The sequence below is a fragment of the Nicotiana sylvestris genome, chromosome 8 (assembly GCF_000393655.2).
Source record: "Nicotiana sylvestris chromosome 8, ASM39365v2, whole genome shotgun sequence".
NCBI lineage: Eukaryota > Viridiplantae > Streptophyta > Magnoliopsida > Solanales > Solanaceae > Nicotiana > Nicotiana sylvestris.
Genome location: NC_091064.1, coordinates 47,997,851 through 48,069,939, shown reverse-complemented (window position 1 = coordinate 48,069,939; position 72,089 = coordinate 47,997,851). Strand labels below are relative to the sequence as shown.

The window sequence follows — 72,089 nt, the reverse complement described above, 5'->3', positions numbered from 1 at the left end:
ACTGGTCCATTTTGCGACCATTTTTGTGGTCACAGATCAATTATGCGGACCGCATAATGATTTTGCGATCGCAAAATCTGCCACGGGATCGCATTTTGTCAGCCTTTGGTAATTTGATCATAACTTTGTGTAGGAATGTCCAAATGAAGAACGGTTTGAAGCGTTAGAAACTAGACTCAAAGTCCTTTCATTTGATAGATTTTTCATCACATAAAACCTTGTATATATATGCTCTTCCAAAGTGTGGACTTGTGCGAACTCGTTTGGAATTTTTGCCTATTATGAAATTTTCCAATTTGACTTAGACTTAGGCCTTTCCTTAGCTCCAAAATTACTTATTATATGACTTATACACTTATTTACCAAATCCAATTGATGCCCATCATGTAAATAGCACATAAAATATTATAATTAGCCTACATGGCACCACGAAATCCTAAATTACTTAGCAAAATTTCTGGGGCCTTACATTCCCCCCCCCGCTTAGGATCATTCTTCCTCGAATGAGGAGTAGAGTCCTCCCTAAACGCTTAACATAATATATCTCTTTTTTTCACCTACCTCAAGTCCCTAAATTTAGACTAACTCCTAAATTTTTCAGAAATTTTGACAGAGTCTCCTTTGTAACTAGGTCTATCCACCTGCCAAAGAATCACCAAAATCTTCCTAACAACACATCCACAACTAGACAAAGCACCACAATGTATATATCAATAATACTAATCTCAACATTACAAGTACTACATTATCATAAAGATACCTGGATATGAACTGCACATTCTTAAGTCATAACACCTAGAAGGTACCTTTCAAGTCAAAACCAATTTCTATACAATCAAGAGAAAATACTTTATTTCCACAACACTCTCGGCCTTCAATGTGGCCTCTTATACTTACATACTTTGCCATAACACATTCGCGGAAACAACCTCCACCCCCAAACTTACCTAATAAGGATGACAAATAGATACCCTTCATAGGCCAACTATCCATTACCTCCACCTTCAGTAATTCCCACTGAAATTATGCACAAGGGATTTCCAACTACATTCTTAGACATAGACATATGAAAACACAGAATACATGGAGAACAACGGTGGGGAAACATCATACTCATAGTGCGGCCTAATATGGACTACACTTATTTCACCTTCATTATCAGTTCACATAACATCTTCAGGGGGAAATATTGAGAATAACCCATTCACCTTCCTAAACTCTAAATCTCTACACGAACACCCACGCTAAACATTTGATGACCTTTAACAATTACTCTAAGATGTGCTATCATAAACTGGATTACATATCGAATATATGTGATCACACGGGGATGCTTCCTCTTTGACATGTTTGAACCTTCAATACCTAATAGATTTAATACAATGAGGAGCAACAGAGTTCAAGATCGGGTTGGAATTATTCAAGAATCCATTAATGTGTTGAGCAGAGTATTTCATGAGGTTATATGCTAAGAGACATGAAGAGTACTACTAACAATACTAACATGGTTAATCATTGTGACGACATCAATTATTAGACAAATGAGGCATAGGGGTAACTAGTACATTGGCAATAGGAATCATTAAGGAGGAATATTCAAGTACGTGACCCAGTCGTCTCCTGGAGTGTAGACAAAATCTGTTTATCGAGAAGAAGAGTACTTTGGCACCTTGAATGCTATATGGGTTTCAAAGTACATGAAGTTGAATTACACTCCTATCATCAACTGACATAAGGAATCTATGCCACAAGCCTACAAGGATGAAAAGAAATTGAACACTTATGAGATTATCATATTTCAAACAGCTTACCCCCTTTCTGATAATTGATACTATATGAGAGAACTAAAGATACGACAACTTGTCTTCCAAATCAATATGCTCATGATATGTGCAAAAATTTGAAGGCATCTAATCTCAACCTTTCACGAGTGAAGCCACATAGCTAGGACATCTTAGCATTGGGACGAAATCATGTATTGGTTAGAGGGGTTCTAATGGTTAACATGATGCTCCGGGGAGAAAGACAAATAACACTCCTATCCACCCAAGAAGGTGGAATACCAAGGGTAGCAAAACTCCCCGCACATGACAATGACATAGTCAATGATTCTAGAAGTTGGGGGTGTAAAGACAACCAAACTCAATGAGATAGTACAAAATAATCATGGAAGGTCTGCAGATGCTCATGATGAATTCTCCATGGATTTTGACTTGAGAAATACCCAGATGCTAATGAAAGACAGAAAAACATGAGAAACAAGCGTTGTGCTATGATAACCCCCAAAGGTGCATTTAGAGTCTTGACGGAGAGCCTATTGAGGGTCCTTATGAGAAAGAAAGTGTCATAGTGACACATAGAAGGGCATGTTCTCTCATGGTTATTGAACAAGTGTTGGGAAACTAGCACAATGAATTCACTAAGGAACACAATTAACATGTTGTGGAGGTATAAAGAGAAAATAATCATTTGTTATGAGCTGGACATGCTTCTGCTATACTAACTTCCAAATTGCAATACAAGACCACATCATGGGTGACCACAATACTAGGAATAAAGTGAGTTACTTGCTACGGGATGTCCCAAGTGGACACAAAAGTTATACCACGATGGCGACACATGATTTTTCTATGACGGAGATATGAGGATCTCAATTTTCAGAGAGACTTTATGCACACGGTTACCATTTCGATTGACATGCACTCATATGATAGGTGTTGATGTATGCTCTCATGTTACTTGACAGTGAGAAGGTTTCGTAATGATACTCGAAAGAGAGTAGAGTGACTGTTCAGACCATAGAAGCCACATACACCAGTGAGTAAAAGAGTGACTCGAGAAGGGTCGGAACACTGGGATGCTTTACATGGAACTTGACACCACATAAGTAAACTTTACGACGGTGCATGCATAGGCACAAATGAGTAGATATTATCCATTTAAATAAAAAGATCATGTAAGAAATTCATCGGGTATAGTCCCTTGTTGAGAATTTAGGAAAGAAAGTGGGAAGTATTAATCCTAGAGTTATAACTCTATTCAAGGACATAATTATAGAATAATTTTCACAAGAAGATGTAAATAAGAGAATTTGTAATAAAATGGATTCACGAATAATGCATCTAGTTCAAAGAGTAGGTGCATGCAATGTTTTGTGATTCAACATCTTGTTAAGACCAGGTTCCGTGAGAACTCTTCAATATGGATGTACATATACAACAAGTAAAAATTTTGTGTTGTTCATAATGATGTACTAGGGAGTGACTTACTTGGTGACTTTAGGTTAATAGGGCAATAACTTAATCGATGCCCCTCGACTCCACATCCCTATCGTATGTTGGTAACATACTGATATACTAAATGATCTGGTGGCACAGTGACATTAATAGGAACAAGGGTATTCCCTTTAGCAACAAGTTCTACCAATCCCTCCATGGCTCGATACATTCTCCTAACAAACGTTTGGGCAATTTCCCTCAGATTCAATGGTGGGGTCATTCCCTCCTTATTGCTTCAAACTCGTGGATTATGGTATCAAGATGACTCATCTTGGGAATAAGACATAGCGAGGAAATTAACTCCCTATCTTGAGATCTACTGCACGATTTGGAGTATCAAAGAAGGGTAAAATTCCTAAATGTCCGAATATCCACCAACTTATAGATGTAGTCGACAACACACCGATAAGAAGGACTCTACTAGACATGGCACCGAGACATCCTAGGACACTTTAAAATATTAGGCTCTGATACCAAGTTTGTAGCGCCCCAAAAACCGAAGAGCGCGATTGGTGCTCAACCGAGTAAACCCGACGGAGCAAGCCTATTAGGTTTCATTCTACCCAAATTAATTCATGAATAAAGATGAGATGAACTCCATTAATCATACTTTGTAAATATTTCATTAACAACTTCCATTTTATTTCCATTAGAAGTTTCAACCATAATGTCCAAAACATTACAATTTTTATAGTTATGATGATGAAAAACATATTTGCCTAATACCAATACTTCTAATTTAATTTCCAATATCAAACACCACCCACAACCTGTCTACGGAGCCTCTAAATACAACTGAAGAGTAATATAAAAATACCGGCAACAAGGCTCTAGCTATACCTCAAAATACAAAGTACATGATAAACAACGATACATGACCTCGAAATGAAGTGGGGCTCACCAAGTCAGCTGAAAGGAAGATGCGTCACTAGTTGCGACCAACACTGCCTGCTATGGAACCACCTACATCCATTTAAAGATGTAGCGACCCCGACAAAAGGGACATTAGCGTCGTCGAATAGCATTAGTATGAATGGCTAAAAGTCCTCTTTCAAAACAGAATTCCAATATAAGGAAAGACAATCATGTAAACAACAAGTAACAATCAATGACATCCAAAAGCCAAGTTAACCATAACAATTTTTCAATATACGGAAGTTCATATGTAAAAAAAATGAAACTTGGGATATGAAGACAATACTATTATTGGATAGAAGATATTACCGATTCACCACAATTCACATTACCACTGTTCACAATACCATTGTTCACAATATGCACATCATAACCAACTGCCAATTTCAATCACAATTTCTGTGCAGTGTATACATATACATATTCCACCATGAATCTTAGCACAGAGTCCGATCACGACCTGATCGGCTAGGTCATCTCCTTGGAGACATTTTTCCACAATCTCAATTCTCGTTTCAATTCCAGTCCAATTTCCAACACAATACCACCATGTTTGCGGCATGGTGTCCGATCATGGCCCGATACGCTAGGCCGTCTCACTCAAGACATTTAAATTTTCCATCAATCATCTCGTTTCAAATTTATTTCACACATATCAGTTCATCAGCACTTGGGCCACAATTATCGTTGTCACACCTCCTTTTTCCGCCCCCGAGAGGGTGCAGGGAGTTTTTCCAATTAAAGGACAATCGAAACGGGATTTATTTATTCATTTCAGAGTCACCACTTGGGAGATTTAGGGTGTCCCAAGTCACCAATTTTAATCCCGAATCGAGGAAAAGAATGACTCTGTATTACAGTCTGCGAACCAGAAATCCGGATAAGGAATTCTGTTAACCCGGGAGAAGGTGTTAGGCATTCCCGAGTTCCGTGGTTCTAGCACGGTCGCTCAATTGTTATATTCGGCTTGATTATCTGATTTTATACAAATATGAACTTATGTGCAAATTTTATCTTTTTACCGCTTTTATCATTATATATATATATTTTTTTTTAAAAAAATGTGAACATCGTTTAAAAACATGTCTTTGGATTGCGTCACATAAAATGCACCCGCGATCCGGAACGTATTTTTATTCAATGTTTTGGGATTTGAATTTGGGTCGCATAAATGCGCACCCGTGTTTAAGAATGTAAGCTTATTAAAATGCGCGTCTAAAGCAATTAGCGTATTATTATTTCTGGGTAAGGCCGTGGAATTTTGCTAAACGGCTCATCCCAAAATCTAATTAATTTTAATTAAACATTTTATGAGGGCCCCGCAATCTATACATTTTATTAAGCGAGGCTCGTCTCATTTTTATTTTTAAAAGGACAATCCTAAAATGCCTACATTTTTCTATTGAAATTTGTCTCTACAAAATAAAAGAGAAAATATCTTAATTTATTTACATGCTTGAGTTATTATAGATGAATTTTGAATATGATTCATAAAATCTGAAAATAATGCAAACATGACAGTTTGTTGCCACTGCAGGCCCAGGCCCAATGTGTATGACATAAAATTAGACCTGGGCCGTCTTATTCACATGTTATTACCTAGTTACATTATACTAGGCATGCTCTCAGTTTGTCAAATTAAAAAAAACTTAGCAATCTAATTTTAATCCTAGCCCATTTACATGCTGAAATTAACCAATATTATTTAACTAAACAATATTTTTACCAAGTTCCTACTAAATGGCCTATTCGTTTTACTTGACGGAGTTACTACACCATTTATTTATTTTTAGGCAATATATAGATAATTCAATCGTTAAGCTATCGTCGGATGTTCCACTATATGTATTAAATAGCTACACGATTCTGATTTTTTGCAAACTAAATAAATTATACATACAAATAAAATTCAGAATATAATTAAAGTAAATTTAGAATTTCAACTCTTCATTTTTCGTATTCATGCTTCATATTCGGATTACAATAACCAGCGTGTTAGTTGTGTACCTGATATTGGAAGCAAAAGAAAATGAAGATAAGAATCAGCAGCAGTAATAACAGTACAGCCCAGCAACAGTAACAACCCAGGAAAAGAGTTTGCAAACCAGTAGAGCAGTAATCCCAAAAAACAAAAGCTTCCAGCTTTGATGACACAACAACAATTAATGCTAATTTCAAACAATGAAAGAAAGCAGAAGATTTTTTGAAAGTTTGAATATTTTTCGGAATTTTTCTCTCTCTTAAATATTCAGCTCTTTTTTTTCTGTTTGTGTTTTTAATTCTCTCTCTTATTATTCTCTGTTCTTCTCTATATTCAGATTAGTTCCTCTTTGTTATTCTCTCGTATCTGTGTGTGTTCTGTCTGTAATCTTGTTTCAAGACTTCCTATATATAACTCATCTCATAAATCTTTCAATCAATTAAAATCAATACTTTTTCTCTACCAAACCTATTATCTTCCCACTCATCCTCATTACATTAAATAAACATATCACACCACCCCATTATATTTTGTCCCTCATGCCTAACATAAACAAATACAAGATTCCCCCACACTAAAATTTGTCTTGTCCCCCCTTTATATTAAATAACTATATCACAACCCACCCCATTTCATTTTGTCCCTCATGCTTCACATAAAAAATTACAAAATATACAATTCCTAAACTACCCCTCTGACCTTATTGCAATTACCATTTTAACCCTGAACGTACTACAAATTACCAAACTACCCCATCAGCTATAACAATCAATTAATCAAACTTAACCAAAATATAGACAATATGATCAATTTCTAACAATGTTCGAACAACAATATGAACACGGATGAACATCATAACAACAATATCACATGAACACAAATTGAACAACAAAGAACAACTAAAATTTGATTGAACAATATTTTTAGCAACAACAAGCCTATTTTCGGATTCAACAACAACAACAATCAAACAAGTATATTTAGATTTCTAAATTCAATAATATTGAACTTAAAATTAACTCTAACAACATTACAACCAACAATTCCTATATTAAACTTTATGAGACAAATTCAAGAAATAATCATAAATGGTAAACAAAAAAATCAAGCTATATAAATTTCGGATTCAAGAACAATCAAACAAAGTATGAACATGAATGAATCTATTTTTTTTAAAACAACAAACATGACGGATTAAATGACTCAAACAACATTAATAATTTCTGAAAAATATATAACAACATGAAACAAATTGAAGAAATAATCAATTAAATTTCAATTTTAATCTAACAAACATCAAACTAACAAAATCTTACCTAAACAATAAAACAAACATGAAATAAACATGAAAACCCACTAATTAACTTTCCATTTGAAATCTGAAAATTAATTCAATCAAAACACATGAACAAACTAAAAATTAATTCAAACGATAGACATGAACAAAGCAAGGATCGAACATTTATCGACTTTTACTTCGAGAAATATAAAAATGAAATATGGACAAAATAAGACTCAAAAACAACTAACCGGAGATGAATCAACGAAGAACTTTGATTGTAAACAAATCTGTCCGAGCCTCGACCAAAGCTCGAACGAATGACGACGAAGACGAAGGCAAGATGAAGTAGCAGCCACAACGTTAGTGAGGCCGTAGCAACTTCGTCATTTGTTCGACGCAAAGGCAATATGAAGCAGCAAATCTGGATCGTGAGCATTAGCAACTGCTGCGACGAGCAGCAGCAGCAGTGCTGGTCATGGCGAAAAGGCAGCAGCGCACGTCGAGCAGCAGGTGAAGGAGCAGAAATGGCTGCGTCAATGGCGGACGCGGGCAGCAGCTGCGACGGAGAAGCAGCAGCGTGGTTTGCTTGGTTGACGACGAAGCAGTGGCGACGGAGTGGCTTCGAACCAACTGCTCGACGTGCAGCAGCAGTAGAAGAAGCAGACGATGCAGCTGAAGCGACAATGGAGGAATCGAACATGGATGGTCGTTCATGTTGGTGAAGCCGCATATTGTGTGTGTGCTACGTCGCCGTGGTTTTGTGTGTGTGTGTGTTGTCGACGTGGTTGTGTGTGTGTGGTGTTGGGATGAAGGGAATGAGAGAGGGGCAGCCATGGTTGGAAGGTTTGGAGCTTTGGGGAAGAAGAAGATGATAGGGAGGGGGGTGGCGGATGGTTTAAGTCTAGGGTTTTCTTCTTCTTTGTTTTTTGTTTTTGTTTTGTTTTTTGTTTTGTAAAAATGAAAAAATGAAAATGAAGAGGGGGAGTTGGGTTGTTGGTACTAGACTGGGTTGACCCAGTTCGAAATGGACTGGGTCATTTGGGAAGATTTGGTCATTTTTTGGGCCTGTGGCTTGAAATCGAAGAAGAGGCCCAATTCTGACTTTCTTTATTTTTTGCTCTCTTTTCTTCTTTTATTTTTCTAAAACTAAATTATAAAAATACTTAAACTATTATTTAAGAACTAAATTAAGTTATAAAAGCGCATATTAACTCCCAATAACAATTAACGCGCAATTAAGTAATAATTAAGCATAAAATTGTATATTTGGACCTTAAATGCTAAAAATGCAAACGATGCCTATTTTTGTAATTTTTTTTTTTTGTGAAACAAACTTAGTTACTAACAATTGTATAATTAAATCCTACATGCGAAATGCGACATATTTTTGTATTTTTAATAATTTTAACAAATAAACATGCATAGACAAACATACAAATAATTATTCAAAATATCACAAAATTGCACACCAAGAAAAATTATTTTATTTTTGAATTTTTTGGGAGTAATTCTCATATAGGGCGAAAATCACGTGCTTACAGCTGCCCCTCTTTTCCCGAAAACACGAAGGATTTTCGTGCAAAGATAAAGAGAGCAATTTTTGCCCATCCGAGTACTCCGTGTGAAGCATTTTTTTTTTTTGAAAAAGATTTGACCGAACCTTTGCTTCAAAGGTTTCCTACATATCCTGGGCTAAACAGGAATCAGGTCAATGTAGTTCGGGAAATTTTGGTAGCTGGGACTACCGTTGGACTGCAATGTTACTGTTGTTGCATGCTATTACTACTGCTTACCGATCTCCTTGTTACACCGTGCTTAAAAGAAAACAAGAAGCTAGGCTAGACTGCAATTTTTTCTTGTTGCCTTGGTTTCTTGTCTGCTTGCATTTTTTCCGGTGTTTTTCTTCTTTTTGACACATGCACTTGAGTTTGTGCTGGGACCTTTTGTTGCAACCTTCTGCTTCCCGGTGCCGGGGAATTTTATTGTTTCCTGCTGGGGATTCCTATTGTAACCCTCTGTTTTATTGTCCTCTGAACTCGATCTTGAAATGTATGCCTCTGTTCTATGGGCGGGCTCCCAACTTCAATATTTGAAAATTAAAGACTTGAAATGTATGCCTCTGTTATCTGGGCGGGCTCCCAACTTCAATGCTTGAAATGTAAAGACTGAAATGTATGCCTCTGTTATCTGGGCGGGCTCCCAACTTCGACGCTTGAAATATAAAGACTGAAATGTATGCCTCTGTTATCTGGGCGGGCTCCCAACTTCAATGCTTGAAATGTAAAGACTGAATGTATGCCTCTGTTCTATGGGCGGGCTCCCAACTTCAACAACTGAAATGTAAAGACTGAAATGTATGCCTCTGTTATCTGGGCGGGCTCCCAACATCAACAACAACTTTAAAAATAAGCGTCATTCCTCTCTTCAGGCGGGCTCCTGACTTTAAATACACAACTTTTAAAATAAACGCCTTTCCTCTCTTCAGGCGGGCTCCTGACTTCAACCAATAAATCGTCATTCTGTTCTTCAGGGGGGCTCCTGACTTCAACCGATACATCGCCATTCCTTTCTTTAGGTTGGCGAGATTTCAACAACAACTTTGAAAATAATTCGTCATTCCTATCTTCAGGCGGGCTCCTGACTTCAACAACAACTTTGAAAATAATCGTCATTCCTCTCTTCAGGCGGGCTCCTGACTTCAACCCCTAAATCGCCATTCTATTCTTCAGGGGGGCTCCTGACTTCAACCAATAAATCGCCATTCTGTTCTTCATGGGGGCTCCTGACTTCAACTGATAAATCGTCATTCTGTTCTTCAGGGGGGATCCTGACTTCAACAACTTTTCAAAAAATGCCATTCCTTTCTTTGGATGGCGAGATTTCAACAACCTTTTTTAAAACGCCTTTCCTTTCTTCAGGCGGGCTCCCGACTTTAACCAATAAATCGCCATTCTATTCTTCAGGGGGGCTCCTGACTTCAACAACAAATCGCCATTCTATTCTTCAGGGGGCTCCTGACTTCAACAACTTTTCAAAAAATGCCATTCCTTTCTTTGGATGGCGAGATTTCAACAACCCTTTTTAAAAAATGTCTTTCCTTTCTTCAGGCGGGCTCCTGACTTTAACCAATAAATCGCCATTCTATTCTTCAGGGGGGCTCCTGACTTCAACAACAACTTTTTTTTTTCAAATTCAAACTTCTTCTTCTTTTTTTCAAATTATCCTAGGAGAAAATTCATCAGACTAGATTTTGATCCTAGGAGAAGATTCATCCGACTAAGATTTTATTATACTATCTTGGGAGAAAAATTTCATCGGACCAAGATTTTGACTCTAGGAGATAAATCATCAAACTAGGCCCATTTTGTTGTGATCTTAGGAGAAAGATTCATCGGACTAAGATTTGATATCTTAGGAGAAAAATTCATCAGACTAAGATTTCTATCTTAGGAGAAAAATTCATCGTACTAAGATTTTATTATACTATCTTGGGAGAAAAATTTCATCGAACCAAGATTTTGACTCTAGGAGATAAATCATCAAACTAGGCCCATTTTGTTGTGATCTTAGGAGAAAGATTCATCGGACTAAGATTTCTATCTTAGGAGAAAAATTCATCGGACTAAGATTTAATTTCTTATCTTGGGAGGAAAAATTCCATCGGACCAAGATTGTGACTCTAGGAGATAAATCATCAAACTAGGCCCATTTTGTTGTGATATTAGGAGAAAGATTCATCGGACTAAGATTTGATATCTTAGGAGAAAAATTCATCGGACTAAGATTTCTTTCTTAGGAGAAAAATTCATCGGACTAAGATTTGGTATCTTAGGAGAAAATTTCATCGGACTAAGATTTGATATCTTATCTTGGGAGAAAAATTTCATCGGACCAAGATTGTATCGGGAGGGAAATTCATCAGATTAGGACTTTTTATCCTAAGAGGAAAATGTAAAGATCAATGATTTGAGAAACTTACCTTTGCAATTTCTTCTTTTCTTTTCTTTTTCCTTTACGCTGCTTTGTTCTTGCTTGCTGGGGATAATACCACTGGGGGAGTCTCCTTTCTTCCCCTCCTTCAAATTCAAATTTTTTTTTTTTTGTTTTTTTTTTCTCTCAACATTGTTGGGGATAAAAGTGTTATCTTCTTGGGATAACGTTGTTGAGGATAATGCTGCTGGGAAATTTTATCCCTTCAAATCGATGCTTCATTCTCCTGGAAGCTGTTGGGGATGATAATGGCTTTTGCTTTTTCTAAACACCAATTTCATCTCTTTGGTTCTGTCTGCTGGGGATCAACTTCCTCCATTGGAAACTTATTATGTTGGGGGCAACCCTGGTTCAAAGACCACTTCCTTGGTGCTATCTTTATTCTTCCCCAAATGGGTACCTGATTTCCAGAAAATTTTCTAACTGAAAAGAAAATTTTCTGCCCCAGTTTGACAATCTTTCTCATGCATTTCTGTTATAAATGCTATTTCTTTTACCTGTTTCAAATCAAACAAAATTTGTTAGTTTAAAACGCGGTGGTTGGTTGTGATACTCCTACTGGGATGGCTTTTCCCTTTCTCCTTCCTTGCTCTACGTCCCACAACTTGTTGGGGATGATATTATTTGCTGGGGATAATCCTTTTCTGCTGGGGATATCCCTCTTCTTTCGTGGCATGGCTCTGAAACTTGCATTTTCCCGACCTTTTAGTCTCATATAAATTTCCCAAATCATGCTCATTGCTCTCCTTGATTTGTCCACGGGCCTTGGCCTTGAGGTTTAATAACCTCTGATTTCGGCAAGGAAATCCCTCTTGACACTCGTCAATCCTTTTGTCAATTCCCTCTTGCTGGGGATATCTTTCTTGACACTGGCCTCATGCTTGTTCCTTCCTGACTATACCACTTGGATGTACTAATCAGATCTTATCTTGCATGATTGGAAAGCTGATGGCCTATTTTGAAGTCATTTCCCACTGGTTCTGACCAAACAGACTCTACTGGGGAATTTTCTATGAAAGGAGAAAGATAAAAAGGAATAGAATAAAAGACAAAGGAAAAAGATGACTCTTTAACAAAAGAAACTATAAATAAAAAACCTATCAAACGCAGACACCGACTCTAATGGTCATGACATGCATATGTGGCCTATCCTCCGTCGTCAATCATCTTTCAAGATCTTCCCTTGACTATCTCCCATCTGATTCCCAATCTTATTCGACTTGTAGTGCCCGAAGGGTTTTCACTATCAAGCCTCTCTCATTTTGGTTTTTCTCTCAGCTTTCATCGCCTTATGGTGTCCGTAAAGATTTTCACCGATAAGACTCTCTCATTTGTATCACTTTCCAGCTGGGGATTTGGAGTGTTGCCGGTATGACTCTCTCTGCTGGAGATTAGAGTCCTTTCTGCTGTGGAACAGAATGTTATGTTCGCCGGTAAGACTCTCATTTGTCTGACTTGGCATCTTTTGCAGACTGGTCAGAAGGTCTTTCTTTGGACCGTAATGTGGGTTTTTGGACAGGCTAGAAAGAAAGGGTATTAAAAGCTCAAAAACAAAATAAATTTGGGGTTTAAAATTACAACTTTCGGAACCAATTTTGCTTACCACAAGCGCAACCCTTGCCCCAGTTTCTTGCTTGGGGATTATTTATTTATTATTTTTAATTTCTTTTTACACCATGCACATTATGCACATTATGACCATTATGGCCATTATGACCGAGTCGTGAGGCGCCTACGTATCCTCTTTGAGGAATCAGGTCGAACGTAGTTCCCAATTCCTCTGTTTTCTTCTGACTTTCTTTTGTTTTTTTGTTATCATTTTTCTCTCATTTTTAGTTTTTTTATTTTTATTTTTTCCTTTACCTTCCAGGCTCGTATTTCCTAGTCGTTGCTATTGATTCCGAACGAGGGGTATGAAAGAAAATAAATAAGGCTCAAAAGGGATAACGAAGGATAAAGTGTTTAGGTAGCAGAACAAAATGCCTTCGTCATTCCAGTCTTCAAAACATGCCAAGTGCAAACAACACGATTGAACATAGATTTATAGTCTCTTCCGATGGTGCTGGACTTGACAATTATGTTAAACACTTGCTTTTTCATTTGTCATTTCTAAAGCACTGCTGGGCGACACTCTCACTCTCATTCTCATGAACGACCCTCATGCCAATTTGGCGAACCCTGCATTTAACGGTTTTCTTTATGTTTAACTTGCCCCAGTTCCACATGACTCGGGCTTCAAATAATCTCAAACTGTTCTTATTTCCCTTAAATGCTTTGATCACCTTCCCAGGGTTTTATGATTAACTTTTAAGATTAGGCCCAATATGTGAGCAAGTCATGTCACGAGAATCAGCGCTGAACAAAATGATAAAAGGACTAAACAAAAAGATGACTGGAAACAATAAAGGACCGGATTTGCTTTAGACTACCGGCGAGATGGTTTGAATAATAAAACAAACAAAACAACCAGAATAAAATCCTAACACAACCTTGACAAAACTTAAACAAACTGATATGACAAATCGAAAAGATAAGAAGGTTTGACATAAGACAATATTCGGATTACAACCCTAATAATAATCCGGACAATAGAAATGACAACAAAATAAACCACCAACAGCTTCTCTCTTGCTAACCAAGGAACGGAGCGTCCTCCCATTTTATCAAAATTGGCATCTTAGCCACTAAGCTTTGCATTAGTATTGCCAAGACCATTATCAGCTTCCATATCATCAACCTCCGTCAACAAGTTCTCGATAGGGTTCGAGTGCTCCATGTTACTGTTATCGATCACAATCCGCCCTTCTTGGATCATTTTCTCTACTTCCCTTTTCAAATTACGACAACTCTCAATGTTGTGCCCTATGACATTGGAGTGGTACGCGCATTGCGCTGCCGGATCAAAGTTTCTTGCATGTGGATCTGGAGTATATGCGGGGAGCGGCTCAATCAAGCCAGCATGCTTTAGCCTTTCAAACAGACTTGCATAAGATACTCCGATAGGGGTGAGAGCCTTTCCTCGTTTCAGCAACCTTTCGTTCCTAAATGCTTGATTGGGCCGGAAACCTGATCCAGGGGGCTTCCGGTAGGCTTGTGAGGGTGGATAGGCCTTCTGTGGAGCTGGGTATTTGGAAAGTGAAGCCCGTCTTTGGGAATCTCGTGGAGAGAAGTAGCATTGGGGAGGGGAGTAGCGTGGACGAGTGATGGAGCTACTCGGGTAGCTAGGAAAGCTGTCATAAGTGGGTTGGGATGGAGAGTATGGGGGATGGGTAATGCCAGAGTTTGAAAAGCTTGGCGGTGGTGGGGGTGGTGCTTTCCCAGTTATCCATGCCTGATACATGTCTGCCACATGTTGTCTCAGCATTTTCACTTCTTCTACCAACCCGTTGTTCTGTTCGACCAATTGTTGTCGGTCATCAGTACCGACCCACCCTGTTCTGAGGTTCTGTGTCATTTGCTTTGCAGGGAGGAGTTACCACAACCAACCACTTTTCTATATATGAACACAGCAAAGGGAAGCCATCACGTTAGTGTCAGGGCATTTGACAGATAATCATATATTAGAGATGCAATGCACCTAAGCAGTTAAACCGTTCTATCAGAGATGCGATGCACTTGCGCTTTCCTTTATTTTTCTTTCTTCCCTTTTTTTTTCTTTTTCAGTGGTGGTCGAATCTTATGGAGATTGCCTACGTATCATGACCCCGCATGAATCAGACCTTACGTAGTTCGGACCAATAAAAGATAAACAATACTAATCATTTTTTTTTTCAATTTTTATATTAAAATAAACTGGGAAATCAAACAAACCACATATTCTAATTAAAGATTTATAACCTTGAAACAAAAAGGCCAGCTTCCTTTCCCCGTTTGACAAATGCAACCAAACGACTATTTTTGCAAATGTGGCCCCTTCCAAATCTCACATGAATTTTGAGGCCGGGGAGGATTATTTTATGACACTTTACAAACTTGTTCATTCTTTTACGAAAATAGCCTTTCGACAACTGAAAGATACTCTAAGGCTATTTCGGCAAGAATGGTTTAAGACGCGGTCGAAGCTGGCTCGGCTTATTTTGACCAAAAATCCAAACGGTATTCACCTGACCGTTGACTCTTTGTTTTTTTTTCTTTTCAAATTACAATAAAAACCTAGTGTTGCAAACACGGCCCTTCAGCACCTCGGGGATGAAGATTTTTTAAGGCTGTGTGGGTCAACTTGACCAAAAATCCTAAACATGACCCAAAAGGTGGCTGTTTATGCAAAGTCAGCCTTCCGGCGTCCCTTTCGGGAACATTCGGCTATGTCTGACAAAACAGCATCACCTGACTTATTTATGACAAAATTAAAATTTGACATGTTTTTTTTTATTATTATTTATTTATTTGCTTTTGGCTATTTTAGCAAAAGGTGTGGTTGGACATCACCCGACTTATTTATGACATGTTAAAATTTGACATATTTTTTTTGGCTATTTTTTAGCAAAAGGGGAGGTTGGACACCGCCCGACTTATTTATGACAAAATTAAAATTTTGACACGTTTTTTATTTATTTATTGGTTTTTGGCTATTTTAGCAAAAAAGGGGGGTTGGACCCGATGAGGGTTGCCTACGTATCTCACATCCGGTGAGAATCAAACCCGCGTAGTTCGGGCCAATTAACCGAACTATTTTAAAACAGGATTTTTTTTTCTGCAGCAAATAACAAAACCACTTTCAAAGCACGACTCTTTTCATTTTCATTTTGGCATTTTCAGAAACAAATAAAAAACTATTTTAAAAGTAAGACTCTTTTTCATTGTCATTTCAGGGATAGACAAAGTATTTTCCTTTTTATATATATATTTTTTATTTTTTTATTAAAAAAATAAGACAGAACAACGATTTTTTTTCTTCTATTTTTCCTTTGCTTTTTAGTAAAACAAACTAATAAAACATTTTTTTTTCGAAATTTTGGTAGTGTTTTGACAATATTAGGGAATTGGTTTTTTTTTCTTCTTTTTTTTCAAAAATAAACAATCAATTCCCTAACCGCTATTTCTTCTTTTTTTTTCAATTTCAAAATATTATTCCTGATATTCAAAAGTCAGTCAACATACAAGTCCGTATCAAATAAATGCGCAAGTAGGAGCAAGTAAGATGCATCAGGATGGTCATTTTCATTTTTGGTACACCTGTCCTAGACAGACCCAACCCCTGTGTTGAGCCTCCAAAGTCAAATGCACGTGATGCAAACAAACGTTCCTACTAGGGATCCGGCATGAAGCTGAGTTATTCTAAGTGAAAAACCTGAGGCATATTGTTCTAGCCCTGGCTTACCCAAGTGGACAGCTTGAGCCGAAGTGGGGGCAACGTACCGGGAGCACGAAAGTCTACCCGGCCTAGTTACTTGTCCCAACTTCGTTTTATTTGGTATGACTTCTAACAGAAAGGTGGGTCACGCGCACGTGTACACCATAAATTTAGAAGACTCAGAAAGAAGAAGGGTTTCGTAGCAGTTTTATATACACAATTCAGATAATATTAAAGCGGTAAAAGCATCATTTAGCACATTAAGCATATATCATGTAAAAATCAGATAATAAATAAAGCCAACTATAACAGTTATTTTAAGCTCGAATTCTTGAACCCTGAACCAGTGGTTCTGGGTCTCTAGTCCCCAGCAGAGTCGCCAGAGCTGTCACACCTCCTTTTTCCGCCCCCGAGAGGGTGCAGGGAGTTTTTCCAATTAAAGGACAATCGAAACGGGATTTATTTATTTATTTCAGAGTCGCCACTTGGGAGATTTAGGGTGTCCCAAGTCACCAATTTTAATCCCGAATCGAGGAAAAGAATGACTCTGTATTACAGTCTGCGAACCAGAAATCCGGATAAGGAATTCTGTTAACCCGGGAGAAGGTGTTAGGCATTCCCGAGTTCCGTGGTTCTAGCACGGTCGCTCAACTGTTATATTCGGCTTGATTATCTAATTTTATACAAATATGAACTTATGTGCAAATTTTATCTTTTTACCGCTTTTATCATTATATATATTTTTTTTTAAAATGTGAACATCGTTTAAAAACATGTCTTTGGATTGCGTCACATAAAATGCACCCGCGATCCGGAACGTATTTTTATTCAATGTTTTGGGATTTGGATTTGGGTCGCATAAATGCGCACCCGTGTTTAAGAATGTAAGCTTATTAAAATGCGCGTCTAAAGCAATTAGCGTATTATTATTTCTGGGTAAGGCCGTGGAATTTTGCTAAACGGCTCATCCCAAAATCTAATTAATTTTAATTAAACATTTTATGAGGGCCCCGCAATCTATACATTTTATTAAGCGAGGCTCGTCTCGTTTTTATTTTTAAAAGGACAATCCTAAAATGCCTACATTTTTCTATTGAAATTTGTCTCTACAAAATAAAAGAGAATATATCTTAATTTATTTACATGATTGAGTTATTATAGATGAATTTTGAATATGATTCATAAAATCTGAAAATAATGCAAACATGACAGTCCGTTGCCACTGCAGGCTCAGGCCCAACGTGTATGACATAAAATTAGACTTGGGCCGTCTTATTCACATGTTATTACCTAGTTACATTATACTAGGCATGCTCTCAGTTTGTCAAATTAAAAAAAACTTAGCAATCTAATTTTAATCCTAGCCCATTTACATGCTGAAATTAACCAATATTATTTAACTAAACAATATTTTTACCAAGTTCCTACTAAATGGCCTATTCATTTTACTTGACGGAGTTACTACACCATTTATTTATTTTTAGGCAATATATAGATAATTCAATCGTTAATCTATCGTCGGATGTTCCACTATATGTATTAAATAGCTACACGATTCTGATTTTTTGCAAACTAAATAAATTATACATACAAATAAAATTCAGAATATAATTAAAGTAAATTTAGAATTTCAACTCTTCATTTTTCGTATTCATGCTTCATATTCGGATTACAATAACCAGCGTGTCAGTTGTGTACCTGATATTGGAAGCAAAAGAAAATGAAGATGAGAATCAGCAGCAGTAATAACAGTACAGCCCAGCAACAGTAACAACCCAGGAAAAGAGTTTGCAAACCAGTAGAGCAGTAATCCCAAAAAACAAAAGCTTCCAGCTTTGATGACACAACAACAATTAATGCTAATTTCAAACAATGAAAGAAAGCAGAAGATTTTTTGAACAACAAAGAACAACTAAAATTTGATTGAACAATATTTTTAGCAACAACAAGCCTATTTTCGGATTCAACAACAACAACAATCAAACAAGTATATTTAGATTTCTAAATTCAATAATATTGAACTTAAAATTAACTCTAACAACATTACAACCAACAATTCTTATATTAAACTTTATGAGACAAATTCAAGAAATAATCATAAATGGTAAACAAAAAAAATCAAGCTATATAAATTTCGGATTCAAGAACAATCAAACAAAGTATGAACATGAATGAATCTATTTTTTTTAAAACAACAAACATGACGGATTAAATGACTCAAACAACATTAATAATTTCTGAAAAAAATATAAAACAACATGAAACAAATTGAAGAAATAATCAATTAAATTTCAATTTTAATCTAACAAACATCAAACTAACAAAATCTTACCTAAACAATAAAACAAACATGAAATAAACATGAAAACCCACTAATTAACTTTCCATTTGAAATCTGAAAATTAATTCAATCAAAACACATGAACAAACTAAAAATTAATTCAAACGATAGACATGAACAAAGCAAGGATCGAACATTTATCGACTTTTACTTCGAGAAATAGAAAAACGAAATATAGACAAAATAAGACTCAAAAACAACTAACCGGAGATGAATCAACGACGAACTTCGATAGTAAACAAATCTGTCCGAGCCTCGACCAAAGCTCGAACGAATGACGACGAAGACGAAGGCAAGATGAAGTAGCAGCCACAACGTTAGTGAGGCCGTAGCAACTTCGTCATTTGTTCGACGCAAAGGCAATATGAAGCAGCAAATCTGGATCGTGAGCATTAGCAACTGCTGCGACGAGCAGCAGCAGCAGTGCTGGTCATGGCGAAAAGGCAGCAGCGCACGTCGAGCAGCAGGTGAAGGAGCAGAAATGGTTGCGTCAATGGCGGACGCGGGCAGCAGCTGCGACGGAGAAGCAGCAGCGTGGTTTGCTTGGTTGACGACGAAGCAGTGGCGATGGAGTGGCTTCGAACCAACTGCTCGACGTGCAGCAGTAGTAGAAGAAGCAGACGATGCAGCTGAAGCGACAATGGAGGAATCGAACATGGATGATCGTTCATGTTGGTGAAGTCGCGGATTGTGTGTGTGCTACGTCGCCGTGGTTGTGTGTGTGTGTGTGTTGTCGACGTGGTTGTGTGTGTGTGGCGTTGGGATGAAGGGAATGAGAGAGGGGCAGCCATGGTTGGAAGGTTTGGAGCTTTGGGGAAGAAGAAGATGATAGGGAGGGGGGTGGCGGATGGTTTAAGTCTAGGGTTTTCTTCTTCTTTGTTTTTTGTTTTTGTTTTGTTTTTTGTTTTGTAAAAATGAAAAAATGAAAATGAAGAGGGGGAGTTAGGTTGTTGGTACTGGACTGGGTCGACCCAGTTCGAAATGGACTGGGTCTTTGGGAAGATTGGGTCATTTTTTGGGCCTGTGGCTTGAAATCGAAGAAGAGACCCAATTCCGACTTTCTTTATTTTTTGCTCTCTTTTCTTCTTTTATTTTTCTAAAACTAAATTATAAAAATATTTAAACTATTATTTAAGAACTAAATTAAGTTATAAAAGCGCATATTAACTCCCAATAACAATTAACGCGCAATTAAGTAATAATTAAGCCTAAAATTGTATATTTGGACCTTAAATGCTAAAAATGCAAACGATGCCTATTTTTGTAATTTTTTTTTGTGAAACAAACTTAGTTACTAACAATTGTATAATTAAATCCTACATGCGAAATGCGACATATTTTTGTATTTTTAATAATTTTAACAAATAAACATGCATAGACAAACATACAAATAATTATTCAAAATATCACAAAATTGCACACCAAGAAAAATTATTTTATTTTTGAATTTTTTGGGAGTAATTCTCATATAGGGCAAAAATCACGTGCTTACAATCGTATCATACTTGGTACTAGACCACATTTCATAACTCAAGCTCTTTTCCCCCACATTTCACATCATTTTCACTTTCAACATTAAACTTTTCAATTCAAGATAATAGGCACATACGAGAGCAATTATAGGTCGTAAGAATAAAGAGGATTTCACACATTTTGGCATAACAATCTCAAATCAAACTCGATTTGAAGTCTAGGCATTTTAGCACATGTTTCACATTCTTCACACATTCTCATTTGATAAAATAGCATATTGAAAGCATTGAGACACATCTTGCACTTGCAACACAAATTCATTTAATTCATTTCAAGACATCTTTATAGATTAGCAACAACTAGGCACAATCAATCAAATACATTTGATACACATAAGAGCAATTAGTCGTATCAAACACATCGAGTTTTCTCACACGTTTTGGCATACTAGCCTTTATTTGAAACACGATTCAAAGCCGCAACATTTTACTATGCAACTCATACTTAGTGTGTGTGTGTATATATATATATATATATATATATATATATATATATATATTCATAAGTCTCATTTCGGAATAGTCATGTTTATGATTCAGCTCGTTTGAGCATTTTATCTAACACTAGTTGTGCATCTTGATTTCAAAGCTCTTCAACAAGATTTCCTTCATTCTCCAACCCAATCTTTACTTATTTGTGTTTAAAAATCTTCCCACAACCTTAATCTGTAAATGCGTGTATACATAATACTATTACACCTAAGAATCATACCTTAATAATCCATCTTATACCCAAAACTCGGAATTAAAGTCTAGTGTATAGAACCTTACCTCTTAGATGAAGATCTTGTGATTGGTTTTCTTGATTCTTGAAGATTGATGAAAGATTGAATGGTTAGAATGTTAGGCTCCCTCCTTCTCTCTCTAAAGTTCTCTTAACTATCTCTAAAATCATCAGAATATTTCCCCAAATGAATCCCTAAAGCCTATATATCAAAATGGGATCAGGTCATGAAAATAGAAAAATTAACCCTCCGAACTCGGCTACACTGGTCCATTTTGCGACCATTTTTGCGGTCGCAGATCAATTATGCGGACCGCATAATGATTTTGCGATCACAGAATCTGCCATGGGATTGCATTTTGCCAGCCTTTGGTAATTTGATCATAACTTTGGGTAGGAATGACTAAATGACGAACGGTTTGAAGCATTAGAAACTAAACTCAAAGACCTTTCTTTTTGATAGGTTTCTAATCATATAAAACCTTGTATATATTTAGATATGCTCGTCTAAAGTGTGGACTTGTGTGAACTCATTTTGAATTTTTGCCTATTATGAAATTTTCTAATTTGACTTAGACTTAGGCCTTTCCTTGGATAACAAATTACTTATTATATGACTTATACACTTATTTGCCAAATCCAATTGATGCCCATCATGTTAATAAAACATAAAATATTATAATTAGCCTACATGGCACCACGAAATCCTAAATTACTTAGCGAAATTTTTCGGGGCCTTACAGTTTCCACATTAAAAACCAAAAAGTCATCTCAAAAGTAAATATGGGGCCCACATCTCGGAACTCGGCAAAATTTACAAATTCCGAACACACATTCTATCACGATTCCAACCATATCAAAATTATTCCGACTTCGATTCGGCCTTCGAACCCTCATTTTTTATTTTTGAAAGATTTTTAAAAAATCCCATTTTCTTCCATTTAATTCACGAATTTATGATGTAAATAAGTATTAAATCACGAAATATAACTAATTTCGAATAAATAATACTTACCCAACTCAAACTCGTGAAGAATCCCTCTTAAATCGCCCAAAACCGAGGTCTAAAACTCTATAAATGAACAAAAATGGCGAAACTCCCAGTTTTAAAACCTTTCTAGGCAAGTCGCATTTGACACCTGAGACTTATAAATTGCATTTGACACTTGAGACTTATAAATCGCATTTGACACTCGAGACTTAGAAATTGCATTTGACACCTGCGATTCGCCTATGCTTCAGAAAAACAACAGTCTTTCTTGACACGGAAATGGGCATAACTCTCTCATACGACCTCGGAATGCGATAATTCTTGTTGCTATGGTTCCATAATTACAATACAGATCTGATAATTTAGTTGAATCACAAAACAAAGGTCTTTTGTACAATTAGGTACCCTTTATGCTAAAAGAAACGACGTCGAAACATCAATAAGTGCATGGCACAATCCAAACCAATTCAGAACTCACCCGAGCGCCATGGGACCCAAACCAAATATTCTAACAAGTCCCAAAAACATTATACGAACTTGCTCGAAACCTCAAATTGCCTCTAATAACATCGAAACGACGAATCGCACCCTAATTCAAGCCTAATAAAAACTAACGAATTCCAACTTCTACATTCGATGCCGAAACCTATCAAATCAAGTCTGATTGACCTCAAATTTTGGACACAAGTCATAAATGACATAACGGGCCTGTTAAAAATTTTGAAACCAAAATCCGAGCCCGATAACCATAAAGTTAACTCTTGATCAAACTTCTAAATTTCTAAAACTTCTACTTTTCTAACTTTCGTCATTTCAAGCAAATTTAACTACGGACTTCCAAATAAATATCTGGACACACTCCTAAGTCCAAAATTACCATACAGAGCTATTGGAATCATCAAAACTCTATTCCAGGATCGTTTACATATAAGTCAACATCCAGTCAATAAATTTTTAACTTAAGCTTCCAACCTTGAAACTAAGTGTCTCAACTCATTCCGAGATATTTCCGAAACCAAACTATCCGACAAGTTACATAACAATAATTGAGCATTGGAAAATCAGTAAATGGGGGAACGGGGCTGAAATACTCAAAATGACCGGTCGGGTCATTACACTTACACATCTTAGTACATGATCTGTTGAAGACCTCACATTTACTCATCATAAGCATGATGCAAAACTGAGTTCCTCTGACTCAACTCTTCCACAACCATATTCAATCTCTTACCAACTGTCTTTATGGATGTAGGTATCATTATATAAACAAATAAAATAGAATTTAGGAGTTTGGATTCTTACAAATAAGTTATACCACATGATCTAGAGTAAGAAGAAAGAGTGACAGTCTTAAATGCCATGTAGCCTTCTGCTTATAAATGTGGTGCACAACACATCCATAAACAAGACTCTACTAGATAAGGCTTGTAGACTCCCTAGGATAGAATTGCTCTGATACCAAGTTTGGCACGACCCAAATCGGAGGGGCGCGACGGGCACCGGGTGCCTTACTCAATCAAGTACCAATATAATGTATCTTTTTAATCATACTATCATGTGTAAATGGCCCAAAAGGGACATCATGAGATAAAAAGAAAAAATCATAAGGGAATACTCGATTTAAAAAGAAAAAAAATAACGGAATACTCGGCATAGGAAGACCCAACATGATACACAAACTTATACATGTGACATACGGGCCTATAAGGCCGTCATGATCATTTGTACACTCAAAACATAGACCGACAAGCCCGACAAGGCCATACAAGTTTCCATATACATGACATCTATTTACAAGCCTCTAAGAGTACATAAACATCATAAAGGTCGGGATAGGGCCCTGCATACCAATCAATGCATGTCTAAAGCATACTGATCAAATAGACAACTGCAAAGCAAGTGGAGTGCACCAACACCTTCTGTTGAGATGATAACCTACTAGGAGGACTTTCAACTGTCTATCGGGACCTGCATGCATAAAATGCAGTGTTCCCAGGCGAAAGGAACGTCAGTACGAATAAAGTACTGAGTATGTAAGGCAGGAAATTATGAATAAGAATAGTATTATAAAGATAGATAGAGAAGATACAACCTATAACATCTGAGTTCCTCTAAGGTGGGTTGACATGAAATGCATGCTACATAAATATATACATATACTTTTAAGAACATACACCTCTATAGGCATCATCATCATCATATCGTACATGGCCTCAAAGAGGACTCGGTAAAACCGTACCCGACCATCATAAGGCTCGGTAGAATCGTACCCGGTCACGTGGAGCTCGGTAAAACCCAACTGATCAGTGGTTGCACAACAGGTGTTGTACCCGGCCGACTATAGAGCGGCTCGGTAGAATAAAATATATATATATATATATATATATTATGCATGCGGGACTCATGGAATCACATTCTAAACCTTGCGGAGTGACGTAAGGTCGTCACACCCTCGATTAACATTATTGACATCAATATGAACCTCAATAATAATGGTCATACATACTTGCTTAGAATAACTTTATAAGGAAAGAAAAATATTGACAACCTTAGTTGCTATGAGTAAATCCGTTATGAAATAGTGTATTGTTTATGTTCGTTTCACTTTAGATCATACTAAAAGAAAGAAGTAAGTGCCTTCACATACGTTTGAAATCTTCTATCCAATCATCAACCAAGCTCAATATGATCTTCTTACATCTACAATGAGTAAACCGACTTTGTCGTCATCATATTAACGTTGTAACTCTCATATTTGGAAAATAATATTCTACAAGAAAACGGACAGCACCACCTCTGTTTGTACTACATCACATAAACTACTAAAAATCACCAAATAGCTCAAACACCAACAATATAATTCACAATAAGCTCTTTGATTACTTCAACAACTATTTTGAGCGGCAAGCTTGATTTACGATTAACAAAATATAGTTTGAATCCAATTCATTTTTCATGAATCTGCCTACAACATCTATAGTATCATACATATGCTTACCATATCATTATCAGCCTGAAACATTATAAGAATAATCTTCAAATATAGTCCACACGCCTAGCACCTTAACATTTATCGTCAACCTCTTGTTTTTCATGTTATCTTCTTAAATCAACTTAGTTAGCACATAGATAAGGTTAACAATAGCAGTCATAACATAATCAAGCTATTTATAACAATTTCCAGCCAACTATATATATAGCCTCAACACAGCCCACAAAAAAAAAGATTACAATTGCTTATGCTATGTCAATTACTATCTTGTAAAGTTTCACTCAAACAACTAAACCAACACATGATTAACCTTAAGCACAACAAATAACATGATTTACGTATCTTAGGCAGTAGATACAACTCGAAATCCCCAGCTGGTGTAGCTCACAACAGCCCTCATTATAGGAGTTATATTCTCTTCTTGAATCAACTTTTATGTTCAAGTTGGTGTAAACACTTGTAATTCACCTTGAAACTCTAATATAGACAAATGAGCGACTGATTCTTAACTTTTACAACAAGAACAATACGAAATCAGAGGTTACTTACCTTTTTGAAGAACCCTCCAAAACAGACACAAGATGAAGTACTACGATCTAGCAAGCACCACAGGATTTCTAGCGTTGAATTCATGTTTTTATCTTTGGTTTTCACTCTAGAATCATGGAGACTGCTAGGAGAGAAACTAGGAGGGTTTAGGAACTATTTTGGTCGAGAAAAATGAGTTAAAACGAGATTGAAATAAATAAGAGTTGGAGTTTTCCACCGACTTTGTGGGTCCCAAGGGTGCTGCTTGCGCAGTCTCGCGAAAACATGAATATCTCTCTACTCCAATGTCGTATCGATAAACGGTTTGATGCGTTGGAAACTAACTCGTATAAATTCAATTTGATATGTGGATCATCCTATAATTCCAATTATATTGGGAGAAAAGCTCAACTACATTTGAGCTAATTTTCAGCATATTTATGAATGTAACTTGTGATGACCTATGTCACTTTTGTTGCACAACTCGCTTGACTTCAAAACATAACACACGATTATCATACGACTAAAATAACTCATATCATAACCTTCTTATCATGTTAAGAACCCTACTCTCACCCCAAAAATACATGTTATAACATTTCAAATTTGTCGACTTTTGACTAAACTTATTTTCTTTGATTCGTTTAGCTTCTATGACTTTCAATCCTCTTGGTTCTTGTTATTCGTGATCTTAAATATTTGTAACCCCAAGATAATATGATTAACTTACTTGATGTAATTTCAAAGATGATCTCATTTTTGAGCATATATCAATTGACCTACGACTTACTCTCACGTACGAAGATACGAGGTGTTACATATTCAACGACTAATGGTGTTAAATATCGAGTTTAAGAGGTGCGCAAAAATATCATTAAAAGTCAAATAATACTTATTAATTAGAGATAGTATTGTTGTTTGTTACCACCGTGAAAGTCAAATTATATAAATAAAAACCCCAACTTTTATTTGAATTTTTGTGATGAATTTTTATTTCGTATTGTTAAGCCTTTTCACTATATTTAGTGTGAAAAAACCCCATCTCGATTTATTGAGAGTGTTTGACTTGATATGAAGTTTAAAGCAAAATAAAAAATTTAAAATGAATTTATGTTTAAATATAGAAAGGTATATTATTTTTTTGTAAAAAAGCAACATAAAATGAAGACGGGTAGACTAATATTTTTAGGAAATGACTTTCCTGTTTAGCTACCTTTAATTATTAAAACATCTTACCAAGGAAAATATTTCTTTACAAAAAATGCTTTACAATATCTTATCCAAGGAAAAATACTCTTTCAATGCTAAACCAAAAAGAGAAGAAAGAATTATGAGATTTTAAGTTCATTAACCCAGATATTTTTTCCGGTCTATTTTACTCCTTCTGTCTCAGTTTATGTGAACTTATTTTCTTTTTGGTCCGTTCTATAAAGAATGACCCATTTCTAAATTTGGTAACAATTAAGCTTAAACTTACAATTCTACCCTTAATGAGAAGTTTTTATAACCACACAAATACTCTGGGCCCCTTTTTGACTTGTTTAGGACCACAAATTTCAAAAGTCTTCATTTTTTCTTAAACTCTGTGTCCAGTCAAACAGGTTCACATAATTGGAACAGAGTGAGTAGTTGATTTTTTGGCCTCTTTTTGTGGTCCATTATATTTGTTTTTTTAAAAATATCAAGAAGGAATTAATTTCTTTTTTTCGAAGTTGTCTTTAGAGTAAAAAGCATAAGAGTAGTTGTTATATTACCCATGACCAAATTAAGGTTATTATGGTTAATTTTATTGTTGATTAATATTAAAAAATTAATTTCTTAATATGAATAAAAACAACTAAAAAATTAATTAAAATATACCGGAGGGAGTAAAGAATATTAGGTAATTTTTCCTTTATGTGTCTAAATCTCAATGGGCAAAATTATTATACTTATGCACAATCCGATTCAATTTTAAAAAAAAAAATACATATAAAAAGGAAAAAGAGAGGACCAACCAAGCCCTTATCAAAAATTGTCTACCAATCTTACCCTTTCTATCAATCACATCATGGGAACAAGATTATAAGAGGAACAGTTCAGACCAGCAATTCTACATTTGTACGACTACTGTTTATTTCGCAGGAGAGATAAAGTAATTGAGAACTTCGAGGCAAAAGAGCTGTGGCACAAACCCCAGTAAGCCCTCCTCTCTCTCTAAATATTTGTACTTACCTGCTTACATGTGTATTTTCTTGTACAAAATTGACGAACCCCAGCTTTCTGCTTTGGACTATTTCTCCTCATTTGGTATGCTACTTTATGCTCTAAATACTTTTTTTTCCCTTTAAACTTGACCTTTTCTTCATCTTTGATCTCAGTTATAAGGATTCTTGTTTTCTGGGGTAAATTCTATTGTCAGGTTTTTTTTAGGGGAGCTGTTGAATCTTTGATTCTTGGGTTTTATTTCACTTATCAAAAGCTTGAATCTTTATGTAGTTTTTAGCTGAATTTTCTTTCTGGGATTCACGTTGGTTAATTGAAATTAATGTTTATGTTGGTGTTTATTTAATGGTCAAATATATGGAATTTGACGTTTTGCCTATCAAAAACTATTGAATCTTATGTAGTTTTTATTGAAATCTTCTTGTCTTTAGTTCATTTTGGTTAATTGAATTAATATTATGTAATTTATGAGGTAAAGATGGTCGAACATATGGAATTTGACCTTTTGCCTATCAAAAGCTTGAATCTTTATGTAATTTTTAGTGAATTTTCTTGTATCTACTTTGTGGGGTTCATTTGATTTAATTTAATTAATGTTTGTGTTGGCGTTTATTTAGTATCTGAGGTAAATATGGTCAAATGTATAGAATTTGATCTTTTGCCTGTCAAAAGCATGAATCTTTATATAGTTTTAGTTGAATTTTGTTGTATTTACTTTCTAGGGTTCACTTGATTTAATTGGAATTAAGATTATTTTCCTGTGTTTATGGATTTCTGAGGTAAAGATGGTCATTTCTCTGAAATTTGACCGTTCACTATCATCTCATGGTTTTGGTTTTGATGACTTGTACTGGAAATGATATGCTATAGTTGGGATGAGCTCAAGTGTATTAGGTAAGTGTGTTAGCTGGGTGAATTGAAGAGGAATGAGTATGTTTTATGGGAAGTCAAGCTTGTGGTAGATTCATCCAAATTTAATTTATGTTCCGGGGCTGCTTGTTTAAGATGTAACAATGGCAACCCGATGCACAGAACTCTGGCCCCCTGGGACAAACACAACATTATGGATTAAATTAGATTTCTTGGATTTGGGGGTGTGGGGTTTGGGGGTGGGGGTGTAATGTGATACTAGATGATAAGTGAAGCAGATTGATTTGTGAGATATTATTTGTAATAATTATTATTTTCACGTTGCAACATGAGTGCCTCTGAACCTGCACAGACGCAGCTGTAAAAGGTGCGGAGAGAGGGGGAAAGAAAGATAGAGAGAATAGTAGGACCCATAGTTTTGGTAATAAACAAATTAATGGGTTGACCAATGTGAAAGAAAAACTTGATACACAATTTGCAAGAGTTGTTAAAAAGGGCAATCTGGTGTACAAAGTATCCGCATTCACACAAGGTTAGGGGGAAGGGCCGGACCCCGAGGGTGTGATGTAGACAGTCTACCCTAATGCAAACATTAGCGGATACTTTCACGGTTCGAACCCGTGACCTATAGGTCACACGGAGGCAACTTTACCATTGCTCCAAGGCTCCCCTTCAATTTGCCCGAGTTATTATATTGTGAAAACTGACTCTTGTGAACAAATGGAAAAAGAGAGTTAGCTCACAATAAAGACAGCAGCCACATTTCTGCGTAAACTTCCCAAACATTTTAAGATGGACGGCTCTTCATCCATACTGTATGCACTCCCAAGATTTTTGGTGTGGGCAAAATGGTATTTTCTGCTTGATGCAAAAGGGAAATGTTGAAGGTCCAGGGCACCTAAAACTAGCTTATTCCCAGTTGGCTCATCGTTATTACTATATCAGAAATCTTGACTTAGGCTCTTAGATTTCTTGCATAGGCTACCCCCTCACACTTAATAATACTATATAGTGACCTCTGCTGGTTTATAGAATGTGCTTTTCTTCCCTTGTTTTGGTCTAATTTAAGATGAATATACTCCTCTGTAAACATATGGCTTTGTAATACCACTTCTTCCTCTTTCTCCTGCAGTCAGCTTTCTTTCCTTAATTCTGGTCACATGCTTCTCAGATGATCTCGGTTAATAGTGTCATTTGAGTATATATTTTTCTGTTATTGTCACGATTTTAGTGTGTTATTTTATCATCATCTAGACATGTTCAAGCAGGTTTACGTTCCTATATTTGAGTAGTCAAGTTGGTTTCCCCTGTAACACTCTCCTGCAAACCTTGTGAACTTCATGTTCTCGTTCTTGAAAGAAAACATGCAACTGATGAAATGAACACATGCATGGAGTTGCCTGGAAACCCAGGAACCATAAACATATCGTGGGGAGCTCATCTAATAGTCTTTCTTTTTTTTAAGTAATAAAGCAAATACTCTGGGACAAGAGGGGTTGCTCTGATGGTAAGCAACCCCCACTTCCAACCAAGAGGTTGTGAGTTCGAGTCATCCCAAGAGCAAGGTGGGAAGTTCTTGGAGGAAAAGATGCCGAGGGTCTATTTGGAAACAGCCTCTCTACCCCAGGGTAGAGGTAAGGTCTGCGTACACACTACCTTCCCCAGACCCCACTAGTGGGATTATACTGGGTTGTTGTTGTTGTTGTTGTAAAGCAAATACTCTGGGTTGATGAGAGATATTAACAGTCTTATGCTTCAACCATGTGTTTTTATCATTTTGCAGTATCCTTAGAGTAAAATGAGCACCTTAGATGTTGCCCGAGCAGAGCTTGCGCTTGCAGTCTTGTATTTGAACAAAGCAGAGGCAAGGGACAAGATATGTAGGGCTATACAATATGGTTCAAAATTCCTGAGTGATGGACAGCCTGGCACTGCCCAAAATGTTGACAAATCAACTAGTTTAGCAAGGAAAGTATTCCGTCTTTTCAAGGTCAGGATTGAGGATTTTATGAATATTCATGATAATATGGTCTTTTTTACGGGTATCAAAATTTCTATTTTGTATTCTCATTTGGATGTTCATATGACATCTTATTCTACTATAGTTTATCAACGATCTGCACGCTCTTATTAGCCCAAATGCCCCAGGAACCCCACTTCCACTCATTTTGTTGGGAAAGGTAAATATCCGTATTTTGTCCTTTTGGTTTCTTGTTAATTCTTGTATTTCCTTTCTAACAATACATGTCGATTTCAGTCAAAAAATGCATTATTATCAACCTTCTTGTTTCTGGATCAAATTGTCTGGCTTGGAAGGACAGGCATTTACAAGGTATCGAATTACTTTGTATCATTAGTCCTGAAGTTATTATGAAAGATACTTAAGGGGGGGAAAATCCTTACATTCTTTTGTTTGTTTAATACAGAACAAAGAACACACAGAGTTAATTGGCAGGATCTCTCTCTTTTGTTGGATGGGATCCTCAATTTGTACCACCTTGGTCGAGGTCAGTTGTATAGCATGTTATCTTCCCTCCTTGGCAAATTGGATTTATTGCTACTGCTCCTAAAATTCGTTGTTATGCCAACATATTGTTTTCTTTCACTCTTTGTTATTCCAGATTGGGGAACTTGGAAGGCTTTCAGGATCACTGAAAAAGTTGGAAAAGGAACTAAAGTATACTGATAAGCATAAGGTTTGGCCATTTCAAGCATTGTGCGCTTAGGTTGAAAATTTTGCGCGTGGAGATTGTTCTTCATATTTTGATGGTTGGTGAACCTTTCATGCAGAATGAGCAATATCAGAGCAAGATTCAGAAGTCAAACGAGAGATCTCTAGCCCTGATTAAGGCAGGGATGGATATAGTGGTAGCTGTTGGGTTGCTTCAATTGGCACCCAAGAAAGTCACTCCTCGTGTAACGGGAGCCTTTGGATTCGTTAGCTCACTGATCTCATGCTATCAGGTATGCATTAACGTGCGACAAGTTTTACATGCATCTTCTTTTTATCACGTATGTTTCTTAAGAAAAAGTTTAAGTAGAGATGACTAAAATTGGAAGTTTAAAAGTTATATAGAGGTCTACCCCAGAGCTTTGGTGAAGTGTTAAGGGCGCAGCGCGTGACATGTATGTCACAAGTACTAACCCTGCTTCGACAAAGCACATCTTCTGGTACTGAGATCTCTTATTTGACTTGTGCAGTTGCTTCCATCACTGCCGAAGGTCAAGGCATCCTGATTAGGCTCTAATGCTGCTCAAGAATTTCCCAGATCACCAGAATAATTAGTTATTATATGCACACTGGTTATAAAGTTTTTTAGCAGTTTGTAAACATGTTATGGTGGCATTGCACCTTGTTTACTGCATCTTTCATTTTGGTACAGAATGTTAAATAATTAATATGATGTGTTTAAGTCTCTTAGATCTTGTTATCAATCTTAAATAATGAAAGAACTTGAACTATAGAAATTAAAACTGTAAATTTTTGTAGTGTACGTGTAATTTATCTTGTGATAGTAGACTATTATTCTATTCGTCATGTTACCACATCAGGCTTGATATGAGAGCTACATGTTGTTGTCGGTTTATTTAACTTGATAATGTAAAAATTCTTTACACTGTTATTGCATAGAACATAAACTCATTATAATACACACTATGAATCATAATCGACACACTGTAATATTGCACTCTGTAACTTTTATTGACGTCTGTATCTCCTTTTGTGAACCTCTACTATTTGCCCTTGTTCAGGTATCCTATTCCCACCACTGAATTAAATATCATTATGGATCATCAATCATATATTTCAAGGTGTTGAGTAAATGTTGAACTTAACAATAAAATCTGCAAGAATATTTAAAAATACCAGCTACCTCTTCGCTATGATTTCGATTCTTAGGATCCCTTTTTATCCATGATCAAGATAAAGCTCGAGTAAAATTAAGTGAAAGTTTGACTGACTGATGTGAAAGAATTAGCAGGCAAGTTCTGAAGTTATGGTTAAAAAATGATTTAAGGTTGAAAACAAAGCTTAGTCGGTTCAGTTGACTAAACACTAGGGTAAAACGGATTCGTTACTTTACGATAGAACTTTAAATCCATAACTTGTTTTATCCTTAAAATAATAAACAATAGGTGCTCAAGAATTCTTTAAAATCAACTCATAATAAGCAGTTTCTCAAGGATAATGGGGTTTGGTCGAAACTCTAGTAGAACTCAAAGAAGTGGATATATAAGGAAAACCGGATAAGAGAATTCACGAAATGCAATACCGCAGAATCAAAAACCAATCAAGATTACAAACAGCTTGACCTAAATTTTCCTTTCTAACGAAAAACAGTCACAACGCCACATACATCAACTGTGCACCTCTTTTTGCTGTTTATTTGCATTCCGCTTGAAATATTCGGGAAAACTATGATAAAAGCAAACCAGTCAATATATAGCAGCAGTGTCTATGCAGATCTACGACGAAAGGACCACAAGGGCACGAATATTTTCTCATAGACTTATCTCATTTAACTTTGGTTAATTGACATATATTCTCCTCATTAGTTACTTAACCATGGTAAGTTGACTTGAAGGAAATTTAAAAACTACATGCAAGAGATTATCATACTAGTAAGGTTGGACAGGTTCATCCATTTCATCATCGTCATCCCATTCCATGGCTTCGATACCCGGATGGTAATCCCCTACCAGAAACCCCATAAGACCTACATGTTCAACCACTTCTTCCTCTGATGAAACCGGAGACATATTTGAGTCTTCTGAAAAGCTTTGCAACATCCATCGGAAAACCTCCGGGTTGTACCTCAACATAAACTTCCCTGATGGTTCAAGGATTTCTATGTCAAATGCAGGGCAGAGGGGCCGCCCAACAGCTTTCACATGGCAAACGCTGCATATATGAATGAAACAGCATTAGATCACCCGAGAGAAAAATTAGCCACGCTCTACTCCTACCAATGAACTCATTATAATTCTGAAATTATGCGTTCATATTTATATCTGTTGAAATTTTAGTGGCTCAATTGAAACCATTCCACAAAGGCTGCATCTGCCTCCGGCTGCTACATCTTGTTGATGGGTAGCGCAATAGAGAAAAAGTAGACCTTTCAAGTAAGAAAAGCGAGGGCAGAAAACTAACCATATGTAAAACAAGTCATCCGCTTGTTGCTTCTGAACTCTACCCAACAGTTCAATCTGCAGATATCCACCAATGCAAAGTACCGGTTCTGGTAGCTTGAACTGTTGTAAGCGGTTTTCCTGCTCATCAATGTTATAATATGTCAATTTTTCCCATGCAAATTACTCTATGACACTCCTTTTGAAAGCTTTGAGATGAAGCTTAAACTAGTTGAGATTTTTACTCATGACACTACTTTGGCAAGATAAAAGGTGACACCTGTCGTACCAGTGAGAAATACTTGTAACAAAAACAAATTAGAAATGAGATTATTTATGTTAGGAAAGAAAGTTATAAAAGAATACCTGTACCATAGTGTATACTTCTGAGGTATACGTCCATATGAACTTGTCATCAGCAGGCTGTTCCTGAGGTACTTGCAGGATATCATCTTCGTCTGATATTTTGGGGTGTCCTAATCGAAATCGAACAGATTTTGCAGAGTATATAGGCTTGCCGGTCTGGAAATAAGCTGCATATGAAGTATTACATATTGGTCAAGACTCAAGCGGACCAAGTAAGACTTGGGAAATCTGTGAAACTTATGCCGAAAAGACAGAATGAAGCTGAAGCAATCACCTTCAAAAGGTTGTACATTGATTTCAGTAATAACACAGAGATCAGCTTTCAATTTGTAAATTAATGTCTCAGAGGCATCCGGATCAGCATACCCTTTACTTGACCAGTATGAAGGTCTATTCAGATATCTGTCCCTAGTTGTTAGAGTATTGACAATGCTTTCGCTAGGAAATCTATCTGTACTCGAAGCACTAACTGCATAACCTATGCATTCACTCTGAGATGAGTTTAATGTAGTAATAGCTTGAAGTAGAGAAGCATAAACATTGTGGTCTCTCTTTAAAATATCCCAACTGGTATTGTTAGATCCAACGCCATTGACTTCTTCTGTTGTTATCCAATTTGGTTCAATTATACGTGCAATTCTAGAAAGCTGAGGAAACCTTCTCAGGCATAGTTGCTTGGAAAGTCCATTTGTGATCACTGCAAATAAATAAGTCACAGAGTTAGTATTCTACTAAATATCAAGCCATTCTTCTCCCAAATGATAATGAACCTCAAATGGCTTCCTAGTATTAAAACATGAATGCCTATTTCTGGAAAAAGGGCCAACTAGCCCTAATTTTCTTGAACAGAAATTGTGAAATTCAAGAAATTATATGTGCCATTAATAAACCCGAAAAGGCAGAAAGTTTGAAAACCGGTATTCCAATGATATTCAGGATATTTTCAAACTTCCAAAAATTAATTAATTGGACAGCAGCTTATAAAAGAAACACTATGAAGTGTCTTATAGAGTAATAACGAGCTACTACCAATAAATTAACAAGTGAAAACATACAATGAAAATGAGCAAAACAAAATTCAATCTTAAAAATCACATGCAACAAAGTAAGCAACACTCGATTAGATCACATCAGTAATATTTGATGATTAGCCAAAAGAGGAAGGGGCCATCATTACTAGATCAAACTTCTTGACAGAAGATCATTGTGCCATATGGAAACAAATACCTAATTTGTTGTACCTTGTAAGGATCCATTTTGTCCTTCCTCATTCAAAAAGGCTTTGTCCATACTCATTCTGAACAATTAAAATACATATTGAGATTAAGTTCTAGCCTCATTGCTTAAAGCAGGTCCAGATGCAAACAAAGAAAGTGTTGTGAATTCACAATCCTAAAATGGTTACCTCTCCAGCATTAATCTAGATCAACTAAAACAACAGTAAGCCTAAATCGAGATGATGCACATTGGTCTCATTTTAGCAAGCTATGGCCCTTAAGCAATTATCCATAACCAGCAAACACTGAATGACGAGATTTCCAGCCTCATTAATTATGTGATGTAATGTGACCAAATATATATAGCATAGGAAACAGGTGAAACTGAATATGATGAGTAGATATTACTATGAATAAAAGAATACATTTTCAGTGTCACTGCCTAGAATAACTATCATTGGACTGCTGTAACAGAGATATGCTTGGATAACTCACCAAAATGGTGCCAAAGACGAGACACAGAACCTGCATGGACCACATCAGCTGGATCATTTAAACACGCCAGAATATTAACTGACACGTCACTTTGAAGCGACTGTACAAAATCAATCCCAGTCTCCATTATGATTGACAGGCCGCTATAAATGTTAATCCATCAATGCCCTCAAAGTTCCAAAACCTGAATCATCACCATACATAAAATTCACATGACAAGCATAAACATGTAAAAAAAAATGGAAAAAAGAGAGAAGGAAAAGAATGACAATTATCCAACCACTCTTTGACAATTCAAAATAAAATAGAAAACCAGGTCTCCAATCAATCAATCAATCAACTATTCCTCAATCCAAAAGTAAGTTGGCATCAGTTATGAATCCTCTATATATTCATCTCATTCTATTTAGGTGAAGTTCATTCCACTTCCAAGTATGTCTTGTAAGGCAAACTAAGGGTTGTCTAACGGTTCTTAAAACTCACATTTATCTCTACGTAAACATAAAAACCCCTAAACCAACTAAAAAGACTCCTAACAAATACCGAAGCTAAAGTGTAATAATAAGAATTAAAGCTAAAGTGTAATAATAAGAATTAAAGTCTTAATAGCAAATAGTTGGTGTAATATATATGGATTTTCGCTTCCATTTTGTTCTATTTTCGACCAAATCAACGTCGATTATGGGAGATTGTATGCTTGTCTAGAAGACTTTCCACCGTGAAATTTTAGGTCTACCTCCTTTTTTTAAATCAAGTAGAGAATATATTCATCAATAGTGGGAAAACTTCCTGTATACAACAGGTATACCAAAATAACAAAGAAACGTAAGAAAAATAAACGGTTCTCCACAAGAGACACCCATCCTTCATTACAGATAGGAACCTCATGGCTGCACCAAAATGATATTAAGGATAAGAGGCTATTCTTCATATGTATAAAATCCTGCTTATTTCCTTCAAAATGCTCTCATATTTCTCTCTATACTACCACTCATGCTAGAGCTAACAGAGAAAAATCCTCTACACTGCCTTTTCTTTTTTAATAAAGGTAAAGTATCACATGCCTACTTCTCTCATCTTCTAAAACCCTAGGTGAATAGAGCATCCCTTTTATCACGTTCCATCGTCATAGTATTGCACTTAACAAGTGCATGGGATGGGCATCCAAGGGCATGATCTAATGGTTAATAAGTGAGTTTTGAAACCTTGGAGACCAGGGTTCAAATCTTATCAGATACAAAAAAAAGCTAGTGATTTCTTCTTATCTGTTATGGTGGGAGGTTGTAGGCACCGATAAATAGTCGAGGTGGATGTAAGCTAGCCCGGACAGGCGGACAGCACCATCATTTGATAAAAAAGTACATGGAATGTCTATGTATGACATGGCCAAACCATCTCATAAAACTTTTTTTTTTCTTTAATCATTTTATCTGTTAGGTGTTTTAGTGATCACCATATCAAATTTAATATTGTCATATCTATTGCATTCATTTTGTGGATAAGTAAGATCTTTTAGGTCCCATATTCAATCTCACATAACATAATTCATATCACAACCATTCTAAGCAGTGGCGGACCCAAGTGGTGGCTAGCGGGTTCAACTGAACCCGCTTCACAAAAAAATAATATTGTGTATATGTATAAATTAGGATTAAAGTTGTGTAAATTTTGTATAAATATTTATTTGAACCCACTTGACAACTACTATTTTACGACTAAAGTTATATACTTCTTAGATTGAACCCGCTTGCACAAAATCCTGGGTCCGTCACTGATTCTAAGGACTTGCCTTTCACTTTCTTTAGGTGTTTCCCAATCACATTTTTCCCCTAAGAGTCCATATAAGTCATCCTACTTTAACTGTATTCATTAAATCTCCATCTATCATGCCAATGAAGTGGGTGGAAAACACGAGGTCTCATATTTAAATCTCAGCGGAGGCAAAAATAAATAAAACACAAAAAACTGTGGTTACTTCCTCTCTGCCTAATTTGCTAAGTCTTGGCGGATAGAATTACCCCGTACTTGTTCTCTAGCAAGTACCTGATGGAATAATCCAGGTGCGCACAAGTTCCAAGCACCATTGTCCTCAAAAAAGTAAATTGAGCTTACATATCTGAAAAGTATCTAATCACCTGATATCTGAATTGATAATATCAGGCGCTTAAACAAAGGGGAAAAAATTAACCATGCAATTACAGTAACAGCGGGATACAGTAAATATCAAATGGTGAGGCTAAGACTAAAATAGGGGTAAAAATTACCTTTTCAATTGGGTTCGATCATCAATGGCTTCAGCAGAGAGAAATTTGATGCCTCAAATTTAGCAGTGAATAGTTTTTATCTAAAATGAAAGTTTTGACAATTTTAAGACGAAGATGTGACGTGTATATCATGTCAGTCCACGGGCCGGGCGTGTCAAAAGGAGGGTGCAGCTGGTTGTCGTGAATACTTATGCGGGCTCTCTTCGGACCAAGTGCACAAATAGCTGTTTTTTGGACCCCTATTTAAATAATAGCCGAATTTACAAAGTTTTTAAGATTTGGTCGCCTCAGAATTAACTTCAAATATGCGGATCTGAAGTTAAAATTGTTGGTCTTAATTTTTTCAATTTAAAACTTCGTAGTCAGAAATTAAGCTTTGGCAGAGATCAACTTCAGATTTGAAGTTTGAAGAAGCAGCAGCATCAGGAGGTTCAGTATCAAATATGTCAAAACTGGCTAAATTTTAAATAATTTTTAAAAACTAGATATCATATTTTTATTAGGAGTACTACAAGTGACTACCTAACATTATTTCTATGTTGTCTTCAGCATGATATAAGAATTGCATTAGTCTATCCGATCAGTTCATTAAGTCAACGATCTTATCCAATCATTAGCCATTTCATTGCTTCACTCATCTTGATTCATGAATAACCAAAGGAAGAATATGAAATTCTAATGCACTTTCTGGAATTCTCCAGCAAACCTGCAGATGCAATTACTCTACGACCCAAGAATGGCAACACACAAAAAAAAAAGGCAGGTTGGTACGGCTGCGGAAGCCAAATGTATATAGTGTGAATGAGTCATAATTACTATACCAAAAATTATGGCAGCCACCAAATAATAAATAAGACAATAAAGCAACAATAAAAGGAACACCAGAATTTACAAGGTTCGGCCAATTTTGCCTACTTCCTCGGACACAACCAATATTTTATTCCACTCCAAAAATACAAGTGAAATAATACTAAAGAGAGAAGATACAAATGCCTCAACAAGATAAGAAGACAAATGAGAGGTGTATTTAAATCCTAAACATTAGGCCTCCTTTTATAGGGAAAAATTCCCAAACCCAAATTGTCACCCACCGACGTGGGACTTTTGACAATCAACAAATCTCCACCTTGGCAAAATTCTACATCTTCAACTTTCTCTCAATAACAAATTTTGGTTGTGTCTTCATCTTCAATCTTCAGTGTTCAACAATGTTGACCAAATCCAAACAATGTTGAAACTTGACCGCAGTCACCACCTTTGTCAGCATATCAGCAGGATTCTCCGTAGTATGAATTTTCTTCACCGTGACTCCACCTTCTTCTATAATTTCTCGTACGAAATGATACAGAACATCAATGTGCTTCGTCCTTGCATGATAAACTTGGTTCTTCGCTAATTGCATAGCACTTTGACTATCACAAAAAATTGTGATACTTTTTTGTCCAATGCCAAGCTCTTTTAGCAACCCCTGAAGCCAAATTGCCTCCTTCACAGCCTCTGTAATAGTCATGTACTCTGCCTCTGTTGTAGACAAAGCAACTGTTGACTGCAAAGTAAACTTCCAACTAACTGGTGCCTTTGCAAAAGTAAACACATAACCAGTAGTTGATCTTCGTTTGTCCAGATCACCCGCAAAATCTGAATCACAATATCCAAATACGGACTGATTGCCTTCCTGCTCAAAAACTAACCCAACATCTACAGTATTATGAATATACTGTAGAATCCACTTCATAGCTTGTCAATGCTCCTTTCCTGGATTATGCATATATCTGCTAATAACTCCAACAGCTTGTGAAATGCCAGGTCTCGTACAGACCATTGCATATATCAAGCTACCAACAACATTTGCGTATGGTACCTTTGACATATACTCTCGTTCAGCTTCATCTTTTGGCGACATAGTAGTACTTAGCTTAAAATGGGGAGCAAGTGGAGTACTAACTGACTTAGTCTTCTCCTCTATGCCAAAGCGTTGTAGTACTCCCTTCAAATATTCTTTCTAAGACAAACAGAGTTTCTTTGAACGTCTATCTCTTATTATCTTCATGCCAAGAATTTTCTTTGCCTCACCCAAATCCTTCATCTCGAACTCCTTCTTCAGTTGAATCTTCAACTTATCAATTTCTTCCGAATTCTTGGAAGCTATCAACATATCATCAACATATAGGAGAAGATATACAAAGGAACCATCTTTAAGCTTGCGCAAATACACACAATGATCGTATTTGCTTCTCTTGTACCCTTGCCGCAACATAAACTCGTCAAATCGCTTGTACCATTGTCTAGAAGATTGTTTCAATCCGTACAATGATTTTTCAAGTTTGCATACCATATTTTCTTTTCCAGCAACTTTGAATCCTTCTGGCTGAGTCATGTAGATTTCCTCCTCCAAGTTTCCATGTAAAAATGCAGTTTTTACATCCATCTGAACTAGTTCCAAATCCAACTGTGCTACCAAAGCCAACATAATTCTAATGGAGGAATGTTTTACAACTGGAGAAAATACTTCATTGTAATCAATTCCCTCCTTTTGAGCATATCCTTTGGCCACCAATCTTGCTTTGTAGCGAACATCTTCTTGGTTAGGAAATCCTTCTTTCTTTGCAAATACCCATTTGCACCCAATTGCTTTCTTTCCCTTCGGGAGATTGGCCAATCTCCATGTATGATTCTGATGAAGGGACTGTATTTCATCATTCATGGAAATCCTCCACTTATCTTCTTCTGAACTTTGGACAGCGTCTTTATAAGTAGTAGGAACATCATCAGCTACAATTGAGGTTGCACAAGCAACCGTCTCTATGAGACGAACAGGTTTCGTTATTGTTCTTTTTGGCCTGCTGGTTGCTATTGATTCAAGTTGTTGTTGAGGTTCCTGAGTTGGAATCTCCTCTACTGGCTCTCCTTCCAGAGGGTAATCTTCATTTGTTTCCTCCTCTGCTTCTTGTGTAGGAAAAATAAATTTTCCCTCAAACTCCACCTGCTTAGAAGCACCTTCATTTTGTTTGGTATCTTCTGTTACCTTATTTACCATAGCAGATTCATCAAAGGTAACATCCCTGCTGAATATTACTTTCTTTGTCATAGGACACCATAAGCGATATCCTTTGACTCCAGAAGTAATTCCCATAAAAATAGCCTTCTTTGCCCTTGGATCCAATTTTGACTCCGTCACATGATAATATGCAGTTGAGCCAAACACGTGCAAAGAGTTATAATCTACAGCAGGTTTTCCATACCATTTTTCAAATGGTGTCTTGCCATCAATAGCAGCAGATGGTAGACGATTAATGAGGTGGCATGCATATGTAATTGCCTCAGCCCAAAATTCTTTGCCCAAGCCAGCATTGGACAACATACACCGTACCTTCTACAGCAAGGTCCGGTTCATACGTTCTGCCACTCCATTCTATTGTGGTGTATGTCTGACAGTGAAGTATCGGACGATGCCATCATTTTCACATACCTTATTGAAATGATCATTTTTGTATTCACCTCCATTGTCTGTGTGAATACACTTGATCCTCTTGCCTGTTTGATTCTCCACCATCGTCTTCCATTTGAGAAAAATTCCCAACACTTCATCTTTGCTCTTCATTGTATACGCCCACACTCTTCGGAAAAAATCATCAACAAATGTTACAAAATAGTGCTTCCCACCCAATGAAGGTATTTTGGAAGGACCCCAAACATCAGAGTGTACATAATCCAATATGCCTTTAGTATTATGGATCGTTGTACCAAATTTAACCGTTGTCTGTTTTCCTTTGACACAATGCTCACAAAACTCCAAGTTGCAAGTCTTTACTCCTTTTAACAATCCTTGATATGATAGAGTTTTCAAGGATTTTCCTCCAGCATGTCCCAAGCGCACGTGCCATAGCTTGGTTGCTTCTGCCTCTTTGTCGTCACTGGATGCCACTGTCGTTGTCCCAATAACTGTACTGCCACTATAGTGGTACATATTATTGTTCTTCCGATTAGCCTTCATTACCACTAGTGCACCAGAGCATACTCTCATCACTCCATTTTCTGCAATGATTTTGAACCCTTTTGATTCTAGGGCTCCCACAGAGATGAGATTCTTCTTCAAATCCGGTACATATCGAACATCTGTTAATGTTCTGATCATTCCATCATGGTTCCTTAATCGTATTGAACCAATGCCATATGAGGTAAGAGGGCTGTTATCCGCTGTGTGGACGACTCCATATTCTCCTTCTTGAAATTCCACGAACCAGTCCCTGTTGGGACACATATGATAGCTACAAGCCGAGTCCATCAACCATATGTCTGATGATGTTGATGACTCTGTTGTAACTAATGAGAAGTCTGAATCATCACAATCAGCTACATTTGAATCCATAATGGCCTTTCCATTGTTATGTTTGGCCTTATTCTTCAACTTCGGACAGTCTTTCTTCCAGTGCCCTTTTTCTCGACAAAAGGCACATTCATCTTTGCTGGGTCTGGATCTTGACTTGGATCTTCCCTTCTTTGTCCTCGTTTGATTTTGAGGACGACCCCTCACAAACAGTGCTTCTCCTTCTCCGCCCTTCTGTTTTTCTCGCTTTCTTTGTTCATAGCTGTACAAAGCCGAACAAACTTCTCTGAGAGAAATTTCGTCATTTCCATGGAGTAGAGTAGTTTCAAGGTGCTCGTACTCATCAGGAAGTGACGCCAACAACATTAAGGCCAAGTCACCATCATCATAAGTTGTATCCATATTTTGCAAATCTGTGACCAACTTATTGAAACTGGTGATATGTTCATTCATCGTGGTACCAGGAACATAGGTGAAGTGAAACAGTCTCTTCTTCATGTACAATTTATTTTGACTGTTTTTCTTCAAAAATTTATCCTCCAGTGCTTTCCATAATTTACTTGCAGAAGTTTCCTTTGTGTATGGATATTTCTGCTCTCTAGCAAGGTAGGATCGAATGGTACCGCAAGCAACACGGTTGATAATTCTCCAATCTTCTTCTCCAATAACATCTGGTCTTTTTTCTTCAATGGCAAGATCTAGCCCTTGTTGAAAAAGGACATCTAGAACCTCGCCTTGCCACATCCCAAAATGTCCGGACCCGTCAAATATTTCTACCGCAAATTTCGCATTTGACACAATTCTTGTCATAAGCGAAGATGCCAATGATGACGTATTGTTGACACTTGATGTAGATTCTTCTTGTTTATTGTCTCCCATCTTTGACACAAATATTATTTAATAGCTGACGACACAAATCAAGATTATTTCCTTTCTGGTGTGGAAGATCAGACTAAGCTGCAACCACAGAGCATACTCAGACAGAACCTTGACTCAGTTACCAAGATAAATCTTTTTTGATGTGGAAGATCAGACTATGCTGCAACCACAGAGCATACTTAGACAGTACCTTGGCTCTGATACCAATTGTTGCGGAAGCCAAATGTATATAGTGTGAATGAGTCACAACTACTATACCAAAAATTATGGCAGCCACCAAATAATAAATAAGACAATAAAGCAACAATAAAAGGAACACCAGAATTTACGAGGTTCGGTCAATTTTGCCTACTTCCTCGGACATAACCAATATTTTATTCCACTCCAAAAAATACAAGTGAAATAATACTAAAGAGAGAAGATACAAATATCTTAAGAAGATAAGAAGGCAAATGAGAGATGTATTTAAATCCTAAACATTAGGCCTCCTTTTATAGGGAAAAATTTCCAAACCCAAATTGTCACCCACCGATGTGGGACTTTTGACAATCAACAGGTACATCGAGTTTTCGCTATGCATAAGGTCTGCAAAAGGCCGGATTACACTGTGTTTAATGTACAGTGTTATTTTGTATTTTCTATTAGAAATAAGTTACTTTTGCAAATCGAACCCGTAACCTCCTAGTCATGACAACTACTTTTACCATTGAGCCTAGTTTCCCCTAAAAAAAAGGGGATAAGAATGAAAAACATAAGAGAAATATATGCAAAAAGCTATAGACACCAAAGAGAGCCCTACTGTAATTCTGACTAAAAATAGACTACCAATCAACCATCAATCTCCACGCATATGTACAATAAAAATTAAGGACATTGTGGGAGAAAACTATACATACCGATTTCTCTACTCTAGGCAAAAACATTCTGGTCTACAAATTGATCATTTGGTGACTATCAAACTATTAAAAGATCTCAACTCTTTACCTAAACTAATAGGGCAAACGAAAACGGAATCTACACAAAGACCACCTTTAGTATGTGTACAATCTATCTGTATCAGTGAAAATTTTATTTTCGTCACGACCGTGGGATCCTCGACTACAAAATCTCCCACATGGTGATGTGTCCATGTACCTACATTGTCCAAATAACATCGCGATATGGCACGTTGGCCATTTGGCATCGTTAATTGGAACTGTACCGGTTTCAAATCCCAGCCATGAACGTGATCGGTGTTACATATTCGACGCCCTAGTCTCTTCGCCACCCTGCCAAGCTGAAGTCTAAAGAATAGACTATATGTTCCTGCTGGGAATTGGAATTCAAGATCCCCATCGACTTCGAGCCACCACATTTGTTGAAGATATGCGACAGTTTGGAACCTAAGTGAAAAATAATGAAATAGAGAGATCAATAAATCTATTCAATCTGTTTTGAAATAATAAAGCACAAGAGATACTTAATTGGAATCACATTCCTTCCCAATGAAACAAGATACTTTTCAATCCAAAAGATAAAGACCCCTAAGGTCTTTTTCATTAGACTACCGTAAATAGCAAGGTATAGCATTCTACAAGTCAATAGCTCAGTTTCTTCCATACACGTTATTATAGAAAAAAAGGTATATTTCGTTGAGACGCGAAAATCAGAGGTTGGACGCACTCAGTCACACACACGCTATTGTGTTCATCTGTATCAATTTCATTCAAAATTTGAGCCTTTACTTATTTTTATAGCCTATGTTTGGTAAGCAATTCGGGAATTAGTTATATCGTAATTTGCGATATTTCTTTTAAATCATATTTAATGTCTAAAAATCCTGAAATTAGCTTTCCCGGGAATAAAATAATCATATGACATAGATGCCCCTCTACACAACACTTCAAAGTTCATTAAGAATATTAAAGTTAAAATTGAAAATAAAAGTTTGTCCAAGTAACAATATTTTATATTATACTTCGTATATTTCATTTTCAATCCTTTCCTTTTTGAATTTATTTTTAATACAATGAGCCATAATTTACATAAAAAAGTGTGTTCACCAAAATAACCATGTTATTAATTAATCATGTGTTATAATCAGAAGCGGATTCAAAATCTAAATTTAATGAATTCAACTTTTAAGTCTCTTAGCATTGAATTTATTATATTTTTAAACCTATGGGTTCAGACCTACTATTTTATTGTAATTCTAATGAATTTATAGACATAAATTTATGCTCCCATTGAAAATTATGGGTCAGATGAACCCGGCGTTGCTACTCTATATCCGCCCTGATTATAATCCCCACATTATGATATCAGTTTAACTTGTTTGCGAATCAACCGACCCTAAACACACAAACAACAGGTAGAAATATAATAAATATAAAAGTAGATAAACCCACCTTGATTCTTCAGTCGGAATGTGATTCCAATATCTCCGATCATCGATACCAGTAATGGTCATTCCTTTTGAAGAAATTGCCAAGCAAACTCCTCCATTATTCTTGTCAATCCACATTTCCTGTAGTTATCCAAATTTTTTCATTTGAAATAATTAAAACTCAAACTCATAAAAATGAATAAAGAACTCATTTATTTAAACAAACAGTCAAACAAACAAACAAACCCTTGTGCCACCATCAAAGGAATTGGTCTTGGAAAGCCTAGCAAAGATATCCTTTTTATGCATGCCGGCAACGTTCATGCCCAGTACCTCCTCAAGTAAATATCTGTAATTTGACGGCAACTTGGATTCCCAGATAAAATCAGCAGAAGAAGCGGCACGAAAGACCCGATTAATACGAGCCAACTTACAGATCTCCGGCGGGTCCAAATATGACAATACTAAAGCAACACATGCCTCGGGTATATCCTCGAGCTTACGCTTTAATGACTCGTTATTTAATCCATCTTTTCGCGAGTCAATACAAGAAGCATTAGCACCCATGACTAAAAACAAAGAAAAATTGTGTCGAGCAGTCGAGTCAACCTTGTTTCGGACCTTCTCTTCAGCTCTATGTGCTTATTGGATTAGACGAAACATTAGCATCCATAGAAAAATCGAGTCTAGGAGTCGGTTGGTGGTCTCAGTCAACCTTGTTCCGAACCTTCTTTTCTACTCTATCTGTTTATTGGATTGATAAAACTTTAACGTAATGAAAGAGGCAATTAATTAACAAGTAATTGGTGAGTATAGTCGTGTGCTAGTACTACTAATTTGAGTATAAAGGTATGACAAATGGAGAAACGAAAATAGAGGAATTTTTGTAGGGGGATTCTGGAGGATGAAGGGTTATGGGGTTTACTATAATTTTAAGAATTTTGAGGAGGTTAAGGTGTCTGTTTCTGGTGGTACACGGAAAGCAAAAAAGAAACTGTGGATTTGATATTTCTTTGTAAGAGGGAAGAGAGAAAGTCAGAAGGAGTTGCTGTGTGTGGGGATTTGTATTTTGTACAGTATAGTATTATGACTCGGATCTAATGTGGAAGAGAAATAAAAAGGGTTCTTATCCAAAATGTCATGGATTATTCCTGAGCTTCGTATACGCTCTCTAAGTGCGTCAATCTCACGTACTTAGCATGATGCAATATGAGCGGTGAAGGAGTCATATAAACTAATCATGGATTCGAACCGGAGAAGCTAGCTACCACTAATGCTTGTATTGAAATAAATTGTCTACATCACACCCCTAAAAACACGACCCTCTAAACTTTGTATGGTACGAAATATTTTATGCACCGTCACCGAACTACCCCTTTTCACGTTAAGGAAAAGAATTATGCATGTTTGCTTGAGTTAATATGAGTTAGGTTAAAAAAATTAAAATTAGCGAGTCATAACTTATCACCATTCCCGTCAAACATAATCTAATCTCTCCTCTTTTTGGTTTTGTTTTCTGAATAATTCTCTATCTCCAAATTGACTTGATTTTCAAATTTTTCTAAATTGAAATAATTTGTAATCTCGAAATTCAATTTTGTATTGGATTTGAGTTTGACTTTGACCTATAAGGATACATTATATTGACCTATTTTACAACTCATTTCAAGTTTATCTTGTTGAATTAGATCGATAAATGGACCATAATCTAACCATTTAAGCCTGAACAAATTGGACGAGTTAAAATACGTAAATGGGTAAATTTCATTTTTTTTTAATTGACGTTGGAGATACGTTGATGAATAGGGAGTGGTGCACACGGTCTTAACAAAGGAAGTGAGGATTTGGAAACAACTAGCCAAGTTGGCTTAGATTTCTTTCAAGAGTTGCCACTTGGCTGAAATAATTATACTAATGAAATACCCACTTGGACAAATTCTTTGAGGATAAATATAAGAAAATTGCCAACGTGTCCCCTCCTGATTGATTTGCTTTTTCAATGTATGATGAATTTGAACTTTCGACAGTCCAGGTGGTTTGCTCTCGTAAGATCAGCTCCTTGCTATGAGTCGTGAATCCCTCAAATAGCATATATCCTTTAAAATAACTTTTATCTTTTTTTTTTTTTTAATTTAAACATCTATCCACCTTCTATGGTCTATGTTTTAGATGATTTAAATAAGTAGATATTTTAAAATTCTTTATATTTTTTTTGTATTGGAAAAAATTAAGTTCATATATGGACTTAATTGTAAGATGACACGTCATGACACGTGGACCGGTCAAATGATGATAGCTGGCAAAGAATAATCAAAGAGGCACGAGCTTCAACAGGCACGGGCAAATATTCAGAGAAAACAAGAAAGATAAATGCTCGAACTTCTTTACGATCGAAGAGAATGAATCTGATAGCAAAAAAAGGTATAGATATGTATTGTTAGGCATTAAATACGGAAAACGTTAGAGAATCAATATTGAATCAAATATGATTACCAATTGTAACGTTACATTAAATGCCATTAATTGTCAATAATGGCTCAATTATGACAGAAACAAAACGTATTACCTAGAAGTAGCTATAAAAGGAGAAGACTGCTCATTTGTAAGGATACAAAATACTATTGAAATACATTGATTTACTTTGCTTTTATATTCAGTTATTATTTGTTAATTATTCTTATTTCTATTCGATTATTAGTAACCCGATTTCTTCTAAAATAAGCTTTGACTGAAATCCTAATTTTTGATTAAACAAATTGGTTCCGTTACCGGAAATTTGATAATCATTTACTTTCTTAGTCAAATCCTTCATCAAAAAACTGATCATGTCGAATGTCAATGACAATAACCAACACAATTTACTACCCCAAGATCCTCAACATCAGGAGAATGATGCAAATGACAGGACCATACTCCCCTCACCGCGTGATTAACAACGACAATCACGAGAGGGAACTCCAAATGGCTCTGAAACAAATAACGGGGTTGCAAACCAAAACGGATTTGAGGCGAATCAAAATGCTGGAGTTGCGAACAAACAAGCACTCGATGATGCTCTGAAGAATCTAATTGCTCAGCAAGTCAGTAATGCTATCCGGGATTTTACCAGCCAGTTACCAGTTGCGCCATCAACACCAACTCCGAATCATAATACTTTGGAAAACCCACGTTCTGGGCTCGTTAATTCAGGCACTGGTGGAACTCCTAGTGAGTCTCGTGATGGCGAACCAGGTAACATAGTTAATTCTGATTTACAAAATTTAGTTCTAACCTTGCAGAAGCAGCTCAAAGAGCAAAGCGATCGCATAGAGCAAATACCTGGAGTACCACCTGTGATCAAAGGAATAGACATGGATAAATACTCACAACAACCATAGAAGCCTAGTGTTGTTCCTGTGCCAATCCCGAAGAAGTTCAAGATGCCTAATATCTCAAAGTATGATGGCATAAGTACTGATCCACGAGACCACGTGACTGCATTCAGAACCGGTGTGAAAGGCAACGATTTAACCAAACAAGAAATTGAATCAATATTGGTTAAGAAATTTAGTGAAACACTCACCAAATGAGCATTAACATGGTATTCTCTCTTACCCGAAAATTCTATAAATTCTTTTGTTGAGCTTGCAGATTCGTTTATCAAAGCGCATTCGGGAGCTCAAAAAGTTGAAAAAAGAATGGAAGATATTTTCAAAATCAAGCAAGGAGATTCAGAGCTGCTTAGAGAGTTTGTGGATAGGTTCCAGCGTGAAAGAATGATGTTACCACGCGTACCTGATAACTGGGTAGCTATGGCTTTTGCTAGTAATTTGAATGAAAAAAGCTCAGAAGCCACGAGATGACTCAAGGAAAGTCTGCGTGAATTTCCAGCAACAACTTGGAATGATGTTTACAATAGATACAACACGAAGCTAATGATAGAAGAAGACACTATCTCCCGATCTCAGAAAGAGGAGAAGGTGAGTTCGAGACATGCAGAAACCGAAAAAAGGTCCGGTAAAAATAGATACGAACCATACATTAGCCCAGTAGAAAAAGACTCACGATCAAAGAAGGACAATTCAAGGTATGATCATAGATCAAGGAATAGAGAGTCGGGTTCATCATCGAGGTTTGAAAACGATTGAAACACACGAGAGACGCGAGATGATGATAGGAACTTGAAGGCAAGATTTGGCGGTTACAATTTTAATGTCAGCACTTCAGAGTTAGTAGCCATATTAAGAAACATGGGTGATAAGGTACGGTGGCCAAAAGAAATGAGATCAAATCCAAACAGACGTAATCCTGATCACTGGTGCGAATTCCACAACGATCATGGTCATAAAATAACAGATTGTAGATTGCTACAAGGAGAAGTTGACCACCTATTAAAGCAAGGGTATCTCACCAAATTATTTAGTGAAAAAGGTAAGCAAGCTTACATGAAAAACAGGCAGGAGCCCCCTAAACCTCCTTCTCCCAAAAGAACTGTTAATATTATAAGCGGGGGCAAAGAAATCAATGGCGTGACATATACAGCGGCCAATAAAGTTTCCAAAGTTACAATTACCCACGGGAAGCGGGTCCGACATGATTTGGAGGAAGAAAGTATTACATTTGATGATGCAGATGCGGATGGCGTGCTAACTCCACACAACAATGCGCTGGTAATACCTCTACTTGTACATGATACTAATGTGAAACAAGTTTTGATTGATCTAGGTAGTTCCGTGAATATTATTTTACTAAGAGTACTAAACGAGATGCAAGCTGAAAATAAGCTAGTACCTAAGGCACACACTTTGTCTGGATTCGACAATTCAAGCGTTGTGACAAAAGGGGAGGTAACACTTACAACATTCGCAGAAGGGGTTGTCAAAGATACGAAATTTTAGGTGGTAGAGATGGAAATGGCTTACAATATGATTCTCGGGAGGCCGTGGATCCACAAGATAGATGTTGTTCCGTCTACCTTACATCAAGTTATTAAATTTTCATCACCATGGGGAATATGTCAAATCCATGGGGATCAACAGACATCTAGGAGCATCAACTCTGTAGCAGATTCAAGTACGAAAAATGAAGAAAAGTAGCAATTACAGAATCCAGTTGAGGATACCACGACACAAAGCCTCAACTGAACAAGGGCGAACAGATGTGGACTAAAGGCCCGATTCCATTCAAGAACCAGAAGAAAATAAAAATATCAAAACAACGATTGAAGAACTAGAGGCTATAGAGTTATTTGCACAATGGCCCGAAAGGAAAGTCTACATTGGGGCCAACTTAAGCCACGACATGAAAGGTAAGTTAATTGAATTTTTAAAAACTAACGTGGATTGTGTTTGCCTGGTCCCATTTTGATATGACAGGAATACCCCCGAAAGTAATGACTCACAAGTTAAATGAAGACCCATCGTATCCACCTATCAAACCAAAAAAGAGAAAGCAGGGGACTTTCAAAAATCAGATGATTCAAGATGAGGTTAAAAAACTATTAAAAATTGGGTCTATCCGCGAGGTAAAGTATCCTAATTGGTTAGCCAATACTGTAGTAGTACCGAAAAATAATGGCAAATGGCGAGTTTGTGTAGATTACACCGACCTTAACAAAGCTTGTCCTAAAGATTCTTTTCCATTACCACATATAGATCAACTGATTGATGCTACTGTGGGACATGAATTGTTAAGATTTTTAGATACGTATTCAGGGTATAATCAGATCAAAATGGATCCCCTAGATGAAGAAAAAACTTCATTTATAACAGACAGGGGGACTTACTGTTATAAAGTAATGCCCTTTGGTCTCAAAAACGTTGGTGCCACGTATCAAATATTGGTGACCAAAATGTTCCAAGAACATTTAGGAAAAACTATGGAAGTCTACATAGATGATATGCTTGTTAAATCTAAACAATTATGGGATCATATATGGCACTTGTCTGATACATTTCAGATCTTACTAAAATTTAATATGAAGCTAAATCCCGAGAAATGTGTGTGAGCACGTGATTTTTGCCCTATATGAATTACTCCCATAAATTCAAAATAAAATAATTTTTCATTTGTTTGCAATTTCGTAGATTTTTGTTTGTTATTGTTTGCATTTGTCTGTGCATGTTTATTTTATTTAATTAATGAAAAATACAAAAATATGTTGCATTTGCATTTAGGATTTAATTTTACATTTTAGGATTAACTGACAAATTAGTTGTTTCATAAAAATGGAAAAAACACAAAAATAGTTTATTTTGCACTTTTTAATTTTAATTTCGAATTTTGGTAGTTTTTTCTTGAATTTGGTTTTTAATTATTTGTGGTAAATGTTATTTAGAGTTAATTAATGTAATAGGATAATTTGATTAGTGATTAATTTAGGTTTATTTTTAATTTTAATTTAAAAGAAAATAAAAGAAAATTGAAAAAAAGAAAGAAAAGAAAACAAATAAAAGGAAATGAAAGGCTGAATTGGGCTGCATTTAATTTCCAAACCCCAAGCTCAAACATTTCTCCCCAATTCCCTCAAACCCGGCCAAGACCCAGCCCAAAACCCACGCCAAACGGTCCGTCTCCCTTTAAAACCAAAACGACCTCGTTTGAAGGCCCCTCGATCTGGGTCGTTGATTTTATTTAATTGAATGGTCCGAAAGTAGGGGTCCTTATGATATTTATATGTCCAAACGCCAGCCCCCCCTGCCACTCATCTTTCTCATCGTCTCCCTCCCTTCATAGACGAGCGGTGACCCTAGCCCGCCGCCCCCTTTTTCCACCACCATGGGGTGGAGGCTCCACCTTCTTTGAACGCCAAATCACACCACATACTCACCATGACATCCTCTCTCCAACTCCCTAACCCATACCCTTCGAATCAGCGTTGAACTCGTCGAATCTTAAATCCGAGTTCAACTCAAAAGTTCAAAATCATTTCCTTTCAAGCCTGGCAGTATGCAATGTTTTCTTTCAAAGTTTGAGAGCCTGACTCGACGAAATTGATATCGATTCAATTGTTCTTGACAAAGAACAACAGATTCGACATAAGTTTGGTTGAGTTTTCTGCTCCGTTTGGTTTCGACCATGATTGGGTAAGTTCTTTTTCATCTCTTGTGATTTTCTTTCAACCGGTTCATCTTCCTCCTCATCCCCTTTCTTTTGGGTTGGTCAAAGTTCATGTGGGTATTCTGGTTTCGAACTGGGTCCTTTTCTGTTCCTCTGTTAGTTGAACTAGCTAAGTTTCCTGATCCACTCTGTTCTGTTGTTTTTAATTTTTGTGTTAATAAGCTTTAATATTTCGTTATCAGTTTAATTGCCTAGCTAATGAATTTAGGTCCACAATTAATTTGCGGTTATGAAATTAGATTGGTTAGTTCTTTAATTTTGCCTTTTTGTTTCGGTTATTAGTTCCAAGTTTCTTTGTTTGGGAAAATTTGGCTTAGCTCTAATTTGGGACCATAAGCATTGTAATTGGTCTACATATCAAAGGCCCAAATAGGAATTCAATTTGGGTCTATAATCCAGTGGCTTGGCCAGTTGACCCGAGTTGTTCTTTAGAGTAATTAAGGGACATTTTTTTTGGGGGGGGGGGTAATTTGGGAAGTTTGGGGTGAGAAATCTTTTAATATCTGTCTAGGAAGCTTATTAGAAGCTGAAAAAAGGCCTTACTTGGCCAGCAAGTCAGAAATTTAGGGATTAAGCAGCAAAAATGAGAATTGGAAAGGGACTGAGGGGGTGAATATTAAAATTTGAAAGTTGCCCTACTTCCTGTCCTATAAAGGCATGATTTCTTGCATTGAAAGGGAGAGATTTCCAGGAGAAAAATAATCTGAAGAAATAAAAACGGCTAGAACATTGAGAGAAAAATACTGTTCCATTGAATTCCCTTCTACGATTCCTGAAGCTTTCAACTTCTGAAGCAACTTGTGATTCATTTGAGTTTTTTTTTTTAAAAATGGTTTGAATTAGAAGTTGGGACTAATTTTCTGGGATTTGAAAAGGATCTGTCATTTTGCTGGTTTTGGACTTCAAGAATGGACTGAATTTGGTTTTGTTGAAAGAGTTTTGATTTTTGTTTGGTTTTGGCTTGCGATTCTATTACTAGGTGGAATTAATTTCTGTTGGTATCATCTCATTGTTGGTCTGCTGTTGCTGTTCGCTTATAACCTTGAAACTAAGTCAACAATTCTATTTTGTCCATTCAGGTACATGATTCTGAACTCTATTGTTTTGGTGAAGTAAAGTTGGAAAAGCAAGGTTTAAAGCATGACTCTCGTTTAGTTTATTAAATCAGTGGCGCTATTTCAATTTATTTCTTTGAGTTCATTAGGTACATCATCTGATTTTAGACTGAATAAGGGAGTTTTCATTTTGTATCAGCTTTGCGACTGTTACAACGCTTGAGGGAAATTTGTTAATTGAATTAGGTTCCGGATTATATGTTTGAATATGAGTGAACTTGTACTATGAATGATATTGGGCTTTGTTAACTAGGTAGTTCATTTGAGCTTTGATAGCATGATTAGTTGTCTGGTTTGATTACAAATTCATGTGATGGTTTGAGCTGAATGTGTTCTTGAGTTGTGTAGATGCTGAATTATGTTTAAGGGGGAAAGAAATGGTCTAGAATGTCCAAATAATGAGAATAAGTATCAGTTCATTTTGGTGTTAGTCATGGGCATGTTCAAGTTAAATTGTTGTTTGTAAACTCATAATGATTAGTTACTAGTTAGAATTTAGCAATAAAGGTTAGTTTCGTTCCATGTTCCCCATATTTGCTTAACTGAATTATGAGCAGATAACTATACATTGAGTATTTTGCTGGGAATGTTGTTGCAATTTCATAATGGTTGGTTGGTTATCTTTTGCTCGAATAATTGTGATTCAGAGGTAGAAGGGTTAATTTTGTGCCATGTTTCATGAGGTGTTTTGATAGAATTACCAATGTTAATTGCGCACCAAGGGCGAGCTCTGAACTTGGGCATGGCAATGGCCCAATTAATGGAATCAGGGCCATTTTGAGACTGTCAGTGATTCCTCTTCTTTAAAGGGACTGAATTCACCCTCCCGATGTTCGCAAGCTTGAAGACTCGATCTGGAGTCTGGTTTCCGCTGATGCCCAATATCTCCTAGGATCTGGGCTCACGATTGGGCCTGAGTTGGAAATCAGTGGCGTCTCTTTGTGTATAGGGCCAATGGTTCGAGCCCGAGGTTCTTTTGGTTCTATTTTTAATCGTTATGCATCCGTTCTTTTTAACGACTGATTCCGCTAATTTAACGATTAGTTCAATTTTGTTTAGGTCCAAAGCTTCGATAAATTTGTCCCTTTAATTAATTAGACTCCCTGAAATGAATTGGAGGTGAGCCATATTGGGTGGCACATAGTTTATGGCCCTTCAGATTTAGGTTGAATTCCCTTTAAAAATTAGAATTGAGGGGCGCCGCGCCAAATCAAATCATAAATGCGCAGCCTTCACTTAATTATTTCTGTTAAATTCTTAGAATTCGAGGAGTGCCATTTAGTTGAATTTCCATGGCCCTCGCAAACTTGAAAACGCGTAGTTAATTTAGGCGCGTATTTTAATAATTTATTTTCCTAAACTCGGGTGCACATTTATGTGACCCAAATCCAAATCTCAACAATGTTAAGATATGTCAAGAACCACGGGTCCATTTATGTGACGCAATTCGAGACGCATTTTAATAACGTTGCAATTTTCTTTAAAAATAAATAAAAGCGGTTATAAAGTAAAAAGTGTACCATAAGTTTAAAAGTGTTTTAAAACCAGATAATTAAGCCGAATATAACAGTTGAGTGACCATGCTAGAACCACGGAACTCGGGAATGCCTAACACCTTCTCCCGGGTTAACAGAATTCCTTACTCAGATTTCTGGTTCGCGGACTGTAATACAGAGTCAATCTTTTCCTCGATTCGGGATTTGAACCTGAGACTTGGGACACCATAAATTATCCCAAGTGGCGACTCTGAATTTAATAAATAAATAATCCCGTTTTGATTGTCACTTTAAGTTTGAAAAAACTCCCTTATATACTCCTTTCCAGGGTGTAGGCAAAAAGGAGGTGTGACAGCTCGGGCGACTCTGCTGGGGATCGAACCCAGAATCTCTGGTTCAGGGTTCAGAATTCGAGCTTAGATGAATTGTTATATTTGGTTTTGTCCGTTATCTGATTTTATTACATGTTTTGGTCTAATGTGCTAAAGGTTGCTTTTACCGCTTTGATATTATCTGAACTATATATAAACTGTTACGAAACCCTTCTCTTCTCATCTTCGGGGATGTGCTCGCTGGTCGAGACTCCCTATTCTGTTAGTGTCACACCTTGAAATAAGAAAGAGGCTCGGACAAGTTACTAAGCCGGATGGCCTTTTGGTTCCCGATACATAGCCCCCTCCTCGGCTCGAGTTGTTCGCTCGGGTACACAATCTAGCACACATACTCAGGTTTTTGAACCTAGAATAACTCAGCCTCATAACGGATCCCTAGTAGGCATGTTTGTTTGCATCATATGCATCTGACTTTGGAGACTCAACACAGGGGTTGGGTCTGTCTAAGACAGGTGTACCCGAAACGTAAAGACCATTATGATGCATCTTACTTGCTACTTGTGCATTCATTTGCTTCGGATTTGCATGTTGACCGGCTTATAAGGAAAATTTATAAAGGTTAATGAGATGGTTGAGAGGGATAAGTGCCTGTTTTGAAAAACCAATGTCCCAAAACATACCAAAACTCTGCCGAAATTTTGAAGAAAAAAAGAAAAAAAGGAAATTTTGTGGTTTTTAAAGAAAAGAAAAAAAAGGAAAATCTTCGTGTTTTTGGAAAAGAAAAAAAAAAGAAGTTGGTTTGTTTTTTTTTTTAAAAAAATTGCCCGAACTACGTTAGTTTGATTCTCACCGGATGTGGGATACGTAGGTAACCCCCATCGGGTCTAACTTTCCTTTTGCAAAATAGCCCAAAAAGAACAAAAATCTTATTTTATTTTAAATAAGTAAGGTGATGCCATTCTTATCAAAATAGCCGAATGTCCCCAAAAGGATGCTGGAAGGCTGTTTTGCAAGAACAACCGCCTTTGGTCTCTTTTTCAATTTTTAGCCGGTTAGCGAGCACAACCTTAAAATCTTTCCCCGGAAGTGCTGAAAGGCCGTATTCGCAAAGCTGGGTTTTTACTTTTGAAATAAAAATCTGAAAAGTGTCAGCTTTGTTTTTGAGTCAATTGAATCGTGGTTTGTGCTTAACCACCCTAATAAATGTGCAGAATGAGCACGAGTCAGAATTTGCCAATAACAGTATTGAATAAGATCCCATTGGAATTGAATATGTGTTGGGATGATCTGGGTAAATCGGGACAAGACACGGTCAATCTATACCTGGGAGGCCTCACTAGGTTGCTGAAGATTAATCCTAGGGGAGACATCATAAAGGCGTTGGTTACATTTTGGGACCCGGCCCACAACGTATTTCGTTTCTTAGATTTTGAGCTTACCCCAACATTGGAAAAAATAACCGGATATATTGGGGGTCCCAAAGTTCCTCTAAGACACCAGTACCTGATTGCTCCAAGGGCCGTAGCCATACACAGGTTCCTAGACTCTTTGAAAATAAGCAGAGGGGTCCACAACCCAGACTTGGCAGCTGGTTTTTGTACTTTGTAGTTTATATACAACAGATATGGTCATATAGGAGGGTTCAACAAGCCAGAAAACAAGATTTGCAGCAAAGGAAATCGCCTTAAATGGGAAAAACACATGTGTTTTGCTTTTATGGTGGTCTTTTTGGGACTCTTGGTGTTTCCTAGAAATGATGGGAATATTGACATATGAGTAGCCGGGGTTGTCAGCACTTTGCTTACTCAGGCCAACAATACCCTCGCACCCATGATAGTAGCTGAAATCTTCCGCGCTCTCACAGCCTGCAAAGCCGGAGGAGACTTTTTCGAGGGGTGCAATGTATTGCTGCAGATGTGGATGATCGAACACCTATGCCATCGTCCTCAATTTATGAGTTATGGGTTGACAAAGAAAACATGCATAGAAGAATTTTATACGAGGGTTGATGGGATTAGCTTGCCAGAAGAGGTCATAGAGTGGGTGGTGCGCCTCCGTTCCATCACTGCAAACCAAATAGAGTGGACATTTGGATGGCTGCCTGTGGATGAGATCATATACATGCCAGCCAGCGGGCCTCATTTCCTCTTGATAGGACTCAGGAGTATCCAGCCTTATGCCCCATATCGGGTTTTGAAGCAGCTGGGGAGATGCCAAATAGTTCCGAGAGATGAACATCTTAGTGCCCAAGTAGTCGAGATCGGACCTAACTATCAGTTTCATGAAGCAGCAGTCCGCCAAATTTGGAGCGAATGTCAATACTTAACAGGAAATACTTGTGTACGTGATCGATCCAAAGGTGAGGTTTCACCAGGGTACCTTGCTTGGTATAGAAGAGAAATTGAGTTTGGGAGGTCGGCCAAAAGACCCCACCTCCAGGAATTCGTTGAGGCGTCGCAAGAACAATGGGCTTGGTTGGACAAGGAGAATGAGTACAGGGCCACAATAGGAAAGTTGGAAAAACAAGTCAAAGAACTTCAATTCGAGAATAGCTTGCAAGCCATGGCAGACGAAGGAGAAAAGAAGAAGCTAGCCAAAGAAAATGAGGCCCTTCGAGCTCAGATTCAGAAGATGAAAATAGCGGCAGAAAACCCCGCCCGAAGTGCCAAAGATGAAAAATTTATAAATAACCTGAGGTAGAAAGTGGGCGAATATAGTTTTAATCTGAACAAAGTAGAAAATGAACTAGCCAGGGATCGAAAGCAATTGGCTAAGAACGCGAGCGAATGAGCACGCCTGATTAAGCAATTGAAAGAAAAGTACGACAATGAGTTTGCGGGGTTAAAAAAGAAAGTCATTACCGCAGAGAACAAACTGATCAAACAGGTGAAAGACTTCAAGGTTGAAAGGGAACATTGTTATACAACATTGGCACAATTAGAAATAGATTTGCAACAACTTTAGAGCAGAATCATGTGGCCGAGCAAACTTTGGAAGCCAGGGCCCAGCAGATCGGGCGTTTGTTACAAGAAAAAGGTGTCATAAGAGAGAGAATTAGAAACATCGCCGATTACATTGTTGTGAAGTGCCAAGCCTGTGAGGATATGACTCGCACCACTTTCTTCGCGGCAGTGATGACATTTGTTAAACAGATAATGAGTGACTTGGATCGACTTCAAAGGGATCTTGCATATAGGCCCGCGGCGAGACCGAATGATGTCCCGCGGGCACCAGGAGCATTAATGTATTCGTGATTTTTCATTTGAGTCTATATTTCCCTTTCCGTTAGAGTCTGTCAGTTGTTTCGAGTCTGTATTTTCTTTCTACTGGAGTCTGTTCATTGTTTTCGAGTCTGTATTTTCTTTTGTTGGAATATGATAGTTTATTTTGGAGTCTGTATTTTGTCTTTTCATCAGAGTCTGTTAGTTTCTTTTGAAGTCTGCTAGTTTTGAGTCTTTGTAATCAAACCATTTGCTTTTTATGAAAATTGAAAATCCCAAAATATTTTATTATTTACTTTCACACTTATCTCCCAGAACTGCACTCAGTTTGATTCATGCGGGGTCATGATACGTAGGCAATCTCCATAGGATTCGACCATAACCAAAAGAAAAAAAGAGAGACGAAAAAGAAAAAAAAGAGAGGAAAAACAAAAGAAAAGAGAGAAAACTAAGAAAAGAAAGAAACAATGGCAAAACAAGAGGGAAATGAGAGGATAAAAACAAAGAAAAAGCAAAGGCCAGGATGAAGAAAAAAGAGAGGAGAGAGAAGTTGCAAATGTAAATAAAGAAAGGTCGGGATGACGCAAGCAGCCGATCAAATGCATAATAGAAACGGTTAACTGCTTAGGTGCATTCATTCCCCAAAATGTGCGGTTACTGATTTGTTAAAGCCCTAATCACTAACAAGATTGTTGTTGATATACTGAGTCCAGACAGGTGGTTAGTTGATTGGCATTCTGGCAGCTCACACCTACAACACCCGATCAAAAGATAAGATGAACATGGCCAACCAAGAACCGGAGACAAGTATTGTTGATCTGTCAAAAGAAGTGGAAGAATTGGATGTTAATACGATGAAGGAAGTGATGTATAAGTTAAAGCAGCAAATGGATGAAATGTACCAGGCCTGGGAAAAGGGTCATCCACCACCGGTTTATCCCGCCAACCCTGCTTATATCCCACCATTAGTCCAACCTCAGGAGCCTCCCATTGTGAACTCATCTCCAGCCTTTCCCCTCTACCAACAATGCCACAGCACCACTTCCCATACTTCTCATCCACCATCCAAACAAGTCCCATATCCTCCTCCACCAGTCACTCCCGTCTTTGTGGAACCTCCATCTGCTGCATTACACCAATCTTCCAGTGAACCTCTATTCCAGACTCACGACAACCAGTATTATCCCCCTAAACCCACCTTCAAAGTTCCGAAACCATATTCTTACACCCCTCATCTTGATCTCCCGGCAGAGACCGAAAAACCACCCAAAAATCCCGAACATGAGGAGATGATCAGAAAGGTCAAAAGCTTGGAACAATCGTTTAGAGATATGAGGGGGTTAGGAGGTCAAGTAAGTGTGGCCTATAAGGATTTATGTTTGTTCCTAGATGTTCAGTTGCCAGCAGAATTCAAGATACCTAAGTTTGATCTGTACGACGGGCATGGTGACCCAGTAGCACACTTAATAGGATTTTGTAGCAAGATGAGAGGAGCAGGTGGAATAGATGAATTATTGATGGCATATTTCAGCCAAAGTCTAAGCGGATCGGCATTAGAATGGTATACTAGACAAGATCACAATAGGTGGTACACATGGGACGATTTGGCCCAAGCCTTCGCTTGTCATTTTCAGTACAATCTTGAAATTATCCCAGACCGTCTGTCATTGACGAAGATTGAGAAAAAACCTGGTGAGAGTTTCAGGGAATATGGATTCTGTTGGAGGGAACAAGCAGCGAGGGTTGACCCTCCGATGAAAGAAAGCGAGGTGGTTGATTATTTCTTGCAGGCCTTGGAGCCCACTTATTTTGGTCACTTGGTGTCAGCAGTGGGCAAGTCCTTTAATGAGGTTGTAAAAATGGGAGGCATGGTAGAAGAGGGACTCAAGTCTAATAAAATCATGAGCTACTCAGCAATTAAAGCAACCACCCAGGCCATTCAAAACGGTACTGGGGGTGTACTCGGGAAGAAGAAGAAGAAAGAGGATATTGCGACAATTGAGTCTGGAGCTTGGGTTGGATCCAGGGGCCCTTCACATTACTACAACCAGCTTCGACCCTATCACCAAACTTACCACCACACTCCATATAGCCCACCATAATACTACTACCCACCGCCAGATCCCCATTTTTTTGTCCATCATGCACAAACATACACTCAACCCCCCGCTCACGCGCAATGGCATGTGCCAGCTCCACAAAGTATCTACCCAGCTCCACAAAATGCCTATCCACCCGCAAGAGCCTACCGAAATCCCCCTGGAACAGGTTTCCGGCCCAATTAGGCCACCAAGAATGAGAGGTTGCAGAAAAAGAAGACTTGCACTCCATTGGGAGAATCCTATACCAGTTTGTTCCGTAGGTTGAGACAATTGGGTATGCTGAGTCCGATTGAACCATAATTGCCAAATCCTCCTCGGAGGAATCTTGATCACTCTGTGAGTTACGAATATTGTTCTGGTGCCCCGGGGCATGACACAGAGAAGTGCTGGCAATTGAAAATCGCTATTCAAGAGCTCATTGATACTAATCGGATTGAAGTCCAAGCTCCGGAGGCACCTAATATCAACCAGAACCCATTGCCAGCTCATCAAGAGATGAATATGATTGAGATAGTGCATAAGGAAGGGGAGCCTAAGAAGCCTTCACAAACTGTCATGATGATTCGGTCCAGTGATGCCAGGCCATTCAAAAAGTCAACAAGTGAGAAGTCTACGATCAAGTTGAATGAGGCAAATAGTGAACCATCTGTGGTGGTCAAGAAGGGGTCCTCAAGTGACGTCACAGGGAAACGTGAAAGAGCGAAAATGGTTATGCCGGGAGCGGCGAACAAGCCTGTTGTAATTGTGGAAGGTGCCCGCATAGACCCTGTCATCATTAACCCGGTAACTCAATTACCAATAGTCAACAGCAGGGCAGTCCCGTGGAATTATGAACGAGTGACAATGACTTACAAGGGGAAAGAAGTTAAAGAAGAAGTATGTGAGACCCATGGTTTGACTCGATCGGGAAGATGCTTTGCTCCCGAAGAGTTGAGAAAAGCTAAAGTTCCAAAGACAACCCGGTATTGGCGAAGAAAGCTTTGATTGAGGAAGAAGCAGAGGAGTTCTTGAGAAAAATGAAAGTGCAGGATTATTCCATTGTGGAGCAGTTGAGGAAGACACCGGCTCAGATTTTATTATTGTCATTATTGATCCATTCAGACGAGCACCGTTGGGCTTTGATGAAGATCCTGAATGAGGCCCACATTCCTGACAAAATCTTAGTAAACCACTTGGAAAGGATAGCTAACAAGATATTTGAGGTGACCAGAGTCACTTTTTCTGATGATGAGTTACCCATGGAGGGTACCGAGCACAATAGATCCCTCTATCTGACAGTGAAATGCGAAGACTCCGTGGTTACTTGGGTGCTGGTTGACGATGGTTCCAGCACAAATATTTGCCCTCTTTCCACTCTAAACAAGTTGAAAGTGGATGATGAAAGAATTCACAAGAACAATATCTGCGTTCGGGGATTCAACGGTGGAGGGAAAGATTCAGTCGGGGACATAGTGCTTGAGCTTACAATAGGGCCAGTTGAATTTACCATGGAGTTCCAGGTGCTCGATGTGGCTGTTTCTTACAATCTGCTATTAGGTCGACCCTGGATTCATGCTGCCAAAGCAGTCCCGTCTACTCTGCATCAAATGGTCAAGTTTGAATGGGATAGAGAGGAAATCGTTGTACACATCGAAGATAATTGGTGTGTTCATAGCGATGCCGTTGTTTCGTTCATAGAGTTTGAGGACGACAAGGGACCATGGATTTATCAGGTTTTTGACACAATATCGGTAGAGAAAATTCCAGAAGGGAAGTGCGTTCCAACCTCGAGGGTAGCTGTCGCATCAGTCATGGTAGCTACCGAAATGTTGAAAAATGGTTTTGTACCGGGCAAGGGTTTGGGTGCATCTCTGCAAGGTATCGTACATCCGGTTTCTTTTTCTAAACACTTGGATACATTTGGTCTGGGATTCAAGCCCACACTCGCAGACGTAAGAAGAGCCAGAAAAATGAAACAGAAGGCATGGGCCCTTCCAAAGCCGGTCCTGCGTCTTTCCAGATCATTTGTCAGGCCTGGTACCAGAAAGCGCCCAGTAACAATGGTTCCTAGTTCAGTGGTTGATATGGATGGAGATTTGATTGAAAAGTTCGAGAGGTTATTCACCGATGTGAACGTGTTAGAGGCTGGAGAGGGTTCGAGTAAGGTGGATGTGCAATTTGTTGGGCCCAATGCAAAGATTAACAATTGGGAAGCTACTCCTCTCCCCACCAGGAAGGATTTTTGGTAGTTTACTTTGATTATCTTTCAATTTATCTAGATTACTCCAGGGTTGTAATTCAGATGCTATGTTCTGTCCGTTTGGATGTATAAACCTTGTTATCTTTAATTTCAATGAAATGCAATTTCCCTTTTTCTTCCTTCCTGATAGTTTTATTTTTGTTTTTCTTTTCTTCCTTGTACAGTTCTTTTTATGCTGGCTTCAATGATATGACATGCATGAGGAATCTCCGGCCCAGTCTTAAAAGCCAATCTAATTCTGAAATAGTAATTTAAGAAATAGAGTGTGATGGTGAATTAGAATATGACGAGGATGAAGCCTTTGAAGGGATTAGTAAAGAATTAAGCCATTTTGAAGAAAAACCCAAGCCTAACCTGAGTGATACAGAAGCAATCAATTTAGGGGACCAAGATAATGTCCGGGAAACTAAAATAAGTGTCCATATTGAACCACAACTCAGAGAGGAGATAATTAAAGCACTGTTCGAGTATAAAGATGTTTTTGCATGGTCCTATGATGATATGCCGGGTCTAAGCACTGACTTGGTGGTTCACAAATTGCCCACCGACCCGGCATTCCCCCCTGTCAAGCAGAAGCTGAGGAAATTAAAAACTGATATGAGGGTGAAGATTAAGGAAGCGGTCACCAAAAAGTTTGAGGCCAAGGTCATTCAGGTCACCCGGTATCCCACCTGGTTAGCCAATGTCGTGCCTATGCCGAAGAAGGATAGTAAGACCAGGGTGTGTGTTGATTATCGAGATCTCAACAAGGCGAGTCCCAAGGATAACTTCTCATTGCCGAACATCCATATATTGATCGATAATTGTGCCAAACATGAGATTGGTTCTTTTGTGGATTGTTATGCGGGCTACCACCAAATCTTAATAGATGAGGAGGACGCAGAAAAGACGGCATTCATCACGCCATGGGGAACGTACTACTATTAAGTCATGCCATTTGGTTTGAAAAACGCTGGGGCAACCTACATGAGGGCAATGACGACCATTCCACGACATGATACACAGGGAGATTGAGGTTTATGTGGATGATGTGATTGTAAAGTCTAGAAAGCAGTCTGACCATATCAGAGATCTGAGAAAGTTCTTCCAAAGGCTTCGCAGGTACAATCTCAAGCTCAATCCTGCAAAATGCGTGTTCGGTGTTCCGTCTGGAAAGTTGTTGGGATTCATAGTCAACCTTCGAGGTATTGAATTATACCCGTCAAAGATCAAAGCTATCCAGGAATTGCCACCCCCAAAGAACAAGACTGAGGTGATGAGTCTGTTAGGGAGATTGAATTACATCAGCAGGTTTATTGCTCAGCTCACGACAACTTGTGAGCCTATCTTCATATTGTTAAAGAAAGATGATGCGGTCAAGTGGACAGATATATGTCAGGAAGCATTTGATAAGATAAAGGGGTACTTGTCAAACCCACCTGTGTTGGTCCCTCCAGAACCAGGGAGACCTTTGATTCTATATTTGATGTTCTTGGACAATTCATTTGGTTGTGTGTTGGGTCAGCATGACATTACCGGTAGGAAGGAGTAGGCCATCTATTATCTCATCAAGAAGTTCTCATCTTACGAGGTTAAGTACACTTATCTTGAGAGGACGTGTTGTGCCCTCACTTGGGTGGCACAGAAGTTGAAGCACTATTTGTCATCTTACACTACTTACCTCATCTCTCATTTGGATCCGTTAAAGTATATCTTTCATAAGTCTATGCCTACAGGGAGGCTCGCAAAGTGGCAGATTTTGCTCACAGAATTTGACATTGTCTACGTGACCCGGACTGCGATGAAAGCACAAGCATTGGCCTACCATTTGGCTGAGAATCCTGTGGATGAAGAATACAAACCTTTGAAGACCTATTTCCCTGATGAAGAGGCAATGCCCATTGATGAATGGGAACAGATTGCAAAGCCAGGATGGAAACTTTTCTTTGATGGGGCTGCTAACATGAAAGGTGTTGGGATATGAGCGGTACTTGTTTCTAAAATAGGGCATCAATACCTTGTTACGGCTCAGCTTCGGTTCTACTTTACTAACAACATGGCCGAGTACGAGGCATGCGCTTTGGGTTTGAGGATGGCTGTGGATATGGATGTCCAGGAAGTCTTGGTCTTGGGTGACTCGGACCTTTTGGTGCACCAGATTCAAGGAGAATGGGAAACTAGGGATCTAAAACTTATATCGTATCGACAATGTTTACATGATCTTTGTCAGTGGTTCCAATCAATAGAGTTCAGGCATATTCCGAGAATTCACAATGAGGTCGCTGATGCTTTGGCTACTCTGGCGTCAATGTTACATCATCTAGATAAGGCTTATATGGATCCTTTGCATATTCAGATCCACGATCAGCATGCTTATTGTAATGTGGTGGAAGAAGAGCTCGATGGGGAGCCTTGGTTTCACGATATCAAAGAATACATCAGGATGAGGGTGTATCCAGTACAAGCCACATGTGATCAAAAGAGAACAATTAGGCGGTTGGCAAACGGTTTTTTCTTCAGCGGAGGGGTTCTGTACAAAAGTACTCCAGATCTTGGGCTACTGAGATGCATAGATGCTAGGCCGCAGGGCACCGCACGCTGAACAAGGTCAATGTTTTGGTAAAGAAATCAGGTTATGGAAACTCGGGGGAAGAAAAGTATGGAAATTGAAAGTTGATTGGTCAGACAGATTGGGCCGATTAATCCGAAATGCATGTCATGATCATTGGTGCCAGCTGCTCCACTCAGATAAGTCTCTTTTCTTTTTTCTCTTCAGATAGTCTTCCAATTTTGGATTTTCTTATCCTTAACTCTGAAAGTCATTGCATTTCATTTCTTTTGGGTTTATTTCTCTAAGATGTTCCCAATGTCAGTTCTGTTTAAACAAATAAGAAGGAATTTCAAAGTTCACTACCAACTTCAAAAATTGCAAAGCACAGTGCGGCCAGAGTATACCGAAGATAGCATGATGTAAAGTGGGATAAAGTGCCAGCAAAAGTTCCATCGGCAGAATGATTTAGTAAGTTCATGGGAGATGCTGAGGTTCAGTTAAAGGGGTCAGAGGTGTGAAACAACGGTTCGGGTATAGAACACTCGAGTCATCCAAAGTCATGGGGGTTTGAAAGTTAGTCAGAAAGTCAAGCGGTTCTTAGCCAGTGTAGAGGAAGCCAATCAAAACAAAGCATGGCAACAGAGAGGTCTTCAGCAAAGAATGCCGTCAACTAACCATCACATTTTAAACTGACAAGATTTTTATCTGATTGAAACAGGGGCAGAAATTTCGGTTGTTCCGGGGAAATCCGCCGCAGGGGAAAGGCAAGCACCAGACAGGTTTGATGTTTGATTTTTAGGACCCGCATGGATAATGGGATTTAAGTTGAAATTCTCAGGACCCTCCTGGAAAATGGGACCTAGTTTAAAATTCAAAACAATCACGAGTAGCAAAATCTAGCATAAATGTACCCTAAGGAATATAAGTTTGTTTCAAAGTTTGCATGTTTAAGATAGGATTCAATTAAGAGTTGTCAGGACCCTCCTGAATAATGGGACTTAGCTTTAAGATTTCGATTAGATAACAACATTTAGTGTAAGTTCTGGTGTAGGGTAATATAATTCAGTCATAAAATTGTCACTTTTAAGATAATACTTGATTTTTGATTTTCAGGACCCTCCTGGATAATGAGAATTATTTTTTGTTGTCAGGGCCCTCCTGGATAATGGGATTTAATCTTAAGTTCTTAAGACCCTCATGGATAATGGGATTCAGTTTAAAGTTTTTAGGACCCTCCTAGATAATGGGATTTAGTTTTTATATTTTCTGGACCCTCCTGGATAATGGGATTCAGTTTTGAGTTTTCAAGGCCCTCCTGGATAATGGGATTTAGTTTTTAAATTCTCAGGACCCACCTGAACAATGGGACTTAGTTAAAATTCAAAGCGTTCATGAGTAACAAGATCTAGCTAGGCTCTACCTTGAGGAAATATAAGTTTGGGTTTGACGTTTTCATGCTAGGGATAAGATTCAATTTGAAATTTCAGGACCCTCCTGGATAATGAGATTTAGTTGTAAGTGTTCAGGACCCTCCTGGATAATGGGATTTAATTTTTTGTTGTCAGGACCCTCCTGGATAATGGGATGTAGTTTAAGACTTTCTTAGATAAAAAGATGTAGCAGGAGTCATACCTTTAGAAGATATAATTTAGATTTTTAAAGCCATCATTTAACTAGGAGTTTCAGCACCCTCTTGGATAATGGGATTTAACTTTCAGATTCATAGAGATATTTGGTAACATGTTAATTAACACTCACAGATGTGCCCAGACACCAAACTAGGGCAGAAAATTTTCTTTGTTTTTGTCTATTTTCATTGAAATCAGGCGCCCGCCTGGAGAACAAGGGAATACATTTCAAGTTTTGGCAATCAGGCACCCACCTGGAGAACAAGGGAATACATTTTTCAAGTTCAGCAATCAGGCGCCCACCTGAAGAACAAGGGAATACATTTCAAGTTTTGGTAATCAGGCACCCACCTGGAGAACAAGGGAATACATTTCAAGTTCAGCAATCATGCGCCCACCTGGAGAACAAAGGAATATACATTTCAAGTTTCGGCAATCAGGCGCCCACCTGGAAAACAAGGGAACACATTTTCAAGTTCAGCAATCAGGCACCCACCTGGAGAACAAGGGAGTATAGTTCAAGTTTCTTACTGATGTTTGGTAACATGCCAAACCGGGGCAAACGTTTTCTTTGTTGTGTTTATTTTGTGGAAATCAGGCGCCCACTTGGAGAACAAGAGAATACATTTTTCATGTTCAGCAATCAGGCGCCCACCTGGAGAACAAGGGAATACATTTCAAGTTCAGTAATCAGGTGCCTGCCTGGAGAAAGGGAAACATCTTAGATTACAATTCAAGGCGGCAACAAGGGGACTCCACCAGGAGAATACCAGTCAACAAGGCAACAAGAACCACAAGAGCAAGTTGGAAGATGTAGATAGGATTTTGTAATGCATAGATCATAGTCTAGTCAAGCTTCTTTTTATTTTATCATGGTGAAATAAGGGGTTCAATAAGCAGAAGCAGCAACAACAACAGTGAAACCACAGTTTCATGGTAGTCCCAGCTACCGAAACTTCCCGAACTACACTAACCTGATTCCTTTATACCCGAGGATATGTAGGCAACCTCGGAAGCAGGGTGCGATCAAATCTTTCAAAAATGCTTCCCACAGAGTATTCAAACGGGCAAAAATCGCTCGTATCCGCTCACTTTATCTTTTCACGAAAACTCTTTGTGTTTCCGAGCAAAGAGGGGCAACTGTGAGCACGTGATTTTTACCCTATATGAATTACTCCCATAAATTCAAAACAAAATAATTTTTTCATTTGTTTGCAATTTCGTAGATTTTTGTTTGTTATTGTTTGCATTTGTCTGTGCATGTTTATTTTATTTAATTAATAAAAAATACAAAAATATGTTGCATTTGCATTTAGGATTTAATTTTATATTTTAGGATTAATTGACAAATTAGTTGTTTCATAAAAATGGAAAAATCACAAAAATAGTTTATTTTGCACTTTTTAATTTTAATTTCGAATTTTGGTAGTTTTTACTTGAATTTGGTTTTTAATTATTTATGGTAAATGTTATTTAGAGTTAATTAATGTAATAGGATAATTTGATTAGTGATTAATTTAGGTTTATTTTTAATTTTAATTTAAAAGAAACTAAAAGAAAATTGAAAAAAAAGAAAAGAAAACAAATAAAAGAAAATAAAAGGCTGAATTGGGATGCATTTAATTTCCAAACCCCAAGCCCAAATTCCCCCCCCCCCCAATTCCCTCAAACCCGGCCAAGACCCAGCCCAAAACCCACGCCAAACGGTCCGTCTCCCCTTAAAACCAAAACGACCCCGTTTGAAGGCCCCTCGATCTGGGTCGTTGATTTTATTTAATCGAATGGTCTGAAAGTAGGGGTCCTTCTGATATTTATATGTCCAAATGCCAGCCCCCCCTGCCACTCATCTTTTTCATCCTCTCCCTCCCTTCAGAGATGAGCGTAAACCCTTGCCCGCCGCCCCCTTTTCCCACCACCATGGGGTGGCGGCACCACCTCTTTTCAATGCCAAAATCACACCACATACTCACCATGACCTATTCTTTCCAAATCCCTAACCCATACCCTTCGAATCAATGTTGAACTCGTCGAATCTTAAATCCGAGTTCAACTCAAAAGTTCAAAATCATTTCCTTTCAAGCCTGACAGCATGCAATATTTTCTTTCGAAGTTTGAGAGCCTAACTCGACGAAATTGATGTCGATTCAGTTGTTCTTGACAAAGAACAACGGATTAGACATAAGTTTGGTTGAGTTTTCTGTCTCCGTTTGGTTTCGACCATGACTGGGTAAGTTCTTTTTCATCTTTTGTGATTTTCTTTCAACCGATTCATCTTCCTCCTCATCCCCTTTCTTTTGGGTTGGTCAAAGTTCATGTGGGTATTCTGGTTTCGAACTGGGTCCTTTTCTGTTCCTCTGTTAGTTAAACTAGCTAAGTTTGTTGATCCACTATGTTCTGTTGTTTTTAATTTTTGTGTTAATAAGCTTTAATATTTCGTTATCAGTTTAATTGCCTAGCTAATGAAGTTAGGTCCATAATTAATTTGCGGTTATGAAATTAGATTGGTTAGTTCTTTAATTTTGCCTTTTTGTTTAGGTTGTTAGTTCCAAGTTTCTTTGTTTGGGAAAATTTGGCTTAGCTCTAATTTGGGCCCATAAGCGTTGTAATTGGTCTACATATCAAAGGCCCAAATAGGAATTCAATTTGGGTCTATGATCCAGTGGCTTGGCCAGTTGACTCGGGTTGTTCTTTAGAGTAATTAAGGGACATTTAGGGGGTAAATTTGGGAAGTTTGGGGTGGGGAATCTTTTAATATCTGTCTAGGAAGCTTCCTAGAAGCTGAAAAAGGCCTTACTTGGCCAGCAAGTCAGAAATTTAGGGATTAAGCAGTAAAAATGAGAATTGGAAAGGGACTGAGGGGGTGAATATTAAAATTTGAAAGCTGCCCTACTTCCTGGCCTATAAATGCATGCTTTCTTGCATTGAAAGGGAGAGATTTCCAGGAGAAAAATAATCTGAAGAAATAAAAACGGCTAGAACATTGAGAGAAAAATACTGTTCCATTCAATTCCTTCTACGATTCCTGATGCTTTCTACTTCTGAAGCAACTTGTGATTCATTTGAGTTTTTTTTTATAAAAATGGTTTGAATTAGAAGTTGGGACTGATTTTCTAGGATTTGAAAAGGATATGTCATTTTTCTAGTTTTGGACTTCAAGAATGGACTGAATTTGGTTTTGTTGAAAGAGTTTTGATTTTTGTTTGGTTTTGGCTTACGATTCTATTGCTGGGTGGAATTAATTTCTGCTGGTATCATCTCATTGTTGGTCTGCTGTTGCTGTTCGCTTATAACCTTGAAACTAAGTCAACAATTCTGTTTTGTCCATTCAGGTAGATGATTCTAAACTCTATTGTTTTAGTGAAGTAAAGTTGGAAAAGCAAGATTTAAAGCATGGCTCTCGTGTAGTTTATTAAATCAGCGACGCTGTTTCAATTTATTTCTTTGAGTTCAATAGGTTCATCATCTGATTTTAGACTGAATAAGGGAGTTTTCATTTTGTATCAGCTTTGGGACTGTTACAACACTTGAGGGAAGTTTGTTAATTGAATTAGGTTCTAGATTATGTGTTTGAATATGAGTGAACTTGTGTTGTGAATGGTATTGGGCTTTGTTAACTAGGTAGTTCATTTGAGCTTTGATAACATGATTAGTTGTCTGGGATGATTATACATTCATGTGATTGTTTGAGATGAATGTGTTCTTGAATTGTATGGATGCTGAATTATGTTTAAGGGGGAAAGAAATGGTCTAGAATGTCCAAATAATGAGAATAAGTATTAGTTCATTTTGGTGTTAGTCATGAGCATGTTCAAGTTAAAATTATTGTTTGTAAACTCATAATGATTAGTTACTAGTTAGAATTTAGCAATAAAGGTTAGTTTCATTCCATGTTCCCCATAGTTGCTTAATTGAATTACGAGCAGATAACTATACATTGAGCATTTTGCTGGGAATGTTGTTGCAATTTCATAAAGGTTGGTTGGTTATCTTCTGCTCGAATAATTGTGATTCAGAGGTAGAAGGGTTAATTATGTGCCATGTTTCATGAAGTGTTTTGGTAGAATTACCAATGTTAATTGCGCACCAAGGGCGAGCTCTGAACTTGGGCTTGGCAATGGCCCAATTAATGGAATCAGGGCCATTTTGAGACTGCCAGTGATTCTTCTTCTTTAAAGGGACTGAATTCAGAAAATTGGCAATGTTCGCAAGCTTGAAGACTCGATCTGGAGTCTGGTTTCCACTGATGCCCAATTTCTCCTAGGATCTGGGCTCACGATTGGGCCTACGTTGGAAATCAATAGTGTCTCTTTGTGTATAGGGTCAATGGTTCGAGCCCGAGGTTCTTTTGGTTCTATTTTTAATC

The 72,089-nt window shown here is 37.6% G+C and overlaps 4 protein-coding genes across 6 annotated transcripts; 2 read left to right on the top strand and 2 right to left on the bottom strand.

The window, feature by feature from the left end:
- Positions 1–27,895: 27,895 nt before the first annotated feature.
- Positions 27,896–32,343, top strand: LOC104211187 (peroxisomal membrane protein 11C). 2 transcript variants are annotated; one of them, XM_009760195.2, is made up of 8 exons: positions 27,896–28,025; positions 30,706–30,912; positions 31,028–31,102; positions 31,180–31,254; positions 31,349–31,429; positions 31,544–31,618; positions 31,713–31,886; positions 32,124–32,343. In XM_009760195.2, the coding sequence occupies exons 2-8, from the start codon at positions 30,721–30,723 to the stop codon at positions 32,157–32,159; spliced, it is 708 nt and encodes a 235-aa protein (XP_009758497.1). In that variant the 5' UTR covers positions 27,896–28,025; positions 30,706–30,720; the 3' UTR covers positions 32,160–32,343. The 2 variants fall into 2 exon arrangements, with proteins under 2 accessions (XP_009758497.1, XP_009758498.1); XM_009760196.2 differs by having other exon boundaries at positions 28,002–28,136.
- A 1,047-nt stretch (positions 32,344–33,390) lies between these two features.
- On the bottom strand, positions 33,391–38,510 carry LOC104211188 (F-box protein At4g00755-like). 2 transcript variants are annotated; one of them, XM_009760198.2, is made up of 6 exons: positions 38,395–38,510; positions 36,131–36,314; positions 34,693–35,115; positions 34,419–34,585; positions 34,075–34,193; positions 33,391–33,825 (listed from the first exon to the last, which is right to left on the bottom strand). In XM_009760198.2, the coding sequence occupies exons 2-6, from the start codon at positions 36,255–36,257 to the stop codon at positions 33,543–33,545; spliced, it is 1,119 nt and encodes a 372-aa protein (XP_009758500.1). In that variant the 5' UTR covers positions 36,258–36,314; positions 38,395–38,510; the 3' UTR covers positions 33,391–33,542. The 2 variants fall into 2 exon arrangements, with proteins under 2 accessions (XP_009758500.1, XP_009758501.1); XM_009760199.2 differs by lacking the exons at positions 36,131–36,314; positions 38,395–38,510 and adding an exon at positions 35,660–35,723.
- Positions 38,511–44,377: 5,867 nt separating this feature from the next.
- Positions 44,378–47,016, bottom strand: LOC104211190 (F-box protein PP2-A13-like). The gene is made up of 3 exons (XM_009760200.2): positions 46,212–47,016; positions 45,988–46,106; positions 44,378–44,982 (listed from the first exon to the last, which is right to left on the bottom strand). The coding sequence occupies exons 1-3, from the start codon at positions 46,530–46,532 to the stop codon at positions 44,541–44,543; spliced, it is 882 nt and encodes a 293-aa protein (XP_009758502.1). The 5' UTR covers positions 46,533–47,016; the 3' UTR covers positions 44,378–44,540.
- Positions 47,017–50,194: 3,178 nt separating this feature from the next.
- On the top strand, positions 50,195–50,842 carry LOC138875000 (uncharacterized). Its single transcript, XM_070153803.1, has one exon. It carries the CDS (start codon positions 50,195–50,197, stop codon positions 50,840–50,842), a length of 648 nt encoding a protein of 215 aa, XP_070009904.1.
- Positions 50,843–72,089: the final 21,247 nt, after the last annotated feature.

Excerpts from the sequence above, each read along its gene's own strand:
- LOC104211187 (XM_009760195.2), top strand. The coding sequence starts at position 30,721 with ATGAGCACCTTAGATGTTGCCCGAGCAGAGCTTGCGCTTGCAGTCTTG. Across the intron at positions 30,913-31,027 it reads AAGTATTCCGTCTTTTCAAG|TTTATCAACGATCTGCACGC; the intron begins GTCAGGATTGAG and ends ATTCTACTATAG. Across the intron at positions 31,430-31,543 it reads TTTGTACCACCTTGGTCGAG|ATTGGGGAACTTGGAAGGCT; the intron begins GTCAGTTGTATA and ends TTGTTATTCCAG.
- LOC104211188 (XM_009760198.2), bottom strand. The coding sequence starts at position 36,257 with ATGGAGACTGGGATTGATTTTGTACAGTCGCTTCAAAGTGACGTGTCA. Across the intron at positions 35,116-36,130 it reads TCGTCTTTGGCACCATTTTG|TGATCACAAATGGACTTTCC; the intron begins GTGAGTTATCCA and ends ATTTATTTGCAG. Across the intron at positions 33,826-34,074 it reads GATGACTTGTTTTACATATG|CGTTTGCCATGTGAAAGCTG; the intron begins GTTAGTTTTCTG and ends TCATATATGCAG.
- LOC104211190 (XM_009760200.2), bottom strand. The coding sequence starts at position 46,532 with ATGGGTGCTAATGCTTCTTGTATTGACTCGCGAAAAGATGGATTAAAT. Across the intron at positions 46,107-46,211 it reads CCTTTGATGGTGGCACAAGG|GAAATGTGGATTGACAAGAA; the intron begins GTTTGTTTGTTT and ends GGATAACTACAG. Across the intron at positions 44,983-45,987 it reads ATTCCGACTGAAGAATCAAG|GTTCCAAACTGTCGCATATC; the intron begins GTGGGTTTATCT and ends TTTTTCACTTAG.
- LOC138875000 (XM_070153803.1), top strand. The coding sequence starts at position 50,195 with ATGGGTGATAAGGTACGGTGGCCAAAAGAAATGAGATCAAATCCAAAC.